Source organism: Pseudoliparis swirei, chromosome 24 (genome assembly GCF_029220125.1).
Source record: "Pseudoliparis swirei isolate HS2019 ecotype Mariana Trench chromosome 24, NWPU_hadal_v1, whole genome shotgun sequence".
In the NCBI taxonomy this organism is placed as follows: domain Eukaryota; kingdom Metazoa; phylum Chordata; class Actinopteri; order Perciformes; family Liparidae; genus Pseudoliparis; species Pseudoliparis swirei.
In genome coordinates this window covers 16,143,939-16,204,886 of record NC_079411.1, presented here as the reverse complement: position 1 = coordinate 16,204,886, position 60,948 = coordinate 16,143,939, and the positions used below count along the sequence as shown (strand labels likewise).

General features: G+C 47.4%; 6 protein-coding genes across 11 annotated transcripts; 3 read left to right on the top strand and 3 right to left on the bottom strand.

Annotated features, from left to right (window-relative positions):
* Positions 1–9,427: 9,427 nt before the first annotated feature.
* Positions 9,428–15,323, top strand: fbxo10 (F-box protein 10). Of its 2 annotated transcripts, none has more exons than XM_056408892.1 (10): positions 9,428–10,044; positions 10,193–11,020; positions 11,240–11,389; positions 11,554–11,690; positions 12,199–12,269; positions 12,409–12,561; positions 12,677–13,027; positions 13,113–13,423; positions 13,621–13,715; positions 14,301–15,323. In XM_056408892.1, exons 1-10 carry the CDS (start codon positions 9,460–9,462, stop codon positions 14,476–14,478), a joined length of 2,859 nt encoding a protein of 952 aa, XP_056264867.1. In that variant the 5' UTR covers positions 9,428–9,459; the 3' UTR covers positions 14,479–15,323. The 2 variants fall into 2 exon arrangements, with proteins under 2 accessions (XP_056264867.1, XP_056264866.1); XM_056408891.1 differs by having other exon boundaries at positions 13,528–13,715.
* On the bottom strand, positions 15,258–18,711 carry polr1e (RNA polymerase I subunit E). Its single transcript, XM_056408895.1, has 11 exons — positions 18,552–18,711; positions 18,091–18,194; positions 17,877–17,953; positions 17,646–17,787; positions 17,398–17,542; positions 17,180–17,290; positions 16,963–17,059; positions 16,752–16,882; positions 16,594–16,675; positions 16,006–16,137; positions 15,258–15,537 (listed from the first exon to the last, which is right to left on the bottom strand). Exons 1-11 carry the CDS (start codon positions 18,613–18,615, stop codon positions 15,372–15,374), a joined length of 1,251 nt encoding a protein of 416 aa, XP_056264870.1. The 5' UTR covers positions 18,616–18,711; the 3' UTR covers positions 15,258–15,371.
* Positions 18,712–19,925: 1,214 nt separating this feature from the next.
* Positions 19,926–25,913, top strand: LOC130189898 (zinc finger and BTB domain-containing protein 5). Its single transcript, XM_056408893.1, is given in 5 exon segments — positions 19,926–20,009; positions 20,806–21,019; positions 21,284–22,132; positions 22,510–23,492; positions 23,494–25,913. Coding segments are annotated over 4 exon segments (2,175 nt in total). The 5' UTR covers positions 19,926–20,009; positions 20,806–20,809; the 3' UTR covers positions 23,627–25,913.
* Positions 25,914–25,998: 85 nt separating this feature from the next.
* On the bottom strand, positions 25,999–28,854 carry grhprb (glyoxylate reductase/hydroxypyruvate reductase b). Its single transcript, XM_056408896.1, has 9 exons — positions 28,603–28,854; positions 28,100–28,233; positions 27,947–28,019; positions 27,723–27,839; positions 27,534–27,622; positions 27,333–27,437; positions 27,069–27,204; positions 26,826–26,956; positions 25,999–26,204 (listed from the first exon to the last, which is right to left on the bottom strand). Exons 1-9 carry the CDS (start codon positions 28,782–28,784, stop codon positions 26,083–26,085), a joined length of 1,089 nt encoding a protein of 362 aa, XP_056264871.1. The 5' UTR covers positions 28,785–28,854; the 3' UTR covers positions 25,999–26,082.
* Positions 28,855–29,908: 1,054 nt separating this feature from the next.
* uba6 (ubiquitin like modifier activating enzyme 6) lies at positions 29,909–37,916 on the top strand. Of its 2 annotated transcripts, none has more exons than XM_056410340.1 (32): positions 29,909–30,283; positions 30,409–30,499; positions 30,635–30,729; positions 30,848–30,876; positions 30,959–31,053; positions 31,146–31,257; positions 31,418–31,498; positions 31,594–31,716; positions 31,853–31,976; positions 32,231–32,334; positions 32,436–32,498; positions 32,815–32,891; positions 32,976–33,042; positions 33,134–33,277; positions 33,451–33,597; positions 33,684–33,764; positions 33,866–33,943; positions 34,056–34,237; positions 34,367–34,472; positions 34,559–34,648; positions 34,745–34,825; positions 34,926–35,054; positions 35,137–35,188; positions 35,304–35,367; positions 35,460–35,529; positions 35,621–35,692; positions 35,787–35,910; positions 36,008–36,201; positions 36,721–36,848; positions 36,948–37,035; positions 37,155–37,249; positions 37,328–37,916. In XM_056410340.1, the coding sequence occupies exons 2-32, from the start codon at positions 30,459–30,461 to the stop codon at positions 37,467–37,469; spliced, it is 3,078 nt and encodes a 1,025-aa protein (XP_056266315.1). In that variant the 5' UTR covers positions 29,909–30,283; positions 30,409–30,458; the 3' UTR covers positions 37,470–37,916. The 2 variants fall into 2 exon arrangements, with proteins under 2 accessions (XP_056266315.1, XP_056266316.1); XM_056410341.1 differs by having other exon boundaries at positions 29,909–30,289.
* Positions 37,917–39,326: 1,410 nt separating this feature from the next.
* Positions 39,327–56,282, bottom strand: polq (polymerase (DNA directed), theta). 4 transcript variants are annotated; one of them, XM_056410338.1, is made up of 35 exons: positions 55,964–56,282; positions 55,732–55,813; positions 54,906–55,273; positions 54,582–54,820; positions 53,611–53,787; positions 53,396–53,526; positions 53,157–53,313; positions 52,970–53,081; positions 52,629–52,830; positions 52,405–52,546; positions 52,142–52,288; positions 51,839–52,051; positions 51,563–51,705; positions 51,176–51,365; positions 50,398–50,540; positions 50,020–50,213; positions 49,408–49,532; positions 48,789–49,032; positions 46,443–47,889; positions 44,855–46,355; positions 44,621–44,761; positions 44,317–44,531; positions 43,935–44,142; positions 43,639–43,832; positions 43,402–43,533; positions 42,481–42,655; positions 42,285–42,408; positions 41,311–41,411; positions 41,120–41,202; positions 40,938–41,039; positions 40,742–40,853; positions 40,530–40,654; positions 40,293–40,428; positions 40,066–40,172; positions 39,327–39,890 (listed from the first exon to the last, which is right to left on the bottom strand). In XM_056410338.1, the coding sequence occupies exons 1-35, from the start codon at positions 56,032–56,034 to the stop codon at positions 39,777–39,779; spliced, it is 8,097 nt and encodes a 2,698-aa protein (XP_056266313.1). In that variant the 5' UTR covers positions 56,035–56,282; the 3' UTR covers positions 39,327–39,776. The 4 variants fall into 4 exon arrangements, with proteins under 4 accessions (XP_056266313.1, XP_056266312.1, XP_056266311.1 ...); XM_056410337.1 differs by having other exon boundaries at positions 53,396–53,787; positions 55,732–55,818; XM_056410336.1 differs by having other exon boundaries at positions 53,396–53,787.
* Positions 56,283–60,948: the final 4,666 nt, after the last annotated feature.

The window sequence follows — 60,948 nt, the reverse complement described above, 5'->3', positions numbered from 1 at the left end:
TGCACTGCGGTCACTGGTCACCACGAAAGGCAGAGAACCACCAGATCAACTTGTGACCAAGCACACTGCCGACCACCATGGAGCATGTTGACGTGAACGAAGGAGCACTCTACAATAGTGATGGCTTCTCAAACTAATAGTCAGCTGTTTCAATTCAAAACGTCTGTAAAGGGCTGCACATTAATGAGGAAAATATTTGTGTTGTTGTCATGAGGTAAACATACACAATCTGGACAATAAGGCCAGAAATGGTCATACATGTATGAATATCCAAACATTACACCCATTATCTTCTTTCCTTCAGTGAAGGATGGTCCCGTGTAGCCTATGCCAAAGGAGACAAGAAAGGAAGCATCTCTCCTTAGCATTGAGAGAATTCAACTCTTGTCAAATTGAAAACAAGTTTAAATGTAGCTGAAAAGAAGCAGAATGTATGTGACCAATGATCTAATTCTGCATATACCTTTATTATTTGTTTTGTTCGAAAATACAGTTTCATAATGTCTCATTTAGTACCGTCCTGCTAACTTGACCAGTAGCTGAATTTAAGTGAGGAGGAGTAGATGAATACACTTGTTTGAACTCTCCTGCAGCGGTTTTAATACGAAAAGCCTTTTTCTAAAGACAATATCTCAAAATGTAACCCAAGTTTGCTACTAGTTACTTGAGCAAATAAATCATACAAAATTCTCAAAAAGAAAATGTATATAAAGAGCATGATAATAGCTCCTGTGAATCTAAATAACCACCAATAAATGATAATTGTGTCCTGCAGTGGAGAACCTCATTTAATCCACTCCCGAACCCTTCTTTTGTCTTCAGATCCATGGAATACGTGAAGGAGGGAGTACTTACATCACAACGAATTTCGCAGCCTAAACTGACTGCCAACATGTCTTGCCAAGTGCCTGTTTGTTATGGAGGACTTAAAATGACTTAAGTATAAATAAATAAATGCATGAATAAATACTAGAATAAATAAATAAATGCTTAAATAAATGTATAAATTAATTAATAAATACATAAATAAATAAATGCTTTAATAAATGTATAAATAAATAATTAAATAAATAATTAAATCCAGGAAGGAATGAATACATATAAGTTATAACTCAACAGGACATCATTAAATAAATATATTTCTACATTTCTGTATTTCTTCATTTATTTATATCTCTATTTATGTGTCCACACGTATTTCTTCATTTATTTATGTGTGACATTTACGTGTCCTTATATCCAAATGAACTGGGGAGGTCTGAACATGTACCAGGCAGAAGTAATAGAGCATAACACACCAGGTGCATTTCACTCCTGTGACCAATCATGCTTTAGACAGAGGTTCAGACCGCCCCAGCTCATTTGCTTACAAGGACACATAAATGTCACACATAAATAATTAAAGAAATACGTGTGGACACATAAATAGAGATATAAATAAATGAAGAAATACAGAAATGTAGAAATATATTTATTTAATGATGTCCTGTTGAGTTATAACTTATATTTATTCATTCCTGTATTTAATTATTTATTTATACATTTATTTAAGCATTTATTTATTTATTTATTTATACATTTATTCAAGCATTTATTTATGTATTCTTGTATTTATTCATGGATTTATTTATTTATTTATTTATACTTACGTCATTTTAAGTCCTCCATAGTTTGTGACATGCATTTAGCAATCAGCAATACGCTTCATCTGTTTTCTGTCCAGATATTCCCGTCCCACTCTGACCTTTTGTGACCTCAGGTCTCAGTCCGAGGGATCATGGTGTGAGCCAGGAAAAAAAGCCCACAGGAGAACCCTGCCAGCTCCCACTGCAGATATATTGAGATTATATACGCCGTGGGGCCAAAGTTCAACTGTTCCTTCGTTCTGGCAAAACACTAGACACCCTCCCGAGGTGGGAACTTATGTCTTAATTGGGCTGGTGTAATATTATGACGTCTTCGGAGGAATGTTGCTGTTTCTGATATCTCTGACCTGTCTTTGATCCTGCAGTGCAACTCCTTAAAAGGATGGGTGAGAGATTTGCCTGCATGCTCTGAGTGCTTGAGAGGAAAGCGACAGAGTGAAGTCAATCTTCACTGCATTGTTGTGAATGTGAATGTATGAAAAGATTTGCATGAGAAAGGGCCGCGTACGAACAAAAAGAGTGTGAAATCTTTATGTTCGTTTAAAGCAAAAGATTTGCACAGTCTGAGGCACATACTGTATTTCTACTTCGACACAAGAGGATTTGATCACCTTAGTGTCACATGTTAATGGACTCTGGCTTTTTTTGTTTATTGGCAGTTATTCATTGTATTAACATGCTTTGTCTCTGATCAGGGAAAGATATGTGCAGAATCGTTTAACTGGCTAAGAGGAGTGTTGTTGTAAAACAAGAGTCGACAGCTACTATCTCAACATTAATGAAGCAAAAGCCCCCGTCCAAATCATAACAAAATGTTGGAAATTAAAGCATGTTTGAAATGGTAGATAAGATGCACCACAAGCCATGGCACTAAATGCTTAAATGCGTCATGCATGTTTTTGATCAATTTTCTGGGAGTTCATCATTCAGAATAAATACTCAATGTAAATTTCCCAATTAACGTATTTATTTATTTGTTTAATTTTCACTTGCAGTCCCTGGCCTGGCAGCCTGAAATTACAAAATGTCCAATAACATAATGCAACTAAGATTCATAACTAACTAGCACTTGAAATAACTTCAAGTACTATCTTCCTGGAAGAAACTTTAGAACTACATCATTGAAAATGTGTCGAACATACAAATCACAAAGACAGACATGGAGGGATCTGATCAATATATATATACTATTAGAGCCCAAGGACACGTAAATGATAATAGAATGAGAAAAAAGACCCTGTAACAAAAACTAAATCACATTTGAATAGCCCATTTATTGACCACGTTTTTCTTTTCTTTTCTTTCTTTTTTTTGTTCGATTTAGAACAAAGTACATGTGTATTTTCACTTTTTTTACACTTATTTTGTCATGTAGACATGCAGAGCATTGATAAGAGCAGCTCCTAGTTGCACTAAAATCCTAAAGACACCTCTCATACCTGCAGGGCCACTGGAGTTCTCCAACATGCTTGTAAAGGGAGGGCTGAGCTGAGGGATATTAAGTTGGTTGGAATCTGCCAGGTTTCTGTCCAGATATTGAATTCTCTCAAAGGCCCTGTGGCAGCGGGGTGTGGTTAGGCTCGGCTGCAGAGTGGGTGGAGGGGTGGTGGGGGGGGTTCAGGGAACGGTGTCTAATTGGTTGTCTGTGTGTGTGTGTGTGTGTGTGTGTGTGTGTGTGTGTGTGTGTGTGTGTGTGTGTGTGTGTGTGTGTGTGTGTGTGTGTGTGTGTGTGTGTGTGTGCATCTGTATGTGTGTGCGTCTGTCAGTAGACGGAGCAGTAGGGACTGAGGAGCGAGAGAGTGGAGCCATAGTCTGCACCCTTTAATTAAAGATATTACCAAATATCCGTCCTGTTTGCTAATCCTTGATGCCTGGGGGAGAAACCTACTGGTGACAGCCACAAACCTGTTACAGGCCCCAGTCTCAATCATGGAACTTAAATCATGAAATAAAGACATGTTTGAAATAATAATTCTAAAGTATCGCACGCCATGGTGTTGAATTAAAAAAAATTATGAATGTTTTTTTTTTTAATTCAGCAATTTATAATTTTGCGCAAGATCAAAATCCTGCTGAGGGGCAAAAGATAATGACGTTAAGACGATATTGAAATTTGAGATGTTCCTCTATTTCTTTATGCTTCTCTCTTCTTTGGCCCTTTGGGGAAGTGGGTTTTTATTTTAAGCGGAGTAAGGGGAACTACTGTGGTGACATACTCTAAAGTCCCTTTCCTTCAAATACCGCTTTGTAATCGTTATTCAATAATAATAATATATATATATTTTTTAGTGCTGTGAAAAATAACGCGTTAACTCAGTTAATCCAATTTCAGGTTTAACTAGTTTTTTTTTTTTACGCATTTAACGCATGCGCAGAATGAGCTTCCAATCCGTCTGTTGTTGGTCGTCGGGACGAAAAAAAAGTCACTTGCAAAATGAGCTTCCAATCCACCACTTCAATCTGAACTCTGTCCGCTCTCATGCAGACGGTCTGTTCATCGGTAATGATCCTTCCGCAGGTTCACCTCCGGAAACCTTGTTACGACTTTTACTTCCTGTAGATCAGGGTCTCAACACGTCGATCGCGACCTGCCAGTCGATCGCGGCGTAGTGTCGGTAGATCGCATGACATTAAAGAGATTGGCCCGCCCCCTGACATGTTCTCTATAGCACGTCTTTGTTCTTTGATTAAACTAAACGTCTGTTGTTGATCGTATCGCCACAGCAGCATGTCATTTCTGTCTCTTCGCGTTGCGTTAACACTTATCGATCTCCGTCTGGCGCGCCACAGAGCTCCGTGCGCGCGCATCGGGACCGAGCAAAAAAAAAGTCACTTGTCAATCTGTCCACCTGTCCGTGTCGGTGAGGTTTCAGCTTTGCAGCGGTGTCCCCGCCGTCCCTTTCATCACGGCCCAGTTCATGAAGAAAACCCACACAGTCAGTTTGCCTCAGCAGCTGCTAGAGGAAGACTAGAGGCCTTTAGATTGTGTCATGGTGGAGTTAATGGTTGACAAACAAGAGAAAATGTTCTGTTTAACCCTCCTGTTACCTTTACATTTACTAACATATTTTACCCTCGGGGTCAATTTGACCCCAGCAATTAAAACCTCCAGAAAATTATTAGAATTAATATTGCTTCCCAAGTTTAAGTGTGAGGTACTTTATGTTTGTTTGTTGACTACCTAAATAGCCCTTTAAATAAAAATAAAAGTTTATATTTCTTATATGTTTGACAGTGAAAAACAGCCTGGGGTCAAATTGACCACAAAGAACACCGACATTAAACATTGAATGGGGTCAAATTGACCCGAAAGGTAACAGGAGGGTTAAACATTCTGTTTAGGATGAAGATGTATTAATGTTCCATATGGAAGAAAACTGCTAAATAACTGCTGAGTTGCAGCACCATTGTATAGAAGAATGTATAAATGTATATATCCGTCTTTTGTCATAAATCTCTATGTTCTCACAAAATATACCGAGAATATCGGTAATATGTGATTAATCATGATTAATCCACAGAAACCTGTGATTAACCCGATTAAAATTTTTAATCGTTTCACAGCCCTAGTTTTTTTCCATGAACGAAAATGCTGCTATTGGATTTATTTATGATACTTATGTCATCGCATGTTCTTAGTCATGTTGTGTTTTTACTTCATTCTTAAATATATAACAAAATAAATAATACATAAATAGGTATGTTCATTGTGATCATAGAATGATCAATAGTCACCTGCACATTATCAGTATGTGTGTGAACATATGTAGATATTATCTTTACTGTCAGGCAACCACTTGAAGAAAACAGCTTTACAGATTTGGCTCTGACGAGGAGAGTTTCATTGCCATTGAAGTTCAAAGCGTCTGTCTCTGTGGTAAAGAGGCATGTGACTGCTGTGATGCTCAGAAGGTTGTTTAGCCAGCTTTTATATTTCCATGTCAGCAAGCGAGAAGAAACAGCATTGTGACACAAATCTATATTCTGAGCAATATATTCGAAATTGGATGTCTTGTATTTCTTTTTTTTATACTTAATATTAAATGTCTTGTATTTCAAAAGTATCATATTCAAACTTCTTTTTTTGCTTAAAAGTTATTGCCCAATATAAGTAGTAGATTGGTATATTACATTGTATTGTAAATAGCAAATTCCAAATTTGCCTCCGAGGACTTTACAATCTGTACACATAGACGAACTCCAAATCTGTCCTTCTGTACATATGACATCTATTGCACCTGTCCATCTTGGAGAGGGATCCTCCTCTGTTGCTCTCCTGAAGGTTTCTTCCCTTTTTTCCCCATGAAGGGTTATTTGGGAGTTTTTCCAGATCCGATGTGAGGTTTTGGGACAGGTATGTCTATATTTACAGATGATAAAGCACTCCGAGACAAATTTGTAATTTGGGAAATTGGGCTATACAAATAAACTGAATTGAATTGAATAGACATCCCTGTCCCAGGTTCTCACATCGGATCAGGAAAAACTCCCAAGAAATAGAAAAAAACCTTGCACTGGGAAAAGAGGGAAGAAACTTCAGGAGAGCAACAGAGGAGGATCCCTTTCCCAGATGGACAGAAGTAAAAGATGTCATGTGTACAGAAGGAATCATTACAGAGTTACATAAACATTCAATGAGTGTGAGAGAGTGTACGTGCGGATTGCAGGACAGCCTTGCTGTTCTTCTACCTATCAGCCTTGTTTGTCTGTTTCAGTAGAGATGGTTTACAGGAGATATACTGAATAATAAAAGTTGTGTATGCCAATGTCTTCAAAAAAAGAGCAAACAAACATGTTTTCACCTAAAATATTAAGACAATGATTGTGAACAAATTGTGACAGGATCTGTCAATCTCTCAAGTCATAGTTTACCACAACAGTTAATACCGCAATACCGTTGAAAGACATAAATACAAATACAGTATTTGCCTTTTAAAATGTTGGCTGGCGTCACATTGTTCTATCTTTAAATGTAATTCATGATGCATACAAAAATTAAGCTTGGCTCTATTGTTTTAAACAAAGTTGCTTCAACTATAATGATGACATTTTGGGTGTTTTATTTGAATAAACCTTTGAAATAAATACTTTTTGATTGGAATCTACATTACCCTTTAAATCTGTGATTTTGTCTCTTCTCAACCAGTGCTGTTTTACAGTGTGACGGCAGGTCGGAGTGAATCCTCAGTGGGAGGACACCACCACCTACTGGACATTAGTTGCACACCATGAAAGTCAAATAATATATATATTATAAATAATATATTGTGATAAAGTTCTTTATTTTCTGTAATGCAATTAAAAAATTATTAAATATTAAAAGAATAAAAGGCTTGCAATATTTCAGTTGATTTGTAATGAATCCAGAATGCATGACATTTTGTTTTTAATTGCATTACAGAAAATAAAGAACTTTATCACAATATTCTAATTTTCTGAGACAGTCCTGTATATATCTATATATATAATATATCATATATATATATTATATTATTTTATATTATATATATATATTTTGATAATATATATATACTGTATATATATATATATTATATATAAATTAAAAAATGTAGCTGTAACTGCATTCCTTGCAGTTCCTGGTTAATTTATTTACCTAACTCTTAATCCTATTATGCACTGGTGTCCGTATTATTCATTTTGTACTTAATATTTGTTATTATATTGATCTTATATGTTTACATTTTCATTTTATTTTGTTGTTTTTTAGTTTTCCTCAGTTGCAATCTTTCATTAAACTCTGGCACAATATATTTTGTTATATATTTAAAAGTAACTCAACTGAATTCGACCATTTCTAAAACCTACATATGTTCGATATCAATGAGAGAAACAGATTGAATCATAAAGTCATATGCCATCAGTGCTCTGAGGTTGAATCCTGGTAAAAATACATTAACATGTTCAGCTTACTATGAAAGTTTGTAAATGTGCATCATTTAGGCAACATCGACCTTTAGAAAAATAGAGTCTGTGTTTCTCTGACATTTCCTCTGGGGACAAAAAGGGAACATTTCCTGTCAACACTGTAAGAAATCAATCAATCCTATTATAGAACGGGAGTTGGATAAAGGAGGATATTAAGTCTGGCTTGAAATTCTAGTTTGTAGTTAACAAAATATGAAACTGCTAAGTTTCAATGAGCGATTGTTTTATGGTGAAAAGTTGGGACATCTGTGAATAGTTTTACAAAGTACTCATATAAAGTACTTTTATCTTACTGCTCTGTTGGTTTGAAGTAAAAACAACAACAAAAACAAAAACACCTATTGAAAGACCTTCAAAATCTAGTCAGACAAAATCACACATTTGGGCTACAGCTCTAAGTAAAAAATAATAATAATACTGGGTTCAGTCGTTATAGTCAATGGACACCACTGAGTTGTGAAAGCGTGCACCAGCTGGATTACTGCAGTCCTTCAGAGCCTTGCCAAAGCCCTCCTGGAAGAGGAGGAGGTGGAATAAACCATTTTAAAGTTTGCAAAATACAAGATCACGCTCCAAATCAACTGCAGCCATGTGTCTTCCGAAGGGTTTCGATAATGGTGATTATTAAGAATCAGATTTGAAATAAACTTTTTTTCTAGATGTGATTGCGTTTGCATTTTACATTGAAACCTTTCTCTAAAATGTGTTCTAGATGTATAAACATTGCATTTCACATTCAAATATATTTGCTTTGAAGGAAATCAACAACTGTAGGCCATATGGGGAGGGGGGGGGGGGCAGCACATAAGTGTGACTCATGTTGTTACAATGTGATGACAAGAAATAGGCCTCGATGTCAGAGACAGGGCTCAAGGTTTATTCGTTTCAATTGTTGGGCTGAGTGAATTGTTTTCTGCAAGTTGAGGACCTACATTATCGAAGAAATTAAAAGAATAGGGACATTTAGACTATAATGTGTAAAATGAGTATTATGAGAGACATTAATTTTCACTTTACTTGGGTATGTCAGAGAGGCTGGTGGCAAAGACGTGGGAGGCAAGAAGAGGTTACCTGCCTTCCGCTGTATGTCCACACAGGGATTAATAACGACGTTCACAGCAGCCTCCCTCCATAAGGGCAACGCCCACTTTTGGGAAGCGGAAGATGGAGACAGCTCTCTTGTTTGTTTCACGGGCTCCTGCCGTAAACTGCAAGCTTCCGTCGGAAACTCCCCGTCGATGGCACATCTGCACGCATCGGCGGCTTGTTATGAACTCTGGAAGCGGCGAGAGGATAAACGTGTAACGTCAACTCTGGACACATAGCTGCACTGAATATTCAACAGACATGTGTTGATTCGTCTAACTATGGCCATCTGGTAAAAGGTAAAAAATAAAATAAAATAATATACAAATGTTTGGACGGAAGCGATGTTTTGCTGCGTTTAGTTCGGGTTGTGGCGATAACTAACGTTAGGTAAATGTGAACTTCCCTCGCTAGCTAACCGTCATTTATCGTCGCAAACTTAAAACATGGGCTACTGTCGCAGGCCGACGTGGAATCATTAGCGGTGTAACGTTTAATAAGAATAACACCGTGAACGTCTCAGACTTCACGGCGTCCTTTCCGTCACGTCTCGGTCGCTGCGTGTTGTTTTTCCTGCCGTGAACACCGTTTAGCTCGTGACACCACGAACCAGGGGGCCACTGCGGGATTGATTATGTGATCATTAGCGAGCTCAAATGTGGATTGTTGTTGTGTAACGGGTTGCCTTAACTGCAAGTGCGTGCGCGCGTTTGTTTGTGTGTTTCCAGGTCCCCCCCCCCCCCCCCCCCCGCCGCGGTGCTCTCCTCCAGCCTCTGCCGCCATGGAGGTGGGCAGCCTCCCTGTGGAGCTGTGGAGGGTCATCTTGGCCTACCTTCCGCTCCCTGACTTGGGCCGCTGTTGCCAGGTGTGCCTCGCCTGGCGGGAGCTCATCCTCTCCCTGGACAACACCCGCTGGAGACAACTCTGCCTGGACTGTCCCGAGTGCCGACACCCCAACTGGCCTAGTCAGCCCCACGAGGAGCCCCCGTCCTGGAGGGAGGCCCTGAAGCAGCACGCCCTGTGCACACGCACCTGGACTCAGAATGTGCCGGAGCTCCAGTCCTCCGCCTGCCTCCTCTTCTTCCGTCGTCGGAAGGATCGCAGGGTTTGGCACGTGGGGCCCGGGTGCGAGTTTGAGACCCTACGTGGGGCCCTTGGGGCGGTGGGGCCATATGATCGTGTAGTTCTTCACCCGGGGGTGTATGAGGAGCACGCCGAGGTGGCGCTAAAGGTGCCTGTGGAGCTGGTTGGGCTGGGCCAGTTGGGCGAGGTGGCCCTCCTGGTGTGTATGGAGCAGCAGTGCCCTACTGCCCGCCTGTGTAACCTGGTCTTCATGCCACCCTGGTTCTCCACCGTGGTCTACAAGGTAGCAGCGTGTCGTGGTGTTTTCATTGTACAGATTATGTGTGTTCTAAATAACTTTGTATAGTCTATAAAATCATGTCTGGTGTTTTGTTTCTTTTTTGCTGAATGTGTCTCACTCCAGTCACCTTTCTCTTCCTGCTCCGCTCTAGGCGTCATGGGGTCACGTCCAAATAGATAACTGCAACTTTGAGGGGGCCCAGTTGCAAATCCGCGGCCCGGGAACCTGCCAGGCTCGCTTCTGCTCCTTCTCACAGGGCAGCTCCGCCCACTTTCTGGGCGTCGTACTCAGTCTGCTGGACAGCTGCGACTTCTCGGGAAGTGACACGGCCTCCGTGACCATCGAGGGTCCCCCGGTGTCGGAGAGGAACTGGGCTTGTAAACACTTGGCTGCTCTGGCCAGGACGTTCCCGTCATGCGGTGTGTCTTGGAACAATAGCCCGCCCAGAGGCCCTCAGGCGGGCTCCACTGGCGGGCACCAAACTCCCAGCGCTAATGTAAAAAAAGAGCATGTGAGTATCGAAGACTGGCAGAGGAGGACTGGGGTGGATGCGATGTGTCAGGGCACAGTGATCGAAGACGGCTGGAGTGATGGAGACTGCAGCGAGGGAGAGGAGGAGAGCCGGGATGCAAGAGGAACCAACAACGGCAAAAAACCAGTGACACTGGATTATAAAATCTCTTATGACCATCATGGCCTTTCCCATTTGCTCAAGCCCCAACCCGATGGCTCCCTGCCACTGGCCTCCTCCCCGGATCCGCCATCTGCGACCCCCGTGCCCCTCACCTTCCAGCAGGAGCTCGACAGGGACCCAGAGGCTCAGATGTTGGAGGCCTCCACCCTCGGCTGTATCCTCAGACGTTGCCTCTTCCGGGAGGGGAAAGGCGGCGTGCATTTGTCTAATTACGGGCAAGCCCGACTGGAGGGCAATGTTTTCCGTAGGCTGAACTATGCCGTCCGCTGCATCCAGAACTCCACAGTAAATACCAGTAATATAATCCTTCAGACGTATTAAGTGTCTCTTGATTGTACGTTGTAACGCAATACATTTAAACCTCATTTGATCAACGATTTTTATAAGACGCACACCTTTTTTAATAAAGTATCAAGTTCAGGAAGTATCTCAGATCATCATCACTAATTAAGCAGCGGCTTCCAGTTCCGAGTGATACTTGAACTCCTCTCCCACCTCCTTCAGGTGGTGATGCTGAGAAACGAGGTGTGCGAGTGCCGGGCGTCGGGCGTGTTCCTGCGCCTCTCCGCTCAGGGCCTCATCGCGGAAAACAACATCCACTCGAATGGGGAGGCGGGGCTGGACATCAGAAAGGGGGCCAACCCCATCATTGTGGTAATTGCCACTCCACTTCCTATTGCGGTCGAGCGAGAAAGGAACATTACCCACATTTGACAAAATACTGCTTAATAAACTCTGTTATATAGATTTATGGATTATTTTGAGGTCATTCCAGGACTGCCATGTCTTTCATGATCATTCTGCCTTTCACTCCACAGTGCAACAAAATCCATAGCGGTTTGCGTTCGGGGGTCGTTGTCCTTGGCAATGGAAAAGGTTCAATCCGCAGCAACCAGATCTATAACAACAAGGAGGCGGGCGTGTACATTCTCTTCAGCGGGAACCCTGTGGTCAGGTAGGTGGGGACTCGATGTCTGAATTGCACACCATCGCTTGGATGTTATTGTTTATTTTAGTTTATGAAGGATCCCCATTAGTCTACACCGTAGTGGAGACTATTCTTCCTGGGGTCCAGGCAAAAAAACATTACAATACAATACAAATACATAAAATGCAGTACAGCATGATCAATTATCACAAAAACACTTAGACTTTGAAAACAACATTTACATTAAAAGTAAAATAATAATACCCAAAGACCTTAAATACCTAAAATAATAACCTAATCTACTATAATTTCCTTTCTGATTATTGCTGCCTTAAGTTGTTATTGTGTTCTTACAACTTGTCGTGTTGCCTGGCTTGAGGAATTTCACGACCACTGTGACTGCTGCAGTGCAGCTGCTATACATGGCCGAGCGTTTAAGGGTGGAGGTGTGGTGTTGTTGATTCTCTGGGCCCAAGGAGCTCCATAACGTCTGAACCCCTGCTGCCCCGCTCGTTTCCTCCCCTTTCTCTCTTAGCGGGAACCACATCTTCCAGGGCCAGGCGGCGGGCATCGCTATAAACGAGAACGGCAGAGGGATGATAACAGGTGATAACATATCCACACAAAGGATGACACGTGGCTTCTTCATTTTTGGCGCCACTTACAGAAAGGAAAAGCACCATCTGGGAGCAAGAACCCCCACACTGTGGACTTCTTCTCACATATAAATACATTTCAATTGCAGATAATGTGATCAAAGAGAACCAGTGGGGAGGCGTGGACATCCGCAGAGGCGGTGACCCCGTCCTGAGGAACAACCACATCTGTTACGGTTACTCCGACGGTGTCGTGGTGGGAGAGAGAGGACGCGGACTAATTGAGGGAAATCGCGTCTATTGTGCGTAATACCTGGCGACGGCAGCGTCGTCCGTCCAGCGAGACGTTAAACGGCTCACCTTCGATCTCGTCGATACCAGCACTTTAATTTCTCCTCTCCGTTTTGTTTTCCTCAGGCAACAAGGGCTGCGGCGTGTGGGTGATGTCGTCCAGCCTCCCGCAGCTCCTGGGGAACTACATCACCCACAACTACATGTATGGACTGGCGGTGTTCTGCAGGAAAGACCCAGACAACGCGGAGGCCCGGGAAGGGAACTGGCCCGGACAGGAGGGAGTTGGCGGCGAGGCGGGCAGCGGAGAGAGAAGGGACGCAGAGGGAGAAGGAAGGGAGGGGCAGGAGAACCTGAATGAGGAGGGGGAGCTGTTCGCATGGGAGAGCGATCTGGACAGCGAGGACGAACGCCACTCGGCCCGCCGTTCCATCAGCGTGGCGCTGGTGGAGAGCAACTGCATGAGCTTCAACGGAGGTACTGGCAGGACCGTCGAGTCCTAGACGTGTCGCTCGCTTCCTGTCGCTCATGTTCCCTGACATCTCTTTCTCTCGCTCCGTAGCGGTGGGTCTGTACGTGAAGAGCAGCGAGCCCCTGAACGTCTTCGCCAACCTCGTGAACAGCAACCGCGGCACCGGCGTCGCCGTGCTGCAGAGCAGCCAGCTGACCCGGCTGGTTACGAACTGCGTCCTTGGAAACGGGCGCGGTGGCGTCACTGTGGAGAAAGACTGCCGCGTGGAGCTCCGTGGCAACGGCGTCTATAAAAACAGCGGTCATGGCGTCAGTTTCTGTGGCAGCGGGCAGATCGTGGAGAACGACGTCGTTGGGAACCGCGGTTACGGGGTCCAGGTGTCGGGCAGCGCCAACATCAAGGTGAGACCAACCCGAGGCTTGAAAACAGTTAATGTTTTCCTTTACAGTACAAACCCATATCACCATGTACATTTTTTATAACTTTCTCATATTCTGTTTTTTAGGTATTGCGCAACCGCATCCAACCGGCACAGGGCTGCGGCGTAGCTGTGCTCGGGCCAGTGAAAGGGGTCATCCATGACAATCTCTTGTTCCAGGGCCACCCGGAAAGCAAAAAGGCGCTGCTACATGTGGATGCTGGCAATGAGAGCTGTGTGTTGCGCAACAACAGTGTTCTAAGGCATAATAACAGGTAACTAGGCAACTGACAAGAAGAGCTGGAGATTCAGACTCTCCGTGTCTTTACTGTCGGCACTCATGCCGCTATAGAACATCTGTCATCATAGTGGTGAGAATCGTCAGTTCTCCTCGGCTTTACGGAGCTTCATAACGAGCGTGACGGCTTTAATTCACTCGCCGCTCTTATAGAGGCGTTTTCTGAAGACACACAGGAAGCATCCGGAAGACGAGTGCTCAGGTACTCACAGGTTTGCGTGTGTTTCGGGCAAATCATTATTCAATTCTGAATTTACAGTGACTAAAAGCTAAATGTTAAATAGTCTTCCCGATAAACAATGTTTCCTTATATTTATTTATAAATAAATACAAACTGATGATTAACATTTTGCGAAATTTTACAAAAAGGACTGAAACAATGTGTTAAATTACAGCACCCTCGTTCTCTCTATCATTTAAAAAAGGTGGTATGTCAATGTTTCTACTGCCCACAAGTAACCAAAAACATGAACATCTGCACTGGTTACTGATTATTTTATGATTTATTTCTGTCTGAAGAACATCGTATTTCCCTCTCACTGCATCTTTCTGGATTTCGTAGCTGTCCTGCTCCTCCCTGGGTTTTGGAAAACCCGCCGCCTCGTCCGGTGGCCATTTCCCCTTCTGGCCTGTCCTCGTCCCAGTATCCCTCCAGAGTCGGGGTTTCCATGACCACTAGGATCAGCGCCACTGTGGAAAGCGGCTGCCACAGCGGCAGCATGTTCTGCTCCATCTTGTGAGCGCTCGTCAACCAGTCCGTACGACAAAGGGTCATCGGCTCCTCACTTTTGAACCGGTGTGTTTGAACATTTGAAGCGCGCTGACCACCTTCCTCAGAAGACCTCCTGAACGTGATTGTCGGAGGCCTAGTCAGTCAAAGAAGAGGCTGCTCAGAGTTTAACCACTAAAAAGGGGCGATTCCATTCTGTAAATCTGAAAAATACTTTTGTAATTTTTTTTTAAATCAAATTGCCAGTGCACCCAACAAAACGTGGACTGACGAAGCGTTTAAGCACCGCCGACATCTGAGACCACCTCTTTCCATAGCGGAGCTTCAACTTAATCGTTGCTTTTTACATTCAAGATATTCATATTCACGTGCAGACCTGCTTTACTCAGTTGGTTCAGTCAAGGTCGCTTCTGGGACTCGCTGGTTGGGAAGCTCACATTTTTACAAATCAGGAGTCTCGGGCTTCAGAGATGCCAGCTGACACAAAGCTGTGCCTTGTTGGATGATTGTAAGCTAGAGAAGGAGTGTGAGGTGTATATGGAGAAAATAGGCCTCTTTTTGCAGAAATGCTTCTGCTTCTTGCACCGAGCCATTTTCTGGGGAGTCTGCAGGTTGTTTTTCTCCTCCTGTGTTTGGGGGAAAATATATACTGTGTGCAATATGTGCTTTCTTCAAATGTGCCTCTGTTTTTACCATCTGCGCCGTCATCTATAGCATGTGCTCATTTCGCTCCCCCTTTCTCCCCGCTCTTTGTACCTTGCACAGTGAGCAATAAGTAGCGACATCATGTACGACTCAAACGTTCACCACTTTATTTGCCTACACAACACATAAATAAACAGTTCTCGTTTGTGACTTTGCTCATTCTTAGTCCTCCTTCCCCACTCGGTTCTCAGCGACATTTCAGAGCATTTTCTTCCGCTTCCGCCTCTCCGAGAACACTTTGTATTTGACCAAAGGAAGAACCAGAGCGGCCTCCCGGTTTGCGTCTTGCGGCCCATCCTTGTTGACCTTCCCCCGGCCCAGTTTTATTAGAGTCAGTCCCATTGACTTTGCTATTTCCATCATCCTGTAGAAAGAAACCAAGCAGTCAGCTACTGAATGCTGAGTTAACAATGCACCTCTTCTACAGTGTTTTATGGTTATTTGTCAACAAGAATTAGACAATTCACAGCTTGATGTGTGATTATTAATCATAAGAAGAAAGACAAGTTATTTACATCAATACATGCAGATGGGTCAACACCATTAAGTGTTCCTTATTGTCACTTAATGCACTTGTGAAACGGCAACACGCTACGCTTCAAGAACTAAATATTCTGGTTGTTGGCCTTATTCCAAAAGACTTCGCATGTCTAATGAAAATATATATTCCACTAATAGTACTGTTTGTCCAAAGAATGCTCCTCAAACCAGATTAGTATCCCACAGGTCTTCATCGGAAAATGCTCTATTCGTGGAATAAGACCTCATTTGGAATATCCAAACGGAATATTCTGTTTACACAAAGAAACAGGACACACATTACTATTCTTACCTGGCCTCTGTGATTCCTAGGTCGCGGTGGAGTAACGTGAGGTCGGCAGTCATGTAACTCATGTGCAGCAGCAGGGTCAGGGCGTAAGTTGCTAATTTGGCACGCATTGACGTCGATACTATGTTCCGGACACTGAAGAAACGAGGAGGGAAAAAAACAATTACATTTGTACGACCTACATCTGGATGGACGTAGTCTCCCATAGTGGTTTTTTAACATTTTAAAACCAGACTGTTAACATGCCTTTTCTGCTGTATATTTGGGCGTTTGCTCATGGGGGTCTATTGGACGGGGCAATGTGATGAAAATCTAATTTTGCTAAATGCCTCAATATCGAGAACATATTGTACGGTTGAAGACTGGTGCTTTGACAAAACATTTACATGTGATTTCTTATGAATAATTAGCAGTAATGTGGATATAAAGATTAGGTGGGGAACAGGAAATAATAGAACAGTCTTGGTATGTTCACTGATATGCAGCCGTTGAAACCTGGAGCACAACAATATTCTAAAAATCAGACCATATTTAGTCCCAAGTCAAAAAATATGAAGTTGCAGATTTAATCCAACCACGGTTCAGTCTTACCAGCCGTTGTTGAAAGTCTCCATGGTGAAGGTGCTGAGCAGTTTGCTCTGAATGATGCGAGGGCAGCCTTCATCCTGCCCAACTGTTGGTGTAATCACAAAATCACAGTTAGCCTGCGCTCCTCCAGAAGGCAGAAAATGAAGACCAAAACAACTCACACTTGTTGGTGATGAATTTCTGCCGTGCCAGCTTGAAAAGCATCGACAGGTAAAAGGTGCAGCGCAACACTCGGTCTCTGGCTTCACCCACGGTCGGCATGTTCTCCAGGTGCTTCAACACACACAAGGACCTGAATAGAAAAAGACAAAATTAGAATGCAAGGAAACTAATGAAATGTCTCGGTAAGCGTGCGCCCATTTGTAGCCCTACCCTCCGTCATCTCTCATCTTCTTCATCTCCTCAGAGGTGAGTGTTGCCATCTTGGAGCCAGCCTGCTCCAAAGCCTCAAACTCCACTGGACTCAGGACTGCAGATATAATTTAAGGCAAAAACAAACAAGTATTTGCCCATACTACGATATCTTTTCCACCCATCTGCAGTTCTTGCATGCCCTCGTTGACACACAAAAGAGGAATATGAAGGATACTGTCGTCAAATAAGTAGACGTTCTCAGGTCTGTCGGCGGCTGCATTGCAGGGGGGCAGGTGGAGAGCCATATCTTCCTGGGCCTCTGTCTCAGCAACTTCCTGTTGGAGAGCTAAGAAAAAAAGACGGATGAACAAAATGACAAACATGAGCTCTGTATTCCAGTTAAGCTCAACCCCCTTTCGAATTATAGACTATTGACTCCATGGAGCTGCTTACCTTCCAGACCCTTCTGGTTGATCACAGTGTTGGCAGCCTTGGACACCGCTTGATGCAGTGTGTCGCTGCTCACCTGATTCAGCCTGCGGGACTTAAGAGCTCTCTTCTGCTTGTTGGTGCCGAACGCCTCAATCAAAGAATCGACCTTAGGGATTAAAAAAAGAAAGAAAAGAGATTAAGACGTTAACACTGAGTTCATTCTCATTCGAGTCCCAACTGTGGGAAATGTCTGGACATGATCATGGCACCTTGTCTTTGTTGGTCAGGGTAGGGTCCTGGGGCGTTGGAATCTCAGTGTCCTCCCCGGGTATGATAGGTTGCATGTTGAAGAGCTGAGCCAAGTGCACCTCCATTTGCATTGTCTGCCTGTTTAGCACGCCCACATAGTATCTGCAACCAAACAGCAGACATGTTGCTTCTCATCACAGTGGTAACTAACACCACAAACGAAACAGGATCAATAATATGTGCCGACCTACTTGCAAAGGTTGTTGCATTTCAATGACCCCTTTCCGAAGTTATTTCCAACGTAGGCCAGTCTGTCAGATTCAGCAGCCTAGACACGTGGAACAATGCGCAGCAGCATGGTCACGAAAAGCACTTCAAGCAGAGATGCGCAACCGCGTGTGCGTGTGCGTGTATGCATGCATGCGGTGCCGAGGGTGACAGCCGCACCAGGATCGTATTTCTCACCATGATCCGCTGTCTCTTTTTCCTGGGGTTCTTCCCGTCTGCGTTCTTGTACATCGTGAAATCCAGTTTGTCGGCATTTATGACGCTGCCGTTTGAAAAGCGGACTGTTGAGAAGGACAAACATACAATATCGATATCTGGGTTTCATACCACCACAAAGCAAATATCTTATTCTACATGGTGTACACACGTTAGCATAATGTTGAATTAATGCAAGCTGGGAGTAACAATATAATACAACTTATGAACGTTTATTATTTTGTATTTAACTTCATTCACGAGGAAAAAACAAGAAACATCAGTAGTTAGTTAGCGGTTAGCCCTGTTGCGAGCACCCACGTGTGCATTACAAACGTGTGTTTAAAGCAGAGGAAACATTAAGCACAAACCAACATTTACTGCAACCGTTATAATTACTTAAATATTCTAAATATAAAAAAGTACAAATGTGAGACAGTCACCAATAACAGCTTTGTCGGAATCACTCTCCTCCTCGCAACACACCAGCGAGCAGGAGGCAGCCATTGTTGTTGTCACGAGTTGGAGGACGCAAGAGGCATTACTCCATTGTACTTCCGGTTTCGCCTAAACGGATTTGCGTCAGGTCACGGAGCTTTTTTTTTAGGTTAACGACGCCGCAAAAAGCTGAGTTATTTAACATCTATCGTGCGGAAATAGATGCGTTCTTCTTCTTCTTTTTAATTTTTTTGGTGGATGGCATCCAGTGAACGGTGCATTTCCGCCACCAATAGAGGCGTTTTACGACACTTCCGGCCTTCCATGGTTGAGCCGTTGAGAGGCAATATAGATATTACCAATACTGTATCATAATCTCCTTAACCCTCCTGTCGCCTTAGGGTCATTTTGACCCGATTAAATATTTAACCCTCCTGTCGCCTTAGGGTCATTTTGACCCGATTCAATGTTTCACCCTCCTGTTACCTTTATATTTACTAACATATTTTACCCTTTGGGTTCAATTTGACGCCAGCAATTAAAACCTCCAGAAAATTATTAGAATTAATATTGTTTTCCAATTTTAAGTGTGAGGCACTTCATGTTTGTTTGTTGACTACCGAAAGAACACCGACATTAAACATTGAATGGGGTCAAATTAATCCTAAGGCGACACGAGGGTGTAATATTGATTCGGGTCAAATTGACCCTAAGGCAACACAAGGGTGAAACATATCATGAACTGGACTTAGTTCGGGTCTATGTGGAATGTATCCATTGAAAAAATAAAAATAAATACCTGTTAATTTAACCCAAACCTTATTTGATAACGAACAATTATAAGGAAAGTTAGAAAGAGACAGAAGCAGTAGGTTTATCACAGGGTTAAATTATAGGGTGACGTCACCCCCTTCAACTCGGCGAGGTCACGTGCATGGAAGTGGAGCACAGCGCCACCCTGTGAGTCTGGTTTGGAAAATACCCATCTGTGTGATTCAATTCTTAAAAAATAAAAATAACACCCGAGTCTGACCCGCGCAGTGGTGGACAGTCAGCGCCTGCCTTATGTGACGTTGTTTATCTGACTGGTCACGTGTCCGACTCATGGGTCCAGCCGCTCGAGACTAACGGTCGCCGTGAGCGTACACACCACTGGCGGCTTTCGCACCGTCCCCTAACCCCCTCAGCCCAAACCATTCATTGCGAGTAAAGGGTCAGGTGGTGGGACCGCATGGGGGACGTGGGACGCGCCGACAGACACGGTAACTCGCTGTTGCTGCTCCAACCGATGGAGGCGGAGAGCTGCTTCGACACCAACGAGCGGTCCCGCCGGGAGACCGGATGCTAACGCACCGCTTCTGTCGGAGCTAGCAGGCAACTCGCTGGTCAACAAGCCAGCTAACTTTAGCCGTGTCCGTTGACTGGTCAGGGCCTCTCGTGACCGACGCTCCGGGGGATTCCAGGTAATGTTACCGTCTCTCTTTCTCTCGTCTCACCGGCGTGCCCTTAACTAGCGTAACGGTCACGCGGTGACCTTTGCTAGCCAGCAAACATGTACAGCTTTCTGTAGCTGCTGTGTTGTAATTGCGTCGCGTCACGTCAGCCCTGATTAACGTTACCCGGGCTAAAGCCCCACGTTATTTCATTGATAATATCTTGTAATAAGGAGTTAGTTTAAGTCTCTTGTGCACATCAGTTAACAATCTCACCGGAATGTTTTGAAATTCAAAGATCAGTTCTCGTCATTGTGCATACACAGTGATGAACTACATCCAGATGGGCCCAGTAGTAACACAACAAACACAAGTAAACTAAACAAATCGCAGGAGTGCATTCCTGTAGTGCAGTTTTTTGATGCATTAGCATCATAAGGATTGTAAACAGCAGCCTGTTCACCCCATCACAGTTAACATGTAGTCTCCAAGTGTCATCATCACAGACACAACTGGCACAGGTAAACATCGATGTCTGTGTAAAAAGTCTCTCTAACCCCACCTTCACGTATCCTACACATACTCTCATTTAGCCTGTCTTTTTACACTCATTATTTCATAATCAGTTGATCTGAGAATGGTAAACATCCCAAATAATGGTTTTATCACATTCTGTGAAATATAAGAAAATAGAGAAATAAATGCTCCGATGCAAGTCTGGAGGCAGCAAATGTTTGGCCCCTTTTTTCTTCTTCTTCTTTTTCAAACAATTATCAAAACTGCGTGGATCAACTCATTAACATTTTTGCCTGCCTCCGTCCCTCAGGGCCATGGACTTCCCGGGCCACTTCGAGCAGATCTTTCAGCAGCTCAACTACCAGCGCGTCCACGGTCAGCTGTGCGACTGCGCCATCGTGGTGGGCAGCAGACACTTCAAGGCCCACCGCTCGGTGCTGGCCGCCTGCAGCACGCACTTCCGCGCCCTGTTCACGGTCGCGGAGGGAGATTCGAGCATGAACATGATCCAGCTGGACAGCGAGGTGTGGGTCTTAGTACAGTGGTCGTGTAAAAGAGAGCAGTAATTAGTGGTAGTCGTGGTGGTGGTGGTAGTGGTAGTGGGGGCAGGACACTATCTGATGTCCATGGGGATGTTTTTCCAGAAGAACCTTGGTGTGAGAGTAAGCGTCTGTGTATTCAGAAAAGCGCTATATAAGTTTGAATTATTATTATCATGAGAGTGAGAGAGCGAGCAAGTGTGAGAAAGAGGGAGAGAAACAAACAATGTACTTCCTGTGTGCTTGCAGGTGGTGACCGCTGAGGCCTTCGCCGCCTTAGTGGACATGATGTACACCTCAACGCTGATGCTGGGGGAGAGCAACGTGATGGATATCCTCCTCGCGGCCTCACATCTGCACTTCAACAATGTAGTCAAGGCCTGCAAACACTACCTGACCACATGCACCCTGCCCATGTCCCCCTTGTCTGACAGACCCGCCGCCCACCACCACCACCTCCCCCCGCAGCAGGAGCAGCAGAGGCACAGGCAGCCGCAACAGCAGGTCGCCGATTCAGCGGCGAACCCCGCTCATGCAGCCAGCGCGAACCTCGCAGCGAATGCCGCCGCGTCCACGCTGCAGCGCTCCTTCCTGCTGCAGCAGCTGGGGCTCAGCCTGGTGAGCTCGGCTCTGGGCGGGTTGGAGGAGGATGGCGTCGGGAGCGCGGCCGGTGGTCGGGTGGCGGAACAGAGAGCCTCCTTCCCGATCCGACGTCTCCAAAAACGCAAGCCCTCTCTTTCCCTGGGCCTGTCGGAGGAGAGGCCCCGGCAGAGGCAGCGGCCCTCCGGCCCGGGCCCGGGCCCGCTGGGAGACGAAGGGGTGGAGCGGGAGGAGGGAGCGCTGCTCTCCCCAGACTCCCGCAAAATGGGCGACGAATCCAAACAGGACGGCGCCATTGCCGGCCTGCTAGGGGCGCCCCAGGATGACCCTCAGATGCCCAGCCAGTCGGACAGCGGACACTGCGTCGGGGGGGACTCGGGGAGAATGCTGAGCGGCGTGAGGAAAGAGGAGGACATGGAGGAGCAGGACCGCCCGCTCAACAGAGCTGGGTTGAAGATCAAATCAGGGGCGGAGGAGGCAGAAGAACAGGAACAGAGGGTAAAGATGTTGTCATTGTTGTCTGGAACTCTGAAGCCTCGAGCAACATCTGGTCATCACATTTGTTTACATTAACACTTTTGAAAGTCTTAACATTTTTATTTTCTTAAGATTTAATCAAATTATTCTTTTACTTTTTTTGTAATGAACTACTGATAAAACGGAACGTTTTGGGTGAAGAATAAGAGAGAAACTGAATGTAAATCCTAATCTATTTTTATATTTAAGTGAAACATTATTTTGAAGCTTCCTCAGAAGTTTTCTTAAACTATGAATGTGTTTTAATGATATCTGCGAGCAAACCCTCCTGCTTTAGTTTAGCTGCTGTGTAAGTAAAATAAATAAATAGCACGAAACTCCTCCTTTGCTTCACGCAGGTGGTGGTTAAACGAGAGCCGCTGACCTCGCCGGAACCAGCGGACGAAATCGGCGACGTGACAACGCAGGCCGGGCCCGGCGGCCAGGAGGAGAAGGCGGAGCTTAGCCCAGAGAGCAGCGAACGCAGCTTCACCTCGGAGCCCCAGCCGAGCTCCGACTGCCTGCTCCCGCCCGGCTCCCAGCTGCTCCTCAAGAGCAGCGTTGCTGGGGGAGGCTACGGCTGTAACGGCGGGCTGGGTGGCAAACCCGGTTTCAGCATCTCCAGCTTTCTCAGCCCCAAGGATTTCGGGAGTGGCGTGGCAGGGTTGGACGCTGGAGAAGACGACCTCCCCAACACGACAACCGGCGACGCCTTGGCGCACCACTTCCTGCTCAGGCAGGAAGCTGGTCGGCCGTCCGGCTCGGCTTCGTCCTCCCTTCTGCAGTCGGGTTCGCTCGGTGGCGAGAGTTGCAATGGTTTCGTAGACAACCTTCAAGCTGAGTCTTTGTTCCTCCGCCCCCTGCACGACAGTTTGGGGAACCCCAGAGGAGGTGGCGGAATTGGCAGCGGGCGGCGTGGAGGGGGAGATCCCTTCGGTTTGGACTTCCAGCGCTCCAGTCTGGGCCTTCACTCCCTGGGGCGGGCAGGGGCGGCGACTGCCGCCGCCCTGGGATACCCAGGTTACAGACGCATCGCTCCGAAAACGAACGGCGGCGCGGGGGCGGACGACGGAGTGGTCGGGCTCCTCCAGGACGCCGCCTCGTCCTCCTCGAGCCTGGCGAGCCCCCTGCTGCTGAACGAGAGCGGTGGCTACGACATGACCGGTGGCAGAACCGCCTCCCTCCCCCCGCAGCTGACCCGCGCCTCGGCGGACGTCCTGTCCAAGTGCAAGAAGGCGCTGTCGGAGCACAACGTCCTGGTGGTCGAGGGCGCTCGCAAGTACGCATGCAAAATCTGCTGCAAGACCTTCCTCACGCTGACCGACTGCAAGAAACACATCCGTGCACACGGGGGAGAAACCCTACGCTTGTCTCAAGTGTGGCAAGCGCTTCAGCCAGTCCTCCCATCTGTACAAGCACTGCAAGACCACCTGCATGCGCTGGCAGAACGGCAACATGTCCAACGCCCTGCTGTAGGACCAGTGACGAGCTGGACGCAAAGTCCCCTTCACCACCAAACATCCGGAGTCTTCTGAAGCTTGTGATCAGCTGTTCCGTCCAGACGACAGACCAAAGAAAGGGACGATAATGTCATCTTTTTCCTCCTGAGAAACCCACATACTGCTGAGGTGGCATCAGTATTTGTGAACGTGTTTTCATCGTAGTAGGACCACAGGGATGCAACGGGGCCACGTGTGTCGCTCTGGATTCATGGTAGGGTAACCACAGCTATGCGGCCTTTATTCCCCGCAGGGTATCCGACCGCTTCGGGCCAGTCATGAGGTTTTTTTGTTTTGGCGCTGCCACACTGTTTTCTATGTCGTCTTTATTAACGGTGCGTAAAATGTAGACCTGTTGAGGTGATCCCTTTTCACGCTGCATGTCTACAGTTTGTGTAATTAACTTTGTACGTGTGAGAAAAGGCATCTGTGCAAGCGCCAACACCAAGAACAAATATGTACAAATGTTCCGCTCGACTGCACATTTGTAAACCGTCGAGCGGCGGCGGCCCTCAGCCGAGCGTCCTCCTGCGTGTCGACCGTGCCTTGTTCTGTGCAAGTCGTACAGACGGATGTGACGCCTGCGAGGATTCAGAACCGCCGACGGCCGCGTGCTCCTTGGTGCTGTGGAACAAAAAGGCGATCAAGATTCAAGATTCAAGATTCAAGATGTTTTATTTGTCACATACACACACAGGGTGTGCAGTGAAATTCGAGTTCAACCATCGTCTGGCAGGGCCCGCCCGGATGTGGAAAGTCAAGAGCTGCTGCGATCGCCGCCGCTGGAAAGGAGGTGTACTACAAGACCCGTGGAGAATGGTGGGACGGATATTGTGGACAGTTCAACAACGTGAAAGATGACAGAGAATCTAGTGTATTGTCGACTGGACAAAATAATTGTATTCTTTTTTTACTACCGAAGTGATGCAATTAGAGGAGGAAAAAAAGCTGCATTCACTGGGCCCTCCATTTCTAGTCCTGCACCTTTTTTGAGACAAATTAATAATGGCCATTTACTCGCTGTAAAATGCACCTTATGTTGTGCGGGTTATGTGGCACAATTGTAATTTGTATTTTTTTCCAATTGTATCAATTCTGACATCTTCCCTCCTTATTGGCGACTGAGTCCCCAAGAGTCTCAGCTGTGGTGGACGAGTGTCACAGACCCTCCACACGCGTGGGCCGAGAGTTCTTGTGTGTACAGCCTGTGTGTGTTTGTGTACTTATTAAAAGGGTCATGAAGTACTGAAGCATTTGCTGAGGTTCAGCACGCGTTTAAAACTAAAAGAAAAAAAGGGCTTTAGAAAGGTAAACAGCGCATTCATAGTCCGGTTCGACTCCAAGAAAGAAACATTGTGTGCGACTACTAGAAATCTGCTTTATACACATGCGTCTTACACACCTTTTAGTGAAGCACTTCAACAAATCATTCTTTCCTTTACAAAATGTAAAAAAAATAACTGTTGTGCTGTGTGAAAACGCCGCAGTATTGTAATTATCCAACCTCAACGGGAGAGGGGGGTTTTAAGCTGACGGTCGTTGCGGGGTGTTTTTTTGCGAGCAGGTGATACGCAGACATGCACTGAAGTCGGCGTCCATGTCGTCGACTCGTTAAGGTGAACCGACATGAGAAGGGAGAAAAGAACGCACACGTTTGCCTTTCTGTAGTCTTGTCTCGTGTCTCCTGCGCTGTCGGCCTCCGTTGCTCGTCCTGCACCTTATTGCTCGTTGTTTTTGTCATAACACTGTTACTGACCTCTTTTGTATATCTCTAGAAGGGGAGTCTCCTCGTCGGTGTGTGTCTCCCTGCAGCCATAAGCCAACACACACACACACAGGTTTGACCTGGTGACCTTCACGCCGTGGAACCGGCGGTGAAGTCGTCATCGTGCTCGTGAGCAATGCAGAAGGAGAGTCCTCCCAACTGGAGGACCATCACGGTGCTCTCTTCTAAAAGCTGTAAATAATTCACGTGAACCTCTGAAAAATGCACTGGCTGTACTTCCTCACCCCCCTTCCTGTATGAAAATGCCAAAATGTTCAAATGCATCCAGAAAAATGTCTGGATTATGAAAGTCACTGCCTTACGCCCTGTAGCTTGAAAAGCTGGGCTTTTTGTTAATATGCCAAATCTGGAGTGTTCCCGTGTGTTTCTGTATACTTAACATAATGTAACAACAGGGCGACGACATGTGTCTCTGCTGTTGAAGATTGTACAGGATGTTCAGTTGGTGTATAGACTGAATTAAAAACAAGGAAATTCAGTTTTGTTGCTGGCGATATTTTTGGGGGGAGATTATGAGCTGAAATACACACACGAGAAGGACAGATCAACACGTGAAGCGTTAGAGCGTTTAAGCGGTGGTTTTATTTAGAATCTTTCGAAAAGGAATAAACTGGCACACGAGTTGAGCTGCAGGTCGGCCTCCTCCTTTACGGGTGGAGCTCTTTGATCATCGGCTCGCCCCGCAGGCCCAGCAGGAGGTTGTTCGCCGCCATGGCAGACATGGCGTTGCGGGTGGTGTGAGAGGCACTGGCAATGTGCGGGAGAATCACTGGTGGGGGGGGGGGGGGGGGTATAGAGAGACATGATGAGGCCCAGTGTGAGAAGGTCGAATCAAAGCGACAGAGTTCCTCTTACCTGTGGCGCTATTTATCAATCTAGACTTTTTTGGTCTCTTTGCCAAGTTTTGGAAATGGTAAGTGGACTGAACCTGTATGGCGCTTTTCCAGCCTTCTGACCACTCAAAACGCTTCAACACTGCATGTCATCATTCACACACTGATGGGAGGAGCCACCATGCAAGGTGCCGCCTGCCCATCAGGACTAGCTAACATGCATACACGGCTACGGGAGACACTTTGGGTTCAGTGTCTTGCCCAAGGACACATCGGCATGGACTAGCTGAGCCGGGGATTGAACCACCGACCCTCTGATTTGGAGGCCGACCCTGCTCTACCGGCCTTCTGTCCAATAAAATGTCTCTATTACAATCGTGGCTTACGGTGCTCAAAGTACTAAAAAAAGAAATCCCTACGACTAAAGAGAATACTACAGTCCTGTTAGGCCACTCCCACCAAAACTGCAGATTGATAAATGGCACGACAGGTAATAGAGAAACAGCCTGGTTTTTTGGGGGGGGGGTCTGAAGCACCGATAAGTCTGTCTTACTCACCGCAATTTTTGAGGGTGAACAGCGGGTGGTCTGTGGGCAGGGGCTCAGGGACCGTCACATCCAACCCAGCTCCCGCAATCTGGCCTGTGGACAGAGCCTCATACAGGTCCTCCTGGTTCACCACGCCGCCCCTTAACGCAGCAGAAATACCGGAATTAGAGAGACTTGACTGCCGCCGTACGGTTGAGTATCTCATGACACGTCAATGGGTCAGAAGGGATTCGGCTGCGTGCTTCCGTGCACCTGCTTGTGTTGATGAAGATGGAGGTGTTCTTCATCTTGGAGAAGAGGTGTTTGTTGCAGATCTCCTTGGTCTCCGCCGTCAAAGCGCAGCAAATGGCCAGGAAATCCGACCGCTCCGCCAGCTCGTCGAAAGAAACTGGGCCCCCGGGGAGACGGCGCCCATCGCATCAACAACATCAAAAACCTGACATGTCATTTGATTTGCTCTAAAACACCTGTGGCACCGGGGTGTGAAGGCAGCAAGTACGTCTCAACAATCCTCACCGTACTCTGCACCTATGATGCTGGCAAGCTCGGGCCTGGGAGCCACGTCCGCGTAGATAAACTTCTTGACCTTGAAAGGGGCCAGGCGCTCGGCGATGGCCACACCTTCAAGCACAAAGTGAGAAGTATCAGGCATTTCTGTTGGTGTTATTTTGTTTACGGGCATGCCAGATTGATTGACGAGCGCGTGCATGTGCTTACCGATCCTCCCCAGGCCCAGGATCCCCACGGTGCTGTTGGCCAGCTCGTGTCCACACAGCCACAAGGTTCTCCATGTGCCCCAGCCGCCACTGAGACGGGAAGCAGAGAGAGAGTTTAACCTTTGACCTCCCCCCCCCCCAAACAAGTCTCTGTACACATGGATAGATCTGAGCGTGTGTAGTAACTCACGTCTTGGCTTCATGCGTGGCCTCTATGAGCCTCCTGGACGTGGCGAGCAGCAGAGCCACAGTCAGCTCCGCCACAGAGTCGGTCAGGACATCCGGGGTGTAGCCCACACGGATTCCTCTGGGGGAGGGGGGGGGGGGCACACACACACACACACACAGACACATTAAATACATCACCACCTTTGACTTTGATGTGTCTCAAGGAGATAGAAAGAGGAGAGTCACCTTTTCTTCAGCTCCTCCAAAGACAGATGGTCGAATCCCACCGACATGGTGCTGAGCACCTTCAGATTTGGACCTGCGGGAGAACACCCCCAAAACAATGAATGCATTTTATTGTGTTTGTCGCTCAACTGACTCGTGTCCCCCTCCCCCAACCTGCAGCGTCGAGCAGCTCTGTATCGATCTTCTCCGTCAGCACGCAGACCAGACCATCCACGCCTCTGACCTGCCGCAGGAGTTCCTCCCTGGGCACGGGGGCGTCGTCGGAGTCCCACAGGTCCAGCTGCACCCTGGAGGAGAAACAGAAATGAGATCCAGGTCAAATCCAGTTTCTAATCGTCCCCAGAAGACATGGCATTGGGCGCTCAAGCTTTTCGTTGGTGTTTATACTAAGATGCATCTCAAAGCTGTCGGTTTTTCACGGAACTACTGGGACCGTGAAGGTTATAGAGGTTTCTTCAGCTCCTCTGTGGTGGGAAAACCCTTTCAGCTCCCAGTCTTATCTGACCAACCCAAAGGCAAACATCAGCAGCCATGTTTACACAAGTAAATGATGAACTCCACAAAGCAGGCATTTCTAAAAAGGGGTATCGCGGTCAGCTTTACGCAAGACGCAAGCCACACCAAGATTTACGAAAGGGACCGAAGGGGTCACTCACTGTCCAGATTCCCGGAGGATCCTCATGCCCTCGGGTGGGATCCGTCGGGTGACATACACCCGTTTCAGGGTGGACATCTCCCGGCGTGCGATGCTTGTCAGGCCCCCAGTCGGTGGTGGAGCAGCAGCGGCAGCAGCAACGACCCCCTGAAGCCGACGCAGTGCCATACGACTGCACCACATTGCCACGAGAGAGAGAGCGAATCAAGAGGTCCGAGAGGTGGCACTTTGGACTTCAGAAAGTCCTGTTGTGTGATTTTGGCTCCAGTTCAGAGAGGGGAGGTTTCTGAGTGTGTGTGTCTCTGACCAATATGATTCGAGGGAGGGTATCTCTGGAGTCTGATCTGTTGAAGGATACGGTCTGTCACAGACAAACTGAACACAAAAATCACACTGCCCAGAGATCATTTTCACTTCAGGCCAAACATATATATGTTTTTTACAACACAGATGGATAGATAGAGCTAAAAAAGACAGAAACTTGTTTTCCCACTACCCCCTAACAAACAAAACCTAATATATTAAAAACGGCAGAAAATGAGAGTCGGTGCGTAAATGTTTCACTCGTGCTGTCGACCTTTGTTTCTTTTTTACACTTTAGACCCAAAGGCTGTTTTGTGTTCTCTAATCTGTTTCTCTGGCTGGAACCAGTTCAGCGATCTCTCCTCCTTACTGACTTACTTACTTTTTAAACTAGAGCTGAGAGTAACATGCACAATGAAATAATTCAAAAGAAACATATGTATAAAGTTACAAACATTTTGGCAAGGGTATTTTTATTTAAAGGTTAAAATAGTGTTCTAGTATTTTTTCTAATGGCATTTATCTGCTTAAACGACGACAGATATTCCTTGGACTAAAAATACTGTGACACTATATGATAGTTTGAGGAGGTTATATCGTAGCTCAAATCCTAACGCTTTATTTTATTATTTAGATTTGTTTTAAATGATTAATAATCATTAATCTATGCATTGCAATACACCCCTCACTAGTTGTTTCTCCTTCTTTTTTTACTTAATTTTTTTATTGATATATTATGTATTATTATATATTAGAATAATACCCCTATTCAGTATTTCTGTCCTGGGCCTGTGTGTACATTTTTGTCAAAATATCTTTAGAAAATGAATCGGCATGAAAAATATGTCGACAAAAATGTACTAATAGGTATTATTATAATATATATCATACTTTGCACGTATTGGATGACCTTAGTCACGTGATCGCAGTAACCCGGAACAACTCCCAAGTGTTTAGCCAGTCACAACCATTCATTCCCTCTAGCCCGTCGCCCATACTGACAGGTAGCTACCTGCGATTATTTGTCTCAGTCTAACAACATTCACGGCGCCTCGTTCACGCGGATCGGTAGGAAGACAAAAACACCTAAAGTCGCTGTCGCCCCCCTGAGCCGTTACCCGGAGCGTCATCACTTTGAACGAGTTCACCACAAAGTGTCCTCGCCAGCGGCACCAGGCAGCAGTGGCACCCTGCGCTAGCTAGCCCGAGCAGCTAACGCCGAGCCCTCCGCCCGCGGGTCATCACGGCAGAACGGAACCGCTGCGCCGTTTGACTCGTTGAAAGACGTCACCGCGTCGGCTCGAGACGGTCCGTTTGCATTTGCGCGCGCGACTGCCAGCCGCCAGGTTTAACGTGACACACTATTGTGAAGTCGGCAGGTGTGTGTGAGTAAAGTGAGCCGTTTAGCTAACCCACAGCAGGGCGTTGGTTACCGCCGGTGACAACCCGCACGGTTATTCAGTTGTAGCTTTGCTCATTGCTGCTTGTACTTGTCATTCTTCAGGTAGAGCCGTTGTTTCTGACAGTTGAATTCACCCCTCTTCCCCTACCGGCATGGCTGCAGACTCGATGGAGATCGACGACTCTCTTTACAGGCAAGTCCAGTACCCGCTGCCACCTTTCCGTTCAGGCACTTGAGACGACAGAGAACGTCCCATCACAGCTGCTGCGGTCAACTCCAGCCCTCTCTCCCCCTGACACGTCCTCTTTCTGTCTCTCTCTTTGTCCAGCCGCCAGCGATATGTGCTGGGAGACAGGGCCATGCACCAGATGGCCCAGTCCTCGGTCTTTCTCAGTGGAATGGGAGGACTGGGAATCGAGATAGGTAAAGTTGGGCCAAATGTAATATGTTTGCACTGACGTGAGATATTCACTGCCGCGGCGGTCTCATCGATGGACGTCCCTCAATTGTGGTTTGACGCTCTTTTGTTCTGGCTCTGCAGCAAAGAACATCGTCCTGGCCGGCGTGAAGGTATGGAGTGTTTCCTGTTTCAACGCGGATGTTTTGACTCTGTTTATCTGCGGCCTCATCGGTTTTTTTCCTACGTGTGCAGGCAGTCACCCTTCACGACACGAAGCAGTGCGAAACCTGTGATCTGGGCTCCAACTTCTTCATCCACAAAGAGGATGTGTCAGGCCAGAAGAGCAAGTAAGCTGCACCGTACCACTACGCTGCCCCCTCCCCCCTCCCGATCAGAGCTCACCATCTGAAACGCCTCTTCTTTCCCCATTGTGCCGCAGGGTGGAGGCAGTGTGCGCCCGGGTCGCAGAGCTGAACCCGTACGTCCACGTCGACGTGTCCTCCTTGGCTCTGGACGACGGCACCGACCTCGGCTTCCTCGTAAAGTACCAGGCGAGGCTGCGCTTTCTAGAACCTGTGGTTGTGTTCTTTCACGGAGAACGGAGGCTGTTATTTACAGCACTCCTTCGTTCAGCTCGAGCCCCCACCCACAGCCGTCGTCCCAAAGCACCCGCTGCTTTCAAACTGCGTTGTTCTCTGCTCTCTCCTGCAGTGTGTGATTCTGACTGAAGCCCGATTGAGCCTCCAGAAGAGGGTGAATGACTTCTGCCACTCCCACCAACCCCCCATCAGAGTAAGTCCACTGTCCCCCGCGGAGCAACTTGCACAAACAAGTCAAACGTGAGCCCAAACTTGTCATTAACTTTCTCCCCTCGTTGTCCTCTCCAGTTCATCAGCTGTGACGCATATGGCATCTGCGTGCGGGTGTTTTGTGATTTCGGAGAGGAGTTTGAGGTGTCGGATCCCACTGGAGAGGAGCACAAGGAGATTTTCATCCAAAATATCACTCGGGTAGCCCGAACACCTCCGACAGTCCATCTATCCATTGATCTATCTTCTTCTCGTCAGACAATTGTTTTTAATTGTGAGGCTTGAAAGGAGCCTTATTTGATCTTTTGTTTTATTTTTTAAACGTTGGGCCCTTTAGGACAGTCCTGGGGTGGTAACCTGCATGGACAACCAGCCCCACGGCCTTCAGACGGGCCAGAGTGTCATCTTCAGAGAGGTCAACGGCATGGTGGAAGTCAATGGCACCGTGCGGCCCGTTTCAGGTATTATTTCTTCATTGACGATGACTTTTTTTTTCTCGTTTTTTAAAATTATTTTACTTGTGGCACTGGCATTACAGATGAATCACAGATTTACACAACATTTAGAATATAGTCAATAAATAGAAGAAACAAATGTGTTGTGTATTATAACGTACCCATACCATAGCAGATTGAATGAGATTTTCTGAATAAAGTGACATAGAAGCGCTTTTATCTCATCTAAGCCGTGTGTGTGTGTGTGTGTGTGTGTGTAGTCCTTTCTCCTTACAGCTTTGAAATAGGAGACACATCCCAACTACAACCATATGCACATGGAGGCTTCTTTGTTCTGTTGAAAACCCCCAAGACGTACAGATTTGTAAGTTTAGTAGTTGCTAGAGATATTGCAGATGAACCAAAAAAAGATCCGTTTATGTTTAGATGAACATATTCTGTTTGTGTGTGTCTGCTGTGTTTCAGGAGACATTAGAGAAACAGTTGTGTGATCCTCAGTTCCTGACACCAGACTTCAGTAAACCAGAGGTGAGCGCTGTTCCCGGGTTACTGCGTGGCAAAGCAATGTTTAAAGGGCCGGTTAGTCGGCTGACTTAAACAAGCCGACACACTTTTAAAAATGAAAAGAGAAAAGAAAAGCTTAACCAGCGTAAAAAAGTTTGGATTGGATTGTGTGTACAGATGGTAGAGTTGCATGCCTTCTTAGTACACTTAAGTTATGTGCTTATTCTTTTTCAGTCTTAATAAGTGAGCCTTGCTGTGTTGTATTTACAAATGGCGCGTGATGTTTAAGTTTAACTCACAGTTTCCCCTCCGTTTACATTTGTTTGTATCCACCCATCAGGCCCCACTACAGATCCATGCAGCCATGATGGCTCTGGACACCTTCCAGGAGCAGCACAGCAGACTCCCCAACGCCGGGTAAACTCAACATGTCACGCCATCGGCCCTGGCTGTGGACGTGTGTGAAGTTGTTGGAAAGTTTTTTACTTTTCATGCCATTAGGTGCTCACAGGATGCTGAGGTTTTACTGAAGCTAACGGAGGAAGTGAACGGAACTCTCGCAAACAAAGTGAGTGCTTTTTCTTTCCTTCCCTCGTGCTTATATTTTCTCCAGCCTGCAGAGATGCACACCGACGGCTCAACGTCTCTTTCCTTTCCAGGCTTCCTTGAACGCCGAGTTGGTGCGCTGTCTGTCGAGAACAGCGCGGGGAGCGCTCCCTCCGTTAGCTGCGGCTGTCGGCGGTCTCGCCAGCCAGGAAGTCCTTAAGGCCATCACGGGGAAGTTTGCGCCGCTACAGCAATGGGTGGGTCTCTCAATTTGACCGCCACGCTCCTTTTCAGAAGTGAAAAGGCTCAGTCGGCCCTGTTCAACATTTAGCTGTAAATAGTGTTTCCTGAATTATTACCCACCCCCCCATTTTTTTGCATCCTCTAAATTTGTTTTACTTTTCTCCCCTTTTGCTTCTCCTGCATTTAGTTTTACCTCGACGTCATCGAGGTGGTCCGGCCTCTTCAGTCCGTCGCCGCCGAGGAGTTTTTCCCGAAGGGCGATCGCTACGATGGGTTACGAGCCTGCATCGGGGAATCCATGTGCCTGGAACTGCACAAGCTCCGGGTCTTCATGGTGAGGGTTGGACTGAATGTATGCTTTGAATTATTTTTACGGTTGTCAAAAAAAAAAAAAAAAAAACGTAATGTCTTATCCTCCAGGTGGGCTGTGGGGCCATCGGCTGTGAAATGCTGAAAAACTTCGCCCTGCTTGGGGTGGGATTGGCCAGCAGCTCAGGACAGGTGGGCGTTTCTAGCTGAGTTTTCCTCTCGCCGGTCTGACTCCGCACATTTGGACTCGTCGTTGTGCGTTTAGTGAACATTTCTACTCTGCATCTGCTCAGGTGTGCATCACAGACCCCGACCTCATAGAAAAGTCCAACCTCAATCGGCAGTTTCTCTTCAGACCTCATCATATACAGGTGAACTTCTTTTCAGTGCAATATTAATTCTATATTCACAAGAACCGTGACCAGAATCCACCACACACACACACACACTTTTCTTTTGTTTCATTTCCTCCCGGCGTCTCAGAAACCGAAGAGCACCACAGCAGCAGAGGCCACTCTAGAAATCAACCCAGACCTGCAGGTGGACGCTCACCTCAACAAGGTGTGTCCTGCCACCGAGAGCATCTACAATGACGCCTTCTACTGCCGCCTGAACCTGGTGGTCACCGCGCTGGACAACGTGGAGGCCCGCAGATACGTGGACAGGTCGGCACACATAGATTTTTTTTTGCACTGACTGAGCTGATCTAGCCATCGAGCCAGAAAAAGAAAACCTATGGCGTGAATTGTTTCTTACTTTGGCCAACGAGTGATATCGTGTTTGTGCCTTTTCAGCCGCTGTTTATCCAATCAGAGAGCCCTCCTGGACTCCGGCACCATGGGAACTAAAGGACACACAGAAATCATTTTGCCAAATTTGACAGAATCCTACAATAGCCATGTAAGTGTGTGTGTGTTTGTGTGTGAGACCATCTTTGTGTTGTTCATCTTCCAGTCTTTACATTGGTCATTCCCTTTGCTCACCAGAGGGACCCCCCCGAGGAGGAGATCCCATTCTGCACTCTCAAGTCCTTCCCTTCTGTCATCGAGCACACCATTCAGTGGGCCAGAGACAAGGTCAGCCAGCTCAAAACGCTTAAAAGTTATCTTTTAGTTTTTTTGACCGTCCACGTGGGTGTGCTGATAGTAAACATTGACCTTGTGTTTGTCTAGTTTGAGAATCTGTTTGCCCACAAGCCCTCCATGTTCAACTCGTTCTGGCAGACGCACCCCTCTGCCGACGTGGTGCTACAGGTAGACTTTGCATGGCATTAGTGTTGTTCCCACTTATTTAAAGTAGTATTATCCAGCAATGTGTAAAACACAGTTTCTTTGAATGGTTTTGTGTGTGTAGAGGATGCAGAGGGGGGAAAGTCTGGAGGGGTCATTCCAGGTCATCAAGCTGCTCAGCAAGCGGCCCAGCCGGTGGGAAGAGTGTGTCACTTTCGCCCGTCTGAAATTTGAAAAGTACTTTAAGAGAAAGGTAATGTCCGGCATTCCTTTAATAGATCGCATGTCCACGTGTGTCGGTGCTCGCTCCGCAGTAATGTTGTTTCTGTCTGTAGGCCCTACAACTGTTGCACTCTTTCCCCCTAGACACAAGGTTAAAAGATGGAAGTAAGTTATTTGTATTTGTTTCCCTCTCAGACACACTCCTAAAGTTATCAAATGATTTCAATATGCGTTGTAGTTAAGAGCAAAGAATAAAGCGGTTTGTTCTTCCCTTCCTCAGGTTTGTTTTGGCAGTCCCCAAAAAGACCTCCAGCGCCGGTTGATTTTGACTTGAGAGACTCTTTGTGAGTATCCGCTCTCTCGCGCTGCAGTCGCATCGCGCTTGTGTCGCACGCTTCACATCTAAGCTTGTCCAACCCTCCTCGTTTCCCATCAGGCACTTCGGCTTCATCGTCAGCACTGCCCGGCTCTTCGCGGGGGTTTACAACATCCCGCACTCACAAAAGGTAGGTCACGTACGCTATTACACACACACACAAAAACACACACACACACACACACGCGCGCTTACTGACTGGACTTTTCATTCTTCATCAGGATGTCACCGACGAGGAGGTGACCAGGCTTCTTTCAATTGTCAAGATTCCAGAGTACAGGCCCTCAGAGAAAGTGAGTGTTGCCACTGAGCTGTTCCTGAAGGGTTCTATCAGTGGTAAACAAAATAAATAAATCCCATAATGTTTGATTGATCTGTCCCTTCCAGTGCATAGAGACCGACGAGGCGGCAAGGAAGCCCGATTCAATGAAGTTGCCCCTGAGCAGCGAGGAAGAGAGGGAGGCCATCGCACGGCTGGAGCAGGCCATTGCGACCGACAACGTCACCGCAGGTGCTCGACTACGGCAAACGGCCCACGACAAATTCCAGAGAGTACCGTGGAGCGACTTCTAACCACTAGTGGCGCTGTCTCTGTCTCTGGCGAGCAGAGAGGTTACAGGTGAGCCCGCTGCAGTTTGAGAAGGACGACGACGGCAACGGCCACATGGACTTTGTGACGGCGGCGTCCGCCCTCAGAGCCCGGATGTACGCCATTGAGCCGGCCGACCGACTCAAGACCAAGCGGATCGCCGGCAAAATCATCCCCGCCATCGCCACGGCGACAGCCGCCGTGGCCGGACTGGTGAGATGCGCTTTAAAATGATGTGACGCCGATGGTTAAAACCTGCTGCCATTTGTTTAGAAACGCCCAGTTTCTATTTAAACTTGCACAATGCAGCAGACCCCCGATGAACGTGGGCCAGTTTAGTTACTTTTGGGTTGTGCCATTCAGACTCGGCCACGTGGGTAAAAGTCTGGCGCCAGACCCAAACCTTTAGATTTATCCGTTGGTCTACGTACCAGCCGTCGCCCACGGTCACGAGCTTTGGGTGGTGACTAAGAACGAGATCCCTGAATCGAGTGTGGTATTTGTTATAAATGTGCCATTGAGGGGTAGAGCTGCTCCTTGGCAGCACAAGGAGCGAGTTGAGGTGGTCCAGGCATCTAATCAGGATTCCTCCTGGACGACTTCATTTTGGAGGATTTGAGTCCCCGGAAACTCGCAGGAGGATCCAGACCTGCAGTGTTGGGACGTCGGTGTGAATAGAGTTCGTAAAGCGTGGTTGAGCATCAATAACTTTGCATTCTATATTTTGTTCAGGTGGCCCTGGAGTTGGTCAAGGTTGTCGGAGGCTATGAGTTTGAGTCCTTCAAAAACTGCTTCTTTAACCTGGCCATCCCTGTGGTGGTGCTCACCGAGCCGGCCCAGGTTAAGCAGTCACTCATCAGGTCGGCTCCCGGTTCCTCTCGCACAGCTTGAAAGGGACAGAACACCTGGTAAGTTTGGACCCGCACTCACTGAACGATGCTGCCTGACATCTTTCCCAGGGACAACATATTCTTCTCCATCTGGGACTGTTGGACTATCCTTGGCCAAGAGGACTTCACCCTCTCTGACTTCATCAACGCAGTGAGGGTGAGAAACCATTTGTGTGTATTCAGATGAATGAATTTCCCCCTTAGTGTTTGTAATAGCTGTGTACTGTCTTTGGATGCAAGTTGTTTTTAATGTTATCAATCGCTGTTGTCTTTCAGGAAAAGTATGGAATCGAACCCACGATGGTCGTCCATGGTGTGAAGATGCTCTACGTGCCGGTGATGCCTGGACACTCGAAGAGACTCAAGCTCACGTCAGTGGTTTTCTTTCTTAGGATACTCTATTCTTTGTGACTCCGCCCTTCTGAACATCTCCCCTTGCCTCTGCTCAGGATGCAGAAGTTGATCAAGCCATCCGTGGACCGCCGCTACGTCGACCTCACCGTGTCATTCGCCCCGGAGGCGGAGGGAGACGACGACCTGCCCGGCCCCCCCGTCAGGTACTTCTTCAGCCGCCAAGGAGAGACGCCGTGATGCCCGAGTCTCCTGTGTCCTTACTCCTCCCTCCTTATGTGTAAATTGTAGTCCCCATAACCTGGGCTAGATCTCAGCCTGGAGCTTTCCTTCAGGATCTTCTCAAAGCGCCTGCCTGCCCCCCTCCCCCTCCCCCTCCCTCTGTATGTAATGGAACAAGAAGAGACCAGTCCTGGTCCCAGTTTTTCTTGCCCCAGGTCTAGCCAACACGAGGCTGCTTGAGTAGCACTTAACTGTACCTTTTGTACATATATTTCCTGTTCTGTTTTCTACTCTGGTAAAAAAGAAAACGCACGGCTCCGGCCTGTGTCGATGCCTTAATTGATTATTAACCTTTTTTTTTTTTTGTCGCAGTGAGTCTAACTAACAACCCTTTACAGAAACCTGCAATCTCCCCAAAACACCCACCCCGTTTAGTCCTGTAAGTCTGCTGGGCCCAAAAGTAGGGGGGGGTAGCTGTTAAGCTGTTAAGCTTCAATTGGATTTGCCCAAACATTACGGAGCAGATGTGCACTTCACTTCACGGGTAAGAGGACCCGCTAATTGAAGCTGCAACTCTGACCCATCAAGTTAAACACAGTATTGACACTGGTGCACACATTCCTCATGTTCCTCCAGTAGATTAAGTTATGGCATGACTTCAATTGTTGCAGAGGCTTTTTTTTAATTTTTTGGGACAAAACATCAGTACCACCATCTGGGATCACACTCCTGTTTTCTTCTTCTTCCTGTGCTGTTGCATTTGTTTATAGGTGTGTCCTTGACACGTATTTATTTACTCGTTACTCTTTTCTGTCACTTTTCGTTGTGTCAAACTGAGCCTGAGCTCTGGACTCGTGGTGCACCGGTTTATTGTTAAAACAACAAACAAGTCCAAACTAAAAGTTTTTAAAAAGTTAATCATTCTTCTGTTCCAGTTGAAGGGTGTGAAAAGGTGTCTTTAAATAGTCTGCATCGGCTTATATTGGCGATAAAGTCAATGTAATTGAGTGGAATCATAGGCATAAACTTTAATTCTGAAAACAATCGAGACCAAAGCCACGTGGAATGTTTTCGACCATTTTGATCTCCCCCCGTAACCAGAGGTGATGAATTTGGCTTTTTCATGGAGCGCGTAAATGTCATGAGTGTTAAAGTGTGTGACGGTGACAACGATGTATGTTCCTGTGAGACAACTCGACCAACGGTCCAATAAAATGTGAGATTTTCAGGATGTCCTCGAGACCACGACTGCCCCGCGTCTTTTTGTCCTGAATGCACCACAGTGGTTATGACGGTTTCTGATTCATTGGCTTAATAAACCTCAGCTTCTGAGGAGCAGGTGTGCTGCTTTTCCTTTACACGTTATTGTAAAGTGAATATCTTTAGGTTATGGTTTTGTTTAAACATTTGCACACCATCTTTGATAATCTCCTGACCGTTGAGGCCCAAACATGACGAGGTGGTCGTTGTCCTTCTGGCTTACAGTGTTGACGTTATACATTAACGTCGATGCGTTTTCACACGCATCGCCGCATTGCTTAGTCATCACTGACCATGTTGTATAGGAGTTATTTACCGGTTCTAATTGTGTCTACCTTCTAAATTAGCTCCTCAGGGAACAGTGGATGAGGTGGGCTGCTACAGGGAGGGTATTATGTACGAAGGACCTCTGATAATAACCATCGCTTCCTGTTTGAGTAATGTTGGTAGGAAGCTCTGTGAAGAGTGGGAGAAAACACTTAACTCAGCCGATCGATGGTCACTGTTCTGTCTTTCCATGACGGCTAACATGCTGGTTTCATGCGTGAGGACCGAAGCTAAGGGCTTCGTGAGTCCTACACGTCAAAAGAATGTGACCGTGACTAGTATCGTAAATGACATTTGAAGTCAGGATTTATATTTCATAAAATGTGATCTCAAGATTGCAAAATAGAGAAAACAAATTGACACGTTCAAAGTAATATTACATAGATTATCATTAGGCATACAAATCTCATGTATTGGGGGTATCCGTAAATTTAAAAAGTGTATATACTATATTTATAAATACATTAAACAGTTCATGTGTGCATCTTGCATTTCATTGTTAATGTAGCAATTTAAAAAAATTCAGCTTTTTGAGGATGGTACAGTAGAAACATTACAGAATCTTAAAGGGGCAGTTCACCCCCCCAAACAGATCTACACTTCATATTTATCCTCTTAAGAGATAACTCAATGTAAGAGATATCTGCCTTCTCTTCAATATAGGGAGAACATGTGCATTTACATTTGGGGGGTGAACAATCAGCGCAAGTATTTCATGTCGACCAGGAAACATTCACATTATATATCCAGGTCCTGCAAGCTTCCCCAGCTGGGTCCCGCCTTGACTTTGGCCTTCAGCTTCACGTACAGTTTCACCGCTGACTCCATCTCCCTCTTGACTATCTGAGCGACCTAACGAGAGACAAAGAGTTATGGAGACATAAAAATCTGTTCATAAGATTTCTCATCGCGGGGACGATTAATTACTGCGATTGTGTCCCAAACTCAGGCGATCGCACCGAGGCTCAGTGAGACTCGTCAATACAGTGGCAGGTGTGTGACGCCCGACACTGAAGGGAGTTGGTACCTGAATGAGGTCTTCCTCCTTGGTTTCATAGATGAGCTCGTCGTGCAGCTGCAGGATGAAGTAGGCCCCTCCGACTCGAGACGTCCCGACGCCGGGGCGACCGCCGGCTGTGGAACGGACACCATCACACACACACACGAGTCATTTACACACACTTGTTTTTGCGTACACACTGTATGGGGCCTGGGCTGATGGGGGAAGAGAAGATTGAGTGGGGGGGGAGTCACCTGGTCGCGCGTGCTGGTGAGAGAGCGGAGCGTCGGGATATGTTTTCCGCAGTCGTTTCTGGATGTTCACCGTGGCGAGTTTAACAATGTCCGCCGCCGAGCCCTGTACGGTTGTGTTCACCGCCTGGCGCTCTGCCTGAGGGGTGTGGGTGGGGGGCGCCGAGACGTTACAGGAATGAATGGGGGGGGGAAAGAAATACAACAATCGCACGGCGTACGATGAGCGTGCGCACTTACGTGTGCTTTGGCGTGCGCGTTGCCGTTGGCGATGGCCGGCAGGTATCTCCTGCGGCCCATCAGAGTCTGGACGTAGCCGGTCTTCACACACTTCTTCACGGTTTCTCGAAGAAAAGCGTTGATCCCTGAGACACAAGACGGGAGACGCAGATGAAGCCTTCCTGTACATTCACGACTTCTATGGCGAAGGATGTCGAGAGCCCGCCGTCTACCTTTGTATCTGGACTTGAAACTCTCGATGTAGCAGGCGGCGTCGTCCTCCTCCACCCCCATCTGCTCCCCCAGAGACTTGGCTCCCATCCCGTAGATAATGCCGTAGCAAATCTGAACGAGACAAAGACGCGGCGGTGAGTGTTTGCACGCGACGACGCCGACGCCGCCGTCGTCCTCTCTCCTGCCCAGCTGCACCTGCTTCGCCTGTTGCCGGAGGGCGTCGTTCACGGACTCCGGCTCGACGCTTTTCCACTCGGCGGCGATGCAACGGAACACGTCGGCTCCTCCGTTCAGCACCTTGGCGGACGCAAAACACACCGGTTGTCATTTGGGTTCACCTGCGCGCCGGTGACCGCCGCGTGATGCTTCCTGCCGACCTGCAGGAGACGCTGGTCCTTGGAGAGGTGGGCCAACACGCGCAGCTCCAGCTGAGAGTAGTCGGCCGCCAATATCATGCCGCCTGCAGCACAGAGGCAGAAAGACACAGCTGGCAGAGCGGTCGGAGATAGAAAAGGTGATGCAAGATATGGACATATATATATATATATATGTATGTATTAATAGCAACCTGAAAATGGTACGAAGGCGTGTCTCATGCTGACTGAGAAGGCCAGGCCGGGTTCTACGCAGCCAGGGGCAGCTGGAGGGACCCCTGAACGCCTCTTCTTCCTGTGAGGTGTCAGAATGAGCGTGAGGTGGACGAGTACTTAGCTTTCATGTTATTTCTATTATTACTTTATAATTAAGTTGACAATTTTCAAATAATTGTCATTTTAATGACCACTTCTTTTGTTGTATTTAAGTTGTCTTGTGTTAGATTGATATTTTATTCAGCACTTATTATACTGTATTAAGTTGTATCATATATATATATATATACACACACATATATATATATACACACACACATATACATATATATATAATTAATTAATATATATTTTATTATCACATTTTTATTACAAACAATTTTTTTTACTACTATTACTGTTATTCAAGGTTTTAATAATGTTATTACATTTTCTATCATTTTAATTTCTCGCCTGCAAAGTCTCAAATTGTACTAAATTCTTTACAGGGAGACCGTAAACAGACCACAAATTAAAAGGTATCGTAGCCTCAGATTTAGACAAATCAGCAAAATCCACAAATTAAATTTATATTCACGTTATAATCTTTCTATCTTAAATCTTTCTAATGAAATATTCCGATTTTTGCAAAGAACATTCACTGCAAAAACACGAAATATATTAATATACAAGATAATTAAATATTTAAACAGCTACACTTTTTTACTGTGAGGCACGTTTAACGAGTCATGATTTAATACTGATATAAAGTACACTGCTATATGACCTCGAGGCCCTGCTGACTCCGCTGCAGCTGAATCAGCATTTTTCTGCTGGTGCCACTTGTCCCCGGGCATCGCCAAAATCGGCACAAAGTTTATCCAATAAAGTTAGAAATAACCAAGTTATGAGTAGAACAAAAGTTATTTTACACAAAACACATCAGGTGCAGTGAGCTCTGAGGTTGACCTACCCTGACTTGGCGGTCATGTGACGGCTGTCTTGTGACGTCGGGCTCTCCCCCACCACCGTGGGCATGGAGATCTCAAAGTCTTTGGGGACGTTCTGTACGTTGGGCTCAGTGAAGCTCACTCTACCTGGACGAAAGAAAGAGCGGCGTCACCGCATGCTCTGGGAATTAGACAGAGGTATGTGTGTGTGTGTGTTACCTGTGGCTGTGTGTGTCTGGGCGATGGGGTATATTCTGTCCATGGCCAGGGTGGTGTGGTATCGCTTCTCCCTCTGCAGGGGGAACACCACTTTGGTCAAGGCGTTCGTGATCCGCCTCCACTCCAGAATAACGCCCGGCAGCAGGTGCAGGGGGCGGAGCTTCTCCAGAACATCCTGCCAGACGTCATTGGGACTCAGTTGAAACACAGCGAACACTTCTTCGCACGAATATGACCTTGTGTTGACCCCAACAGCGGTGCTGGGCGCTGCGACCCAAAAAGCCCTCTCTCCAACTACAGGCGATTTCATATCTTTACGATGATATACATCACAATAGAGCATGTTTTGTGGTCATTTAATGAATGAATATGAAATGACCACATGGTAAAGCCTATTTTTGTTAACTCCAGAGTGAATAAAATACTTAATTTAATACACACGTATGAAAAAATCTTATTGATTAAGAACTTTCGTGTGACAGCATCAAGGGAAATTACAGAGAAAACGTAACAAAGATTTCCAGCAACGTGCGGAGTAAATCTGATAAAGTTAGATTTAATAACAAGGGGCGATTCCCATGAGCAGAATATTGTGGGTGTAGGCACGCAGGCCAAGCTGAATGAATGGAGAAAGAAAATGCTGCCCACATCTCATCTATTATAATCAGCATTTGGACCTTTCATCATTATGAGCATTAATATGCAGAGGGAACCCTGTCCTGAAGCCGATGCACTATTGTGTGGGATGCTTGTGCCCTGAAGGCGGCCAGCTGGAGACGTTTGTTAATCGCATGGATCAGAGTGGTCGTGTTCATTTGGGATGTGAAAACAAAACCGAAATCTTGTCCCGTCAGATGTGTTTTGAGACATTTCAGTGAGTCTTTGCTCGTTATCATGAATCTCTACGCAAAGGATCTTTACCTTAGTGGTGCTGAACTGCTTGCCCAGCCGGACTCGGCCGGCCGCTCCTCTCCTGCTGTAGCCGAGAGTCTTCTTGCTTTTGGCTCCGCCCACGTCGCCGTTTGGAGGCAGGTGTAGCTCTAAGAACAACACCTGCGGCACAGTGCGAGCGCACATTAGACTTTGAAATAGGACGTCTGGCTATTTTTCTTCGGGGGGGGGGGGGGGGGGAATCTGGAAGTCAAAATGTGGCCTCGCCTGTGCTATGTCGTCGACGCTGGTCAGGGAGAAGCTGTGCCCCGCCAGGTCGTACGCCTGCGACTCCAGCGCCGCGAGTTTGGCCTGCATCACGTGTTTCTGTCTCTCGCTCTCTCGGACGCTGAAGCCCAACCCGTTCAACTCCAACACCGCCAGAGACACCTGGGAGGGCATCTCGACGCTCCGGAATACACCTGACACATGCATGCACACCAGTTACCACCATCGTCATCATCATCATCATGTTGACCGCAGCTCTCGCCACTTTGGGAATATTCCACGAGCGTCCGTTTTACCAAGCATGCCGTCCTTCTCCAGCAGCCCGGCGAGGCGCCTCATGACGGAGAGCACGAGCACGCTCTCCGTCGCCGCCCTGACGCGGGGACAGTGGGCGTGTGCGTTCCCAAGTCCGTCCAGCAGAGGCAACTCTTCAGGACAGTAGACGGTCACCATGTTGGGCAGAGTCCTCTCCTCGCTGCCGGGGTCCACCAGCCAGCACGCAACCTACGGCGGGGGATTCAGTTTTCGAGCCCTCATGTATAGATTTGGGACGGGATTCTAACACCAGTTAAATTATTCTGATGGTGAACGTTTTGAGGGAAAAGTTCTAAAACGTGGGAGAATGTCCGCCGCTGCGTCATTAGTTTATATCGAGTACACATGCGTGGTTCCTCTCACCTTGGGATCCTCGCAGTTTGCCTCCAAGCTGACGCCGCAGCTCAGCACGAGCCTCTTGTACACCTTGATGATGTCATACGCAACAGCCACGCCCCCAACGTGAGCGGCGGCGGTGGCGGCCGCCGGCCCCGTCAGACAGGTCTTCACCTGCCGCAGCCTCTCGCTCACTGGCAAGTCTGCGTCCAGCGGGGGAGGGGCCAGACTGGCGCTCAAACCTGAGGGGGTAACGCTTTTTGGAGTGAGCTTGTGCGCTGCAGAGTGTGTGTGTGTGTGTGTGTGTGTGTGTGTGTGTGTGTGTCCGTACCTTTGCTCTGCTCCTGCTGCAGAGACATGTAGTACGCGTCTCTTGCTCCCCAGCAGACCGACAGTCCGATCAACACCAGTCCATCGCTCTCTCTTACCGGAAAACCGTCGGCCCCGTGGAGCTTTTGCTGAGCTGCAGACTCTGCACGGAACACGGCGTGCATGAGAGCGGCCGCTGCATGCAACGCGGGCCGTGCTGATCACGCGTCGTGTCGGGGGTGTACATGTTTATTACCTCTCTTGTGTTTCCCCTTCTCCTCCGGCTGCTGCCCCTGCTCCCTCTTTTCACAGGCCAAGGCCAGAGAGTAGCGCTCCTTCGTCCTCCACTCGTTAACGAAGGCGTCGAAGAGGCGCCGGTCACTCGCCACGTCGATGATGGAGAACGTCCCCCCCGAGCTGCCGGAAGAGAGCGTCGCCTCCTGGGACAGCTGCGAGGTAAATACTCCGTCAGCACCGGGCGATTCCGCGTTAGAGGGAAGCTTCTGCCGGGGGGAGGACGGAGAGGCTCGGCCTCGGGGAGGGCCGAGGCTGCGGCTGGCGTGCGGCGGGGATTCCGGTTCTGAAGCGGACTCGCTGCGAGCCGACGTGGAACCCGACTGCTTGGTGCGAGTGGCAGCTTCTGACGGAGGACTGCCGCGTCCTGGACGAGCTCCGGGGCAATTCGCGATCGCAGATTTCCGCCGCACAAGGGCCGAGGGAGTCGACCGGTCGAGTGGCCGAGCGACGAGAGGAGACTGGACGGATGAGGTGGTCAGTTTTACTCTGGGGGTGACGGGCGGGGTCTCCTGAGTCGGGGGAATGAGGTCGCCAGCAGAGCCGGGTCTCTCCGTTACAATCTTGAGGTCGTGCCGGTCCTCTGGAGGATCGCTCCCCGCAGCGTCCGCCTGGACGGCCGAGCTCGCCCCGTCTCTGACCCCCTGCATCGAGGGCAGAGGTTGATCTGGGACGGCTGCCGCATTTGCAGCGTTTTTGCCGGCTCCGAGGCCCGTAGTGGTGTTCAGCCAGGGCTGGTCAGACATACTAGGCCAGCGGTCAAAGATCTCTTGCAACCCAGGGCTGCAATTAAAAGAGCTTTCGGGTGCGTTCTGGACTTGCGGGTGTTTTAAAACTGCATTTACCAACAGCAAAGCATCCATTTCCTCTTTCCCTTCTACTTGCTTACCATTTTCACCCTCTTCATTTATCGCTCCCTGTCTCCGGCCTGCTTCACTGACACCGTGTGCGTTAATGTGCCGTTTAGTTTTGTGTGCGAGGCCTGGATTCTTGCCGTCTTTGTCCTCGTCGTCCTCGTGTCGAGTTGTGGTCTCAGTGGTGGGGCGGGGCTGCATCTGACTGGGTCTGGGTTGCGGCTCGGCGGCGGGTCGCTGAGCTTCAGGAGTTCTCTCTGCGTGTCTGAGCAAGCTCCGCCTCTCCAGAAAGTGCTGGCCCACGAGCAGCGAGTCGCCCCACTCGGACAGGTTGAAGGAGGACTCGCCCCACTGCACGGCCTCCTGCTTCTCCGCCTCCTGGTTGGCGAGGAGCTCGCTGCGCCTTCGCTCCTGGGTCGACAAAAGGGGGCCTCCGGCCTCCAGGCCAACGATCTCCTCGTCGTCCGATTGGCCGGGGAGCCGCGGCGGGCTTTCGTACAGGCTGTCGAACAGGAAGCTGCTGCTTCTGTTGACGCTCTCGGAGGCAGCCGGGTTGGCGTCCTCGTCACCACCCTCAACCACGTCATCCCCACCTGGACCTGGAGAAATCTGAAAAAAACATTTCGACTTTTAAGGGGCAAGCTGTTTGAACAAATGTTTAGAATCAGAACACAATGGAGGATTCTGGTTACTTACCGGGTGGCTGGTGTCAAGGATGAGCTCCATCTGGCTGTCTGTGAGAGAAATATTGAATCTGGGACAAGCGTTACTCCCCTCATGTGTGTCCTTCTCCACAGCGACATCTACCACTTCCTCCTCTCGGTTCCCCTCTGGTCCTCTGCGTTGGCATGCCTGCTGAACCATGAGTCTCTCAGTCTGGGTGTCCAATTCAAAGCTGTCGCCGAAACTCTCTCCTCCTCTTTTAACACGTCCCTCAGCTTCTTCTTCTTCTTCTTCTCCCGCATACAGCTCGGGAGACGAGAACTTATCGGCCTCTCCGACGTTCATCCTCCGCCGCTTCGCCTCGGGCGAGAACAATGGAACGGAGGCAGGCGTGGCGCTCCGGGGGGAGTGCAACACGTCTGCAGCTGTAGACGCGGAAACCCCGGGAGGGGTTCCTTCAGCAGCTTGAATGGTTGAAGGCACCCGGCCTGCAGGTGCAGGGTTCTGGACCGAGGGAACCTCAGAGGGTTCTACATGGTCCAGTAGGCTTTTCTCATTGTGTATAGAGTGGAGGACTTTGCTTAAGGCTCTCGAGTGCTTCAGCCTTCCCGGTCGGACGGGTGACTCAACGACCCCTGTGGCACCGTCTCCGTCCGACGACCCTGTTGGAGCTCGGTGTTGTTCTTCTGCTCGGGATGACGGAGCTCGAAGGCGGGGGGGAGGCATAGGGGGAGGAGATGGCTGGGGAGGCGCCGTTGCTCGAAACAGGGGGCTCGACACGATCTCGGCCAGGTCCTGCGTCAGGCTCCGCTCAGGAACAGGACGGGTCGCCCGGCGAGTCACCGGTCCGACTCTTTTACTCGTCTCGCCTTCCTCCGGCTTTGCTTTCTCACGCTCTACCCCTCCTTGCTTTGACTTTGCATGCTCTTCTCTTTTTTCATCTGGATCTTCTGAGTCATTTGCCATTAATGATTTTGTAATAGGCTTGCAGTGTTGCGTTTCTTTGCTTCTCTCCACTTGCACTACATCTCCCGTTCGTCTGGTTTCTGGCTCCGTCCCGTCTTCCTTTCTGGAGTTCCCTCGGTCTCTGTCCCCTTCTGCTTTCTCCATTTTCCTTTCAGACATACCTTCCTCAGGTCTATCTTCGTCTTTATTCTCCTTTCCCTCCCCCTTGACCCCGTCTCCTTGCTGGTGATCTTCTTTGCTGTTGTCCAGTGTTTGCTGTGAGCTGAGCTGTGATGGTGATGAGGGCTCTGAACCGTCGGGGCTGTTCGCAGCAGGAGCCCCCGATGGAAGGGTCGCCGGGTCCCATCGCACTCCTAACTGGGCCAGGTCTTCCCGGAGGAGGAGCCTCGCCTCAGACACGATCTCAACGGCGGCCTCCTGCTCCGTCAGGGCCCGGCCGCCGGTGACCCAGACGCAGCGAAGGCTCCGTCTCTCAGCCGCCTCCCCCTCGCTCTCATCCACTGCGCGCTTCGAGCTGAGTCGGACAGACAAGTGCATCACTGGTTTTATGTCTGGAGTCATGTTTCAGAGGCGGTTATGGCTGGAATGTGCGGATGTTACAGTGCATATACTTTATGTAGGCTTCAGGTTTAGGAGCTATTTTTAGTTGTAGCTTTGTTAAGAGTAATGCACCCTCCAAACCACATATACATTAAAATAGAAACCACATTGTAATATTTTTTTTTTATTTGATATGTTTGTCATATAAATAGATATCACAAACTTACTTAGAGATTCTAATGTCTAAATATTATACCATCTCTAAATACAGTTTATACATATATATATATATATACATATAAATATATATATATAAACATATATATAAACACACACATATATATATATATATAAACTGTATTTAGAGATGGTATAATATTTAAGTAATGTAATTAATACAAAATTTAAAAAATCAATAATGCTAGACCACATTGAATATTGGTTAAAAAACTCTAGACAAAATCAATTAACTGTTTAAGGCATATGGGTCATTTTTTGTTATGATTAATGCTATTCTATGAATGAGTTTCAGCTGTTGACTCTCCACTAACAGCCTGGGAGCTGTAAAGAGGCTCACATCTTCATGTACCTTGCATGATTTTTTTTTTTAAATTTACTTATCTTCATAAGAAAAGAAAGAAAGAAATGTGCATTGTTATTCGTTCCCACGGGGAAATTCTCTGCATTTAACCCATCCTTATAGTGAAGCGCCCGGGAAGCAACTGGGTGCTCAAGGACATTTTGACATGCAACTATCGGGAGAGTGGGGATTGAACCGGGTACCTTGTGGTTACGGGACGACCACTCTCCCCAATGAGCTACAGCCGACCCCAAAATGGTTTGGGTTAATGGTGCAAACAAACACACAGCTACCTCTTAAATGGCACAGCGTTCCTCAGGGCTTTCTCCACATCAGCCAGGGTAGCCCGGGCTAGTTCAGCGACGGTGCAGAGGCCCTGTGCGTACAGCGCTCTGGCTCGCGTCGCATTCAGCAGGGACACCCTGACGAGGTCGACCAGCTCCCTCTGGACGCCGAAGCTCAGCCTGGTCTGGTACTGGGAAAGCAGCAGCTCCATGTTGTGCCAGCCCAGGCGCTTGCAGAACACCGTCACCATACCTGAAGGAGCGGCAACGTAATCAGAGGGATTCTGACAGCATGTTGCTATTTGGCTCTAGTTTCCTGTGGGTTTCCTTCTGTGTTTACACTGATAATAATACACCACAATTAGCATGCATATGCTCACGCCAAGACAAAACTTGTTTCCGTGCAACATTTAAGCACACACCCTCCGAGTCTGAATCCCATCCGGACCCCATAAACCCTCTCAAAGTAACTTAATGAAAGAAGCGGGAGCACTTTGCATGCTGTACATTTGTCCAGTCTGGAGTGAATCAAGTTGCCGGCCTCCCCTTTTAATGTAAAGTCTGGTGTGGAAGTCAGAGTCAACGCGTTTCACTGTGGAGACGCTCAGCAACGCTCCTCGGCTCGTACCTGCATATGTCGAAGCAGACTGCTGGAGGGACTGCAGCTGCCCACGATTGCAGTTGTATTTGGAGGCCACCGTTCCCAGAGGCACCTCGTTCACCAGATCCTGGAGCACAAGGGTGGTGAAAAACCTGAGAGGAGAGAACGTGGAGAGAGACAAGAGGGCCATGTGAGCATAAGCATTTCTCAAAATTGTATTTGCTGTTTGGCTCTCAGGGGGTGAATCCTCAAGTGGTTTGCATTAGGGCCTCTATTCTACCTTTTTATCCAAATAGTAGGAACAGTTTTGGGGAATCAGTGCACATAAAAAGGAAGAGGGAGCCAAAACTCAAAGTAAAATAAATAGTAGCTGCTTATTACACCCCAACAAAAGAACATTACAAGCCTCACAAAGGCTTTATTCATCACTTAATTGTGCTTTGTATCCTGGCATAATAGCACACAAAAGTGTGTAACTGTGACTTTAATGTAATGGCAAATGAGGCCATTATTTTCCCAAGCTGTTGTCACAAGTTAACAATTATAATTCTCATATTTTGGGTTCCTTTATGAACAGAAAACCACACGAGGGGACTATTTGCTCCGATGAAGTGGAAATGACACAATTATGTGCATTACCGTTTGTGAATGGCCATCTGTCTGCGCTGCTTCTCCGTCTTGGCGACGAGTTTGCCGCCGACAGATCTCGCGAGGAAACCTTCCTGGACGCCCACGAGCTCCGCGACTCTCTTCATCGACGACGACAGCTGTTCCCACAGACAGAAGAACTGGTACCAGTCTATGGTGGTCCACTCGGCGTACAACGGGGTGATCTGAGGGGAATTTGCACTTAGTTATTTGAAATATTGTGCATTTGAGGGAGGGGGGTACATATTTGGTCGATTTAGTTACTATGAGGAATGCATGGGCGAGGGTTCGGAGATGATAGCGAGTGATTAAAGTGGACACAATCTTTGTGAAAGAAATCAATGATGCAAAGTGTGTGCGTCTGTGTACCAGATAAAGGATGTGCAAGTCATTTTCCAGCACAAAGCCCTTCATGGCCCGCTGGAGATCTGCAAATATTCCCAAAGCCTCGGGAGGGGAGAGGGACGAGGAAAGGGTGGCAGCACCGAGTTGAGTGGGACGGTACCGCTCCTCTGGATATGCAAAGACATCGGGATACACAATAGTTATTGTAAAGGCAAAAAGCAGGGTTGGCTTATATTCTGGCTTTTATATTTCCACCAATCTGAATTAAAGGAGACATATCATGCTCATTTAGAGGTTCATACTTGTATTTGGAGTTTCCTCTCAAACATGTTTTAATGTTTAAAATATATATATATTCTCACACTGTGTCTAACTAAACCTCCACGCCATCCCTGTCTGAAAAGACTCAGATTTAGCGCATTTTAACAGAATTGTGTTCCTAGGCAACAGCTTGGGACCATGTTTTACTTCCCGTCAGCAGATGTCAAGGCGGATATCACAAGGTGGACACGTTTAAAATGTTTATGTTTCTAATTGTGAAGCGGCCTCTATATTGTATAATTGTAACATCATTTACAAGGCACAGTCTCTGAGTGTAGTTCTTCATGGACTGAGCGTTGCAATACCTCAGCAGTATCTTAAACACTCTTGCATCTGCTTTGTAATTTATAGATGCGAAACCTCTCTTTTTACAATAAAGGACATTTAATTAAGAACATTTTTGTCAAAGCGGTTCAATTTGTACCTAGAAAATTCATTTTCATCGTACATCAAGATATCAAGACCCAGAGGCAGTAAGTACCTTGTTCGTCCCTCTGGATACTGATAAATTCGTTCTCCATCAGCCATTCAACACAGGCCTCAATAGCTCCTCGGTTGGTCTCTTCGCTTGACTCTTTTTTGCCGTCACATTTTATGCTGGCAGCCAGTAGCGAGCACAAAGCATACGACCGCACATCCTGTGGAGTGCTGGCAACCCCTCCGACAATGATCTGCATGTTTGGAGGATTTAAATTAGAGTCGTGAAAATTTAAATAATAATTGGAGGTGAGGTGAACTAATCTGACTTTCAATAGACGTCCTCCAAAAAAGGAGACGTCTATTATTAAAGAGGGAATTCAAACATGATCTATTCACAGACTGGAAGTCTTTTTTATGGGTGCCAAGTTTATTTGGATATCGGCCATACCTCCAGGATGGCTCGCAGCATGCTGGTGGTGACGCCTTCTCCCTCCCTTCTCACCAGGCAGCTGCTGATTGGCTGAAGAGCCCCCTTGAGGAGACTGATACCTTTCTGACGCTCCGCCTCCTTACACACCAGCACACTCTCACCTGAGAAGAGGGCAACCGAAATAACTTGAGGCCAAAAAGAGAGATGTTTAAACGTGCTTGAGGATTATCCAGGAAACTGGAATAAGAACGAACAGACAACACCAAACGCTTCGCCCACTTCTTCCCTCCATACCGAGAGTGTCCACTCCTTTTCTCCCCGCTCGTCCTGCCATCTGTTTGTACGTGAACGGGTCCAACAGGTGGCCATTGAAGGTAGGGGTTCGAATGATGACCCTGCGAGCCGGGAGATTAACCCCCGAGGAGAGTGTCGAGGTGGCGGCCAGGACTCTGACGGTGCCCTGGCGAAAAGCTCCCTCCAACACGTCACGCTCGTCAAATGTCAAACCTGCAGAGACAAACTTCATCTTATTTGCATGGACACAGAAGAAGAAGAAGAAAAAAATGCAGGCCGCCATAGTGGTGCGAGTGAGTTTACCAGCGTGGTGGAAGGCCACCCCCCATGGCACAGTTCTCTTGAGGACGGGGTCCAAACCAGCTGGAGTTCGTCTCAACTGTGCTACGACGTCCACGAGTCCATCCCGATCCAGAGACACCGGCTCGGGCTCCGCTTCGGCCCGACGTTCTGAAAGGACGAGGCCAGAAACTACAGCAATACTCCCAACGCGCTCCAGTTGGGACTTGACCTCAGTGTTGAAATGTAGTGTGTGCGCAAAACAAAAAAAAACAAAGATGACGGACCGGTATGCCTGAGGTTGTAGAACTCTCTGGCGATGCTGTCCACCAGCTTCTCACACCAAATCTTCGAGGGGCAGAACAGCAGCACAGAGCGTCCCTCCCTCACAGTCTCATAGCACAAGCTCACGATGTGGTCGTCGTCGCCCTTTAGGAGTCACCACATGGATCACACACGGCTGTGTCACTCGTCTCAAAACATTGGACGACGTTCCAACTCTCCGAGTTACCTTAACGTGGAGCGCCGGAGTGAACCGCCGGACCACAGCGAGGCTCTTGTCGTAGATGTTGCAGCCCACTTTGAGGTGCTCCTGCAGGGGCACGGGCCTGTAGTCCGTCTGGTAGAGCTCTGCACCCAACCAGCTGGCCAGGAGGCCGAGGTTGGGCAAGGTGGCGCTCATACCAACGATCTGCACGCCCTCGGAGAGAGACCTGCAGAAAGGCAGGGGTTGTTACGCCGCGAACAGACTACTTGACACGTGTAGTTCAAGGAAAGGATTTTATTGATCTTTTCTTTTAATTAGCCGTGACGCTAAATCAAAGTAAAGACACAAGACAAACGGACACAAACCCAGTGGCGTTCTGCTTCTGCGCAATGTAGCGGATTTTGGTTAGGAGCAGTTCTAGTAGGTATCCTCTTCCCGAATCACCAACCATATGCAACTCATCCACCACCACCATACCTAGAAGAACAGAAATAACTCAAACTCTCGGTTCCAACGGTCAAGAGAGACACACTGTTATCCCCGGTGCGTTACCTAGTAGACCCATGCTGTCCTCCTCAATGAGTCGGTTAATGAGAGAGTTGGCTTTTTCTATGGTGCACACAGCCACATCCAGCGCCGCGAACCCTCCAGCGGCCGAGGTGCTGCCGATATAGCCCTCCACGCGAATGCCTGCCTCTCCAAATACACTCTGCAGGGATCACGGATGCACGTCGGTTACACGGAGACGGAAAACACCGGCGCCCAGAACAACGTGCTGCTCTCTCCCTCACCTGAAAGTAATGCATCTTCTCTTTGGCCACGGAGACAAATGGCAGGATGAAGAGGGCTTTTCTTTTAGTCTCCAACACACGCTTCAGCATCAGCAGCTCCGAGACCAGAGTTTTTCCAGCACTCGTAGGGGCTGAAGAAAGAAGGACTTCTAAAAAGGGGAAAGCAGCGACCGACTCTGGGAATCCCTCCGTAGAGAGGCGTTTGGGCTTCTTACCAGAGTACACCAGGTTACCTCCCTGCAGCGCCTGTCCGGCAGCGAGGCACTGGGCCTGCCATTCGAACATGTGAGTCACACCGTGTTTCTGGTAGCGCTCCAGGACAGGTTTTGGTAAGCCCCAGTTGGATAGCAGCAGCTTGTCGGCTTGCCCCGCGGGAGCACATAGGGCAATGCCTACAATACGAATAACAACAAAAAACGCCCTTACACATGGTGTTAAGTCAAACTGGTGGGACGAGTCTTAAGTAATGTGACATCCACCGCCAAGTGGATTCAATATGGGAAAGAGACATCTTGTTTCAGGGAGTACATCAGAGATTTAAATGTAAATCAGTCACTTAAACTTACCTCGACAAGAGATATTTTCATACTAGATTAAATTCTGAAATACTCCAGGCTTCTTTCAAATCTTGCACCGCACTTAAATGTTAGTTTTTTGTCCTCCTTGTATCAAGTTAAATTTTAAAGCTGTTGACATTTAATTTTTGTGTACATTTTTTTCTTTTTATGAAATAAAGAGACGTTCTTACCGAGCAAACTACTCTGCTTCAAACCATATGTTGCCGTTTAGCCTTTCAAAAACAACATAAAGTAAAAAATAAAATAAAATTGTACTCTGAATGACGAACCCATCTAGCAACAATCTAACAGCACCATAAACTGACATTAATACAACCACAATAACTCAAAGTAATACATTTTCAAGGTGCTGGCATCCTATAATAGGACAGACTACCAAAGCTTCATTCTTAAAAACCTCAACAGAAGCGTTGATTGTAAAAAGAGGTCCAGCCCTAAAGAACAGAGTATAGGAGGAAAAAGGGGGACTTCATGGGGCCCTAGTAGTTTATTTTTCTCGCAGGTTAATTCAGCACTGACGAGGTGTCAAAGGGGTCACCGACACCCAAAAACAAGAATAACTGCAGAAAATATGAACCTCGAAGAAGGTTTTCACAAGTGGACTTCACCTTGCTGAGGCAGAGTGTCGTCGAGAGCACTCGGGTCTAAACCGCTGGGCACAGCGAGCACGGAGGCGGACTGGTTCTGGAGCGACGGCTGGAGTCTGGCCCTCTTCGCGGCGGCTGCGAGGCGGGTGGGACTGAACAAGATGAAGTCCCTGGATACATCCAGAGGGGGGTCAGCACTCACGCTTGACCCACCTCTGTCATCACCACACTGAGAGCTTGTTTTTACGGGTGGAAGCATCCTGAGACACACAAAGTGAGAAAAAACATTGTGTTAGCAGAGTTACAGAAAAAAGACTGGGCGGTAATGTGGAAGTTAGGACTCACTTGTTGGAGCCGCCTACTTGGAGACGGATTTGTGTGTCCTGGCAGGATGGTGCATTGGTGCTTGTGGAAGGCGGCGGCGGCGGCTGGATGCTCGGCGGGCCCGTCCGAGCTTGATCCGCTTCCCCAGAGTCCTCACCGAACAGGATCCTCTTTGCAAGGTCCTTGCAGTTGACTCGCCACCCTGGTTGCTCACAATCGCCGTCAAAGACAGAAGATGACGACGACCCTCGCCGTGCACCCATGCTTGCTGCCGTTGGGCGCACATTGTCGGCTGCAGGCCTCACCGGGTCCACAGCCTCCAACACCTGTAGCATTTCTTCATCAAGAGCCAATGTGGAATCTCCCAGTAGACATACTGTGCCTGCATCCTGAAATTGGAGATTAACACAAGTCATTTGACCTCCAGGTGGATGTAGAAGAGAAACAGAGGTGACAATAAGAGTCAAAGAATATCTCTCTCTCTTAACCCTTGTGTTGCCTTAGGGTCATTTTGACCCGAATCAATATTACACCCTCCCCCCGCTTTAGGATTAATTTGACCCCATTCAATGTTTAATGTCGGTGTTCTTTCGGTAGTCAACAAACAAACATAAAGTGCCTCACACTTAAACTTGGAAAACAATATTAATTCTAATAATTTTCTGGAGGTTTTAATTGCTGGCGTCAAATTGAACCCAAAGGGTAAAATATGTTAGTAAATATAAAGGTAACAGGAGGGTGAAACATTGAATCGGGTCAAAATGACCCAAAGGCGGGGGGAGGGTGTAATATTGATTCGGGTCAAAATGACCCTAAGGCAACACAAGGGTTAAGCTGTCCCGCTCACCACCCGGCCGTCCTTGTTCTTGTTGGTTTTGCCTGATATGTGCCGTCTGCATTCGTCTGGTGGCTCATCAGGAGCTTGGAAACTTTGCTCAGACAAAAAAAAAAAGTAGGCTCACCACAGGTAATTACTGACGTTCATCTATTACTACATTAGATTGGTGTCTCTAGGCAACGGGAGGAATTTGGTCATGATTCTTCCAAGTCGGTCGACATTAGTAATTCAGTGAACTTACCATTGTTTCTTCTTGATCTGGTGCTGCCCCATGTAGCTTTTCTTTTTCAAGGGCGGACCAGAGGTGCTCATGCTGAAGAAGCGCTCCCGTGTCGGCTGAGTAGGTGGACCTTCATGGACATGCCATCGGTTTGATCCTTGACAAGAGTTTACAAACACAATTTAACAGTGTCTGCGTGTGTGTGTGTGCGTGCGCGTGTGTGTACGCGCGTACAAGGAAGCAGCGAGGCGAAAACAAACGTCCGCATAGGATTCATTATTTTGGTTGCGAAGTAGCAACAAGTCATCCAGCTCCTGATGGGCAGACGGGCTGAGCGTTCAACAAGTGGGGGAAATCAAAAAGTCCGCCAGAGGGCCGCCTCGGTGCTCCACTAAAAACAGTCCGACGGAGAAACAAATATTCGCGGGTTACGGTTCCCATGGAGTACCAAAGCGCTGCTGGAGCGACGACTACCAACAGTTACATTAATGTTGATAATACTGCGAACGCTAGTGGTATCGAATACATGTTTGCATGTGTACACGTGTTTATGGCTGAATTGAAGAGTGGTGAACGCATGGCATGGTGCTATGTGTGTATTAAGCTCATGAGCTTTATAATTATTTAAAAAATAATAATAATATATGTATAAAACATAACAAACTGTATTTATCAATGCTGCGACTGACAATTTATAATCTGCAGCCTATGTGTCCATTCATATAAACATTTGCAGTTGATAGTTGGTAAAAAATGGATTGCTGACCTCAATAACTCCAATGTATCATTACATTAACCACACACAATTCAAAAACTATATTTTTAGTTGTTTTAGATATATAATTATACATATATATATATAGTTATTTTATTGAGTTATTTTAGATATATAATTATATATATTGAGTTATTTTAGATATATAATTATATATAAAATAACTAAAAATATAGATTTTAGAATTGTTTGTGGTTAATGTATAATGATACATTGGATTTATTGAGGTCAGCAGTCCATGTTAAACTCTACAAACTGCAAATGTTTATATGAATGGACAAATCGGCTGCAGTTTATGAATTGTCTGTAGCAGCATTGATAAATACTAGGGCTGTCAGCGTTAATTTGGCCGGGTTAATGCACTAAAATATTTTAACGCAATTAACGCAACTTTGTTTACTTCCGGTGTGCCTTGAAGTTTTTACACTCCTCTGAGTGTCAAACCGCGGCAGTACGGTTTAACACTGTTTCCGTTTTTAAAACAATTATTTCTCCGCGAAAATAAGGAGCAAAAATCAGTTTAAACACGTGGATGAATCAGTCAGGTTTCCTCCTGCTCCTCCTTCCTCCCGTCTCCCCCTCTGATACACAGAGGAACGGAGGGGCGACGTGTCGGGTGACGCGGCGCGGAAAGAACTCGTCACACGAAACCTTCACCGTGATTTGTCAATCCGTTTGTCTGTCAACATTTTGCGAAAAAAACAACCCCAAAAAAATATTTGTAGAATGGAGACATGAGCCCAGCCTCCAGAGGGTTAACGTGACACATTTGAATGTCAGTCAGTTACCAAGGCCACTGGTTCTGCTGTTGTTCAGTGTTAAAGATGACAGGACCAATGGGGTCTCAATATACTTCTTTTTTTTAAACTAATCTGGATGTTTCACTGAAGAAACAATTTATCATCCACGATATTAAATACCTCACTGGCACTTTATAGGTAGGAGCCTCTTTGAAAACACAGCTCTGTGTGAAGTTTTGTCTTTAAAAAGAAGAAAAACAACTTTTAATCGCGATTAATGAATTTCAAAATGTGCGATTAATTAGTTAATTTTTTTAAATCGATTGACAGCCCTAATAAATCCATCCATCCATTCTCATCCGCTTATTCCGGGGTCGGGTCGCGGGGGCAGCAGACCCAGCAGGTTGACCCAGACTTCCCTCTCGCCCGCGACACTTTCCAGCTCATTCTGGGGGATCCCGAGGCGTTCCCAGGCCAGCCGGGAGATATAATCTCTCCAGCGTGTCCTGGGTCTTCCCCGGGGCCTCCTCCCAGCAGGACGTGCCTGGAAAACCTCTAACGGGAGGCGTCCAGGAGGCATCCGAATCAGATGCCCGAACCACCTCAGCTGACTCCTTTCGATGCGAAGGAGTAGCGGCTCGACTCCAAGCTCCCTCCTGATGTCCGAGCTCCTTACTCGATCTCTAAGGCTGAGCCCGGCCACCCTACGGAGGAAACTCATTTTGGCCGCTTGTATTCGCGACCTCATTCTTTCGGTCACTACCCAAAGTTCATGACCATAGGTGAGGATTGGAACGTAGACCGACCAGTAAATTGAAAGCTTCGCCTTTCGGCTCAGCTCTCTTCACCAAGACAGACCGGTACAGCGCCTGTTTTACTGCTGCAGCTGCACCGATCCGCCTGTCGATCTCCGCTCCATCTTACCCTCACTCGTGAACAAGACCCCGAGATACTTGAACTCCTTCGCTTGGGGCAGGCACTCTGTCCCCACCTGGAGGAGCAATCCACGGTTTCGGCAGAGCACCATGGCCTCAGATTTGGCGGTGCTGACTCTCATCCCGCCGCTTCACACTCGGCAGCAAACGCCCCAGTGAGTGCCGGAGGTCATGGTCTGAGGATGCTAACAGGACCACATCATCTGCAAACAGAAGAGAGGCGATCCCAAGACCCCCAAACCTGACCTGCTCCACCCCCAGGCTGCGCCTAGATATCCTGTCCATGAAAATCACAAACAGGACCGGTGATAAAGGGCAGCCCTGGCGGAGACCAACACCCACCGGGAACGTGTTTGACTTACTGCCGAGGATGCGAACACAGCTCCTACTGCAGGCGTACAGAGACCGGATAGCCCGTAGCAACGGGTCCGGAACCCCATACTCCCGCAGCACCCCCCACAACAATTCCCGAGGGACCCGGTCGAAAGCCTTCTCCAAGTCCACAAAACACATGAAGACTGGTGGGGCATCCTCCCAGGACCCCTCGAGGACCCTTGCGAGGGTGAAGAGCTGGTCCACAGTTCCACGACCGGGACGGAATCCGCACTGCTGGTCTTGAATCCGAGCCTCCTTTCCAGTACCCTGGCATAAACTTTCCCAGGGAGGCTGAGAAGTGTGATTCCACGATAGTTCGAGCACACTCTCCGGTCCCCCTTTTTGAAAATGGGAACCACCACCCCGGTCTGCCAGTCCAAGGGTACTGTTCCTGACCCCCATGCGACATTGAAGAGGCGTGTCAGCCAAGACAGCCCAACAATGTCCAGCGCCTTCAGCATCTCAGGGCGGATCTCATCCACCCCCGGCGCCTTGCCACCAAGGAGCTTTTTAACCCTCCTGTTATGTTGCGGGTCAAATTGACCCGTTTCAAAGTTTGAAAATCTAGGAAAAATACTTCTAAGTACTCTTTCTGTATAAAACTTCTTCTGCTTACCTTATTTAGTGTAATCAACGTTAAAAAAAATACCCCAAAAAAATCATGTATTTGCAACCCCCCCCCTGCAGATATATATAACAGAGATGATGTTCCCGGGTCAATTTGACCCGGCTGTGAAAGTGAAGGCTAAAAGTCATCAGAAGAGTCACGTTTAGACTATTTCTTTCTTTGTAAATGTAGGGCAGTCTTTCTTACTCCCTCCAACCAAGTTTCAACACACACACTCACACACACCAACACATACACACTAACACACGCACGCACAGACACCAACACACACACAAACACACATATCAGCACACACACAAACACATATCAGCACACCCACACACCCCGTTCACAACCCCATATATAAAGTTGTACACATTTCAAACTTCAAACAAAAGAATCAGGTGGTTGTTATGGGAACCATCTCTATCCTGCTGTGTGCCCATCACCCTACATGAGAAGCACACTTTACAGACTAAACAATGTTTATCATCTTCTAACTTCCCCCTAAATACACCTTTATTGGACATGGGACACTAATGTGAGGGTTTCTTTCATGTCACAACTAATACATATGTAGTAATAGTACTTCTAATATACTGTCTGTCTGACTGGGAGAGACACACACCCTGTCTCATCCTAATCTCAGACCCACACACATTCTCTTTCTAACGACCCCAGCTGTGCGAGAAATACAGATACTATTTTGACGGAACCTTTATTTTTCCTGCGGGAAAGCTCCACGCGCGCCTTAGCAGGGGAGGGGCCAAACATACAAAATGGTTGCTGAGCAGTCCTACAACATTACACTCTGCAGATACATACGACTGCACCAAGAGGATGACTGTGTGCTGGCCTTTGGTCATCTTTTATCATATAATTTATGCATCTTAACACTAAAAATAAACATAACTAAAGTTTACTTTCAATACAAATCCTTTATGACTCATTTGGCTTGATTTTTAGTGGGCGGGTCATTATGACCCTGAACAGCACAGGTGTCTCATCTCTATTTATCTACATCACCCCATGAAGAAGAAAACAAATTACAAAATGCAAATAAAATTTAGGAGAAAATACATGTTATGGTAGACTAATGCAATTTAGATTTAGATTCTTTCAATGTTCCTAAAAAATTGTTTGAACATGTATTTTTCATTAAAACGAGTGAGTGCTCCTGATTGAACTCTGATCTATGGAGGGGTAAATAACTCAATTCCACTAAAAACTGATTTAATTGTTAGTAATGTTGTTGGTGATGAGGTACAAACTATAGTTTTTAGAATTTTTTGGTTTCTGACCACTTTTGGATGATTCAACATTAACCGGGTCAAATTGACCCGGGAACATCACGGCTGTATGTAAGAAACGAACATAACAGGAGGGTTAACAACCTTAGCGGCCTCTGCCAGGGATATTGGTGCGACCCCCCCCCAAGTCTACAGGCACTGCCCCCTCTAGAGGGGACATGTTGGCCGGATTTAGGAGTTCCTCAAAGTATTCTTTCCACCGTCCGACGATGTCCCCTGTCCGGGTCAGCAGCCCCCCCCCCCACGCTGAGAACAGCCTGGGGT

Excerpts from the sequence above, each read along its gene's own strand:
- fbxo10 (XM_056408891.1), top strand. The coding sequence starts at position 9,460 with ATGGAGGTGGGCAGCCTCCCTGTGGAGCTGTGGAGGGTCATCTTGGCC. Across the intron at positions 11,021-11,239 it reads GCTGCATCCAGAACTCCACA|GTGGTGATGCTGAGAAACGA; the intron begins GTAAATACCAGT and ends CACCTCCTTCAG. Across the intron at positions 13,716-14,300 it reads GTTCTAAGGCATAATAACAG|CTGTCCTGCTCCTCCCTGGG; the intron begins GTAACTAGGCAA and ends TGGATTTCGTAG.
- polr1e (XM_056408895.1), bottom strand. The coding sequence starts at position 18,615 with ATGGCTGCCTCCTGCTCGCTGGTGTGTTGCGAGGAGGAGAGTGATTCC. Across the intron at positions 16,676-16,751 it reads GAAATTCATCACCAACAAGT|TTGGGCAGGATGAAGGCTGC; the intron begins GTGAGTTGTTTT and ends TTACACCAACAG. Across the intron at positions 15,538-16,005 it reads CTAGGAATCACAGAGGCCAG|GATGATGGAAATAGCAAAGT; the intron begins GTAAGAATAGTA and ends TTCTTTCTACAG.
- grhprb (XM_056408896.1), bottom strand. The coding sequence starts at position 28,784 with ATGTGGTGCAGTCGTATGGCACTGCGTCGGCTTCAGGGGGTCGTTGCT. Across the intron at positions 27,438-27,533 it reads CCTGGGCCTGGGGAGGATCG|GTGTGGCCATCGCCGAGCGC; the intron begins GTAAGCACATGC and ends TTGTGCTTGAAG. Across the intron at positions 27,205-27,332 it reads CATCATAGGTGCAGAGTACG|TTTCTTTCGACGAGCTGGCG; the intron begins GTGAGGATTGTT and ends CCGGGGGCCCAG.
- uba6 (XM_056410340.1), top strand. The coding sequence starts at position 30,459 with ATGGCTGCAGACTCGATGGAGATCGACGACTCTCTTTACAG. Across the intron at positions 34,649-34,744 it reads TTCAGTGGGCCAGAGACAAG|TTTGAGAATCTGTTTGCCCA; the intron begins GTCAGCCAGCTC and ends GTGTTTGTCTAG. Across the intron at positions 35,693-35,786 it reads AGTACAGGCCCTCAGAGAAA|TGCATAGAGACCGACGAGGC; the intron begins GTGAGTGTTGCC and ends TGTCCCTTCCAG.
- polq (XM_056410336.1), bottom strand. The coding sequence starts at position 56,034 with ATGAGCACCTCTGGTCCGCCCTTGAAAAAGAAAAGCTACATGGGGCAG. Across the intron at positions 42,409-42,480 it reads CCAGACACACACAGCCACAG|GTAGAGTGAGCTTCACTGAG; the intron begins GTAACACACACA and ends TCTTTCGTCCAG. Across the intron at positions 41,040-41,119 it reads AGGACCAGCGTCTCCTGCAG|GTGCTGAACGGAGGAGCCGA; the intron begins GTCGGCAGGAAG and ends GCGTCCGCCAAG.